Here is a 51819-nt window from a genome sequence, read left to right on the forward strand (position 1 = left end):
TTTCAACAGACAGGCAACCTGTATATCTTGAAGAAGTAGGATTTGAGACAGCAGCAGCAGTAGAGGAAAGAGAAAGAAAGACACATCTGAGAGATTTTAAGGGGTAAAATTGACAGGGTCTAGTCACATTTAGACAGGAGGTTGAGGGAGAGGGAGGAATAAAGATGGACTCCCAGGCTTCCCGCTTCCCTGGTACTCTGCAAAAGGGGAAAGGGATGGGCGACAGGGAGTAAGGAGAATGGAAACAGGGAAAAGAGTGGCTTTGAAGCACCAGCTGCCTAGGTGGAGACAACAATGTGTAGTTGCACAGGGAAAGGGTTTGGAAGGGAGACACACAGGTTGGAGGCATCAACACACAGCTGGTGGAGGAAGCCATAGGTAAGGTCAGGGCACCTGGCAGGGGTCAGACCAGGCCTGGATGGAGCCTGGGCTGGGCCAGTGAGCTCCATCTCCACCCAAACTATGTTCCTGAGAAGCATAGAGAATCGCTGTTGCTTGAAGTTCCTCATGGGACAGGAAGGAATTAAGATGTGGATCCCTGGTATTTCCTGGGACAGGGAAGGGACCAGAAGGATGCTCCCAATACAGTTCCCTCTTCTGAAACGAGCCCATCTTGTTCCTGTTCCCCACTACCTGGGAACATGAACCAGAGCCTGTTCTCTTATACAGATAGTAGGGTCACCTGCCCTCTCGCCCTGGGCTCCTGGGCTACAAGCTACAGGCAGAACCTCCAAACGATGGGGAGGCACTGACCGTGTCTCCCCTGAAGCCCAGGCTTCTGGGGCATTCCCTGACTTGTCTATGCTTTTCTAGAGGTTGCTGGAGGAAGAAGGCAGTAGGGCCAATCGTGTCACATCCCAGTATCCTGGATTCTGGAGATTTACCTAGGGGGTGCTCTGATACCCTGTCCCCTCACCTTGGCCCTGCTCAGAAACCCGAGCAGGCCCTGGGACCGGAGAGCCTGCCACCTACGCAGCACCCACACAGGATGAGGCAGGAGGCAGCTCGAAGGGCTTTTTCTGGTTGTTTTATTTGAAAACCCTAGGGTGTATCCCCTCCCTCACCACACCCATCTCCCTACCCCCACCCCAGGACATGACGATGCCACGCACACACACACAAGGCTGTGAGCTGCACACGGAACACAGGGGCTGCACTCACAGCAACATGAAAAAATATACATTATATATAATACCTGGGCCCCCCCTACCACTCTCCCTCCGCCATCCCCACAACCTGGCCATGGCCGGGTCACATAGGAAGGGGCAGGGGCTGTAGGACCTCAGGCAAGGGGAAGAGAGGAAAGAGGACAGAGAAGGAAGGAGAGTGGGCGAGATGAAGCAGCAGGGGTCCCCAGAGTGACGTGGAAAGACAGAGAGAGGAGGGAACAGAAGAGAAGCCATAAAGGCCCAGCTGAGGGAGCCCCAGGGAAGGAAGGCCTCCATGGACAGGAGAGTAGGGAAGGGTTCCCTTCGATCCCACCCCTGGCCACTAATGACGTCCCCAGCCCCCCATACAGAGCATGGTTGGTAGGGGACAGACAGAGACCTGGGCAAGCTAGGGCGTCGCTGTCTTAGGGGCAGAGAAGGCAGCCAGAGTCTTCCGGGAAACAGGAGCCCAGAGGTACAGGAGGGAGGTGGGCTGGGGGCACAAGGGGAGGCAGATCCCAGTGGCGCCACTGGGATTTGGGGATTAAAGGACGACTCATTCTGAAGAGCTCTCTCCCTCTTGGTCTCTTCTCTCAGAATGTCCTTGTTTCTTTTCTGGTGGTGTCTCTGTCTCACCGGGGCAGAATTCTCTGTTCGGGGAGGGGTGCAGCCTTAGTAGCGGTGTGGAGGGGTCTCAATGATGCGTCTCTCATTGCTGCTGGGGGAGTCCGCCGCCTCTGAGTCACTGCTGTCCTCGTCCTCCTGCTGGCCACCGGCAGCCCCCGCCACACAGGCCTGCCGATTCTGGTAGGACTAAACAAGGTGGGAGCAGAGAGCACGGAGCTCAGGGGTCTGCACATAGCCCAGAGCCTCTCCTGCAAGGATCGCACTCCCTCGGGCCCTCTACCCCACCCCCTCTACACCTTCCTCCTTCTCACCCAGGGCAGCTCAGCCTGGAGCTTTCTGCCCAGGGCCTGGCCATGCAGATGCTCCAGCCACATCCTGACTGTGGACTTGCCCACTTCCCAGTGCCACTCACCTCCATGGGGTTCACAATAATGGTGAGCGCTGAGTCATCCCAGAAGAGGTCAGGGTCCTTGGGGTCGCTGGAGGCCTCTGGAGGCCCGCCGGCCCCGGAGACACGGCGGTGGAGGGAGTGGATGCGCACCAGGCCCAAGACGACCATGAGCACCAGGAAGCCCACACACACCACGATGATGAGAGTCGCCGCGCTAGGGACCACTGCAGGGAAAGCATGCGGTGAGGGCACAGGCTGGGCGCACCTGCAGGGACTTGGTGCAGCAGGGAGTGGGCGATGGTGGGGTGGGGGGGCACCCGGGGGAAGAGGGAGTCCTAGAGTAAGAGAAGACAGGAAACCTGATGGCCCAGAAGGGAGGAATCCCCTGTGCAAGCTGGAGGAGAAATAGAGCCCTACTGAGAAGAGCAGGAGATAGGGAGGAGAGGGGGTCAAAGAGCTGCTGGGGTCAGAGGGACAGAGACAGAGGGAGGGAGGTGTCCAAAGCAGGACACAGGCCAAGGGAGGAGAGCTGCCGGCCCAATGCTCTCATGAGCCGCCCTATTCTCAGCAGACAGAGGGCAAGGATTGGAGCCTACCCAGGTCATTCTGCCTGTGCCTTCCCCAGGGGCCACTCAGACACTCAGCTTAGAGAAGAGGTACCTGGTGCCCAGTGGGGGAAGGAGAGGGGCAGCCACACATGCCCAGTGGTGCAAGAGGAGAGAAAGTCCTTCTGCATCATAAGAGGAGAAGCAGCACCCCAGGCTGAGGGACAGGTCCCAGGGGCAAAGAGCAGCCCCTTCACTTACCCACCTGGACTGAGCTCATTCCTGCTCTGTGACACCTCTCTTCTTCCTGTGGGCTGAGGGCTCCTGGGCATCTGGGGCTCCTGCTCTTCCCAAATCTCCCCCTGAGGGATACCCACCTCCCCCTGGGCCCTGTCGCGCCTCTGGCCAGGCAGCCTCCCTTTGACGCCTAGGCTCAGGGGAGCACGAACCCTGAAGGGCAGTGAGATGGGGACAGGCGCGTGCACCCGCACGCGGACCTTAGAGCTGATGGCGGCAAAGCAGATGTGGAGGCACAAGCACGCACCCAGGAAGAGCGCGTGGGCCCACAGCTGGGCCAGAGCCGCCACACCCCGCACCTGAGCCAGGACTCCGCCGGCCCATACCCCCGTGCGCACTAGCCACCTGGCAGCCTGCGCGCACAGTGGGAGCAAAGGGATGTGTCTGAGGGTCTCCAGCAGGGCAGAGCAGAGCCATAGGTGCAGCGCCACCGAGGCCCCCACCAGCCGGGCAATCCAGGCCACCCCCTGAAGGCAGGTGTAAACAGTACAGACACGGGCTGTGAGCGCTACAGAGTTAGCAGCCGAGAGCACGGCCCTGACCCCCTCCCGCACACACACGAGCAGCACCCGGACCGGCAGGACGAGGCCCGGCAGGAGAGCCCACAGCCCCTCAGTCAGCCTGTGAAGGTGGCGAGCCCCCACACGTGTCCCCAGGCGGAGGGCCCGCATGGGCTGCTGAGTCACTGCACCCCACATGGTTCTGCTCACCGTTCGTGTGCCCAGAAGCCCAGCCCACCGCAGAGGGCTCCGTGAGGCCCAGAATCTGGACTGTCCCGTGGCTATGGGATGATTACATGTAAGCGTCCCATACACACACGCAGCCAGCAGGTAGATCTCCCGGTCCCAAATTTACCCACAGCCTTTAAGACTCACATGTTGAGAGACAAAGCAGAATGCAAAGCACAGGGCAGAGGAGCCGCGCACACCGGCTGTTGCAAAACCCCTCCTTCCCAGCCACCAGCACCTGCAGACTGCCACGAGCTCCAGGGCCAGCCAGGAGTGTGGAAAATGTCCCGCCTGAGCAGGCACACCAGCCTCACACCTCCGGGAGGCCACCCTGATGGCCCTCTGCCAAGCTGGTCCCCATTCTGACCCGACCCATAATTCACTTGGGGCCACTTGCCAATGAGAGCCAATCCTGCTAAACAGGGCAGGCAGGCTCCCTAGGTACTGGCTCTAGGGCAGAGATGGCCAGCTCAGCATTTCTCAACTGCCTAGGGATGGGGTAAGAGGGAAGAAGGGGACAGGGTGCTTCTTCTGGCCATCTGCAGGAAATGGGAGACCTGGGAGGCCAGGTCTCCACATCAATGGGCAAGATCCAGGAGCAGTAATCCTGCCAAGAGATGGCCCCTGTGGCTAAGCCCAGGCTCCAGAAGGAGCAGAGAATGCTCCCCCGACTCAGAGAGAAGGCCATCGCAGGCAAAGTTGCTCTAGGCGCCCAATGATGACAAGCCAAAGTTTCTGGTTTGTGCCTTAATCAAATGCATTTGTTCTTCTGAGCCCAAAGCCTGGTGAAGAAAACGACAAGTTGATTGCCAGGAATAAGAAATGGCCCCGTGAAAGACAAAATGCAGACCCTGTGTCTGCGGGCAAACAAGTAGAGCTAATTAATTTTAAATGAGCCTGGAAGCCAGCAAGATGGCAGGATTTTTAAATTAGCGACAGACAAAAATCAAGAGTTTATAAAAAGTACAATCAACCTTCCTTGCTGCCTTAGATCCAAGCAGTTAATTCTGGCCTTGAATGACCCACACAGCCAGCAGGAAAAGCTGTTTTATCAAACAGCCCTTGCGAAATTTCTGGTTTCAGTTGGTTGTTAGGACACTGTTGAAAGCCCTGTCCACAGCCCCGCTTGGTGCCCTCTTTCTGAAGATCCTTGGTAGAAACTTCTCTCTGCTCTCAGTCCCAGAACTTCCCTTGAGATACTGGTCGGCTTATATCATATGACTTTCATAACTGCTCAGGCTTCCTTTTGCTTAAGCTCAGAGACCAAATCCTGGCCCACTCTAGCAACCACATACATCTCAGGGTATGTATTTTGTGAACGGACTGCACTACCCCCGGCACCTTATTCTTCTTTCAGAACTGTCCTTAGTTCACTCCCTAGTTCATTTTGTATACTTCCCTTATTTCCTTTTTTTTTTTTTTTTTTAATGTAGGCCCCATGTCCAGCATGGAGCCCGACGTGGGGTTTGAACTCACAACCCTGAGATCAAGACCTGAACTGAGATCAAGAGTTGGACACTTAACTGACTAAGCCACCCAAGCGTCCCTACACTTACCCTACTTCGTTGCATGTCTTCCTGCAAAGCTTCAGATACTTGTAGGAAACAAAGCAGGGAAACAGTTCCCAAACTTGCTGCACATTGGAATGACCTAGGGATTTTTAAAACCCACTGATGCCTCGCTCCCGCCTCCAATCTGATTTAACTAGTATGGGGCGTAAAGTAACCTAGGCACCAAGCACTTTTACAGCTCCCCGGCCGATCTGATGTGTATCAAAATCCAGGAAAACTAGATAAATATTGTCTTCATCATCTGGCCTCACCCTTCGGAGACAACCTTATTCTCCCTAACCTTGAACACCCCAAGCCTGCTGCCTGCCCCCAGTTCTCAAATTCTCATTCTCTCTCTTGCCCAGCCAAAATCCCTTCTACCCTTCAGGGTCCAAACTTATACTCTACCTACCCCCAAAACCTTCCCAGACTGGCCCAATTCACGCCGATTTTAGGAGCTTCGGAGAAATGAACCCCCATCCCACTGGAAGGCTCTACTATGTCTCCTTTGGTTTCTCCCTGGCTAGTGCAACTGGAAATGGCAAAGCCATGACTCCGTAACCCCACACTTGCAGCTGGAAGGGTTCAGGGACAATCAGGAGGTGAGGACAATCACGGGAAGGAACACCGTGAAGAGTCAGAGAAGGTGTATGGAACGGGTACACTCAGATGTCTGTCACCAATGGCTTTAGGTGAGCTATGAACTCGGCATCCTACTCAGACCAAAATAAGGGGAAAAGCAAAAGCAAGCGGCCTCTCTCAATTGAAATCTCAGAAGGAAGTGTGGTTGGCTTAGACATCAGCTCAGAAGAGCGGAGAGGAAAGCTGGGTTTCACTCACACCCTGGAGCACCCCAAGGCAGCTTCAGGGGATGAGGGGTGAGAAACACGGCCTGCCAGGCCAGCCAGTGTGGGGCAGCTGGTCGCTCAGGGCACAAAGTTCTGCGGTGGTTACGAAGGAGTCCCTCCTTGCAGAAAACGAGGATTGAGAACCTCAGCCAGCCAGCAGCCATGCCAGTCCTTATCCACTCTGAGCCTAACCGGAGTAGCAGGACCCAACCCAGACGAGGCTGAGCGGGAAAATTCCCAAGGAAAAGAACTGCAGAAAGAGCTAGGGGATCATAATGGGGGAGAGAGGGGGAGAAGCTGGCCCCAAGGGTCTTTTTAACAAAAATGGGTTTAGCTTGCTCACAGGTCTCTAAAGATTGTGTGAAGTTTCTAGGAACCTTTGCAACTTGGTTATGCATCAAGCTCCCTCTTCAACCCTGCTTCCCTTCTCCCTCCACCCCTACCTCCGATTGTTTTGTTATAGTGAGTAAGAACACTTAGAGAGGCCCCTGCAGTTGTTTGCAGAAAGAGCAAGGAGAAGGGAGCCAGTCCCAGGGAAAGGGACCACAAGAGACTCTAGTGGTGGCCATCACTTAAGGGAGAATCAAGACAGAATCCCTGGGGGTACAAGGGAGTTAGCCTCAGTCAAAAAAGCCCTAGGAAGACCTTGGAGCTCCTCCAAATTAGATTAAACTATAAAGTAATGAGAAAAGAAGGGAAGAAGGGAAGGAAGGGAGGAAGGAAGGAAAAAAGGAGGAAGGAGGGAAGGGAAGGAAAGGGAAGGGCAGGGAAAGAAAGGAAGAAAGAAGAAGGGAGGGAGGGAGAAAGGGGAAAGGAGAAGGCAAGGGAAAAGTAAAGAGAAGAGAAGAGAGAAAAAAAGAAAAGGAAAGGAAAAGGAAAAAGCAAGAAAGCATCAAACATAACCGGAAAAAATATGGAAGTCAATGGTTGGTACACAGGCTCAGGATTCCTCCTGCCTGGATCTGAATCCTGGCTCTTAACACTGTCTAGTTGTGTGATCTTGGATAAAGTGCTTAACCTCTCTGGGCTTCCATTCCATTTCCTTTTTATTATTATTATTATTTATTTATTTGATAGAGAAGGAGATCACAAGCAGAAAGACAAGCAGAGAAAGAGGGGGAAGCAGGCTCCCTGCTGCGCTGAGAGCCAGATGCAGGGTTTGATCCCAGGACCCAGAGATCATGACCTGAGCCAAAAGCAGAGGCTTAACCCATTGAGCCATCCAGATGCCCTCCCTTGACTTTTTTAAAGGGGATATCTCTAGTACTTATTTCATTTGTTGTTTGTGAGGACTAAAGTTAATGTGTGTAAAAGTCCGTGATCGTGGCACCTAGTACACATCAATGTGCTCACTATTCTTACTAAATGTATTGCTATGAGCTCTGTAACTTTCAAAGTCATGTTTGGTGATCATGGACTTCTTCCAAGGAAATATTTTCAGAATTCCTTAGGGAATTGCCTTCAGAGTACATGATACACCTTTTGACTTTCTTCAGAAGTGACAAATCTGGGCCCTCTGAGAGTAGGTTGTATGCTTAGAAACTTCAAATGACATCCAGAGCAACTCTGACAAAAGTGTCTGATGAAACTGGGTAAAACGGAAACAGGTCAAAAGCAAAGTGTATCTAAGAAGAAATAAAAATAAATGCAGCGGCACCTGGGTGGCTCAGTAGGTTAAGCCTCTGCCTTCGGCTCAGGTCACGATCTCAGGGTCCTGGGATCGAGCCCCACATCGGGCTCTCTGCTCAGTGGGGAGCCTGTTTCCTCCTCTCTCTCCATCTACCTCTCTGCCTACTTGTGATCTCTCTCTCTGTGTCAAATAAATAAATAAAATCTTTAAAAAATAAATAAAATAAATGCATCACATAAATTGGCTTTGAAAGCAATTCTAATAGGGATTCCAAAAATCATTTTCAACATCATCAGAATCATTTTGCAGCTTTTAATAATGTGGAAGAAAATCATTCTATATTAGGTGTAAGTACCAGGTTATAAAATAGTTTGATCTCACCTTTGTAAAAAGAAAAAAAAAATAGGGAAAAAAACTGGAACATTAATAATGACTTCTTATCTGCGATGGAATTATGGCTGATTTTTCATCTTTATCCTTGTAGTTTCCAGTTTGTCTACAATTAAGCAACTCTTAAATTGGTAATTAAACTTTGCCTCACTGGTAAAGGATGACAGTCAGGAAACAAGATTGTTTGGAAGGGCAGCTGTCCATATAGATTTAGTGCTTTGCTGAGCCGCACACTTTGGTTTAGAAAGACTCGTGACTTTCCAGATAGCACATAATAATACACGTTAATAGCACCAATCTTCTCCTTGAGGATAGAAACTGTATCCAGCATATAATTCTTTTATGTTCCTAATAGCACTTTAAGACCATGCTAGTACACAGTAGGTGCTTCATAAATACTTGATAGCTTCACTACAGAAGGTCCCTAGGTGCAAGGCTACTTTGACATTGCTGGGGGGAGGCAGCAGGAACAACAAAGGCACCTAAACCGCACACCGACTTTATGGTTCTGGGCATGAGAGGACGCCCCCCTCCGAACCCTGCCACGAATGACGCAGGCTCATTGTCTCCCTGGTGGAAAGTTAGCAGACCACGGAGTGGTCAGTAAAGTCAGGCAGCACAGGGAACAGAACCGTAGCTCCGCTGGCCTCCTCTCCTCCCAGTGGTGGAGAAGATGCCTGAGCCCAGCCCATTCCCCATCACCACCCCACCCTGCCTGGCCAGGCTCGGGCTTACATACTGGAGTTTCGATGGGAGCTGGCCAAGCTATGTCCGGCCATCTCAGGGGGAGGCTGGTGACCACGGTGCAGGAACTGCTGGGAGCTGAGCATGTGGCTGGGGTGTGCCACTCGGTTCATGCTGTGCAGGACGTTGACCTGGGGAGGGAGAGCTCAGTGGGCACCCGCTTCTCTGCTCGCCCCACTCCACTTTCTGGAGCCCATTGCTAAGCCTGCCCCACAACATCTCCTTCTCCGCCACTGCCGGGGGGCTCCTTCATGCTTCGAGGCCCACTCCCATCCCACCGCCTCTGGGCCTCAGTCCACGACACCCAGGCTCCTCCTCGACAGCAGAGCAGAGGGAAGGAGACTCTCTCAATACCTCCACGATGAATTCGTTGCTGGAGTAACGACCATTCATTTCTGAGCAAGACAGCCGGAATTTCCTGGCGTAGAGGGCAGCTCCGTGTCTTAGCCGGTAATGAGCCTGCCTCAGGATCTCTTCGTACACGGTGATGCTCTCCACCCCTGCGGGAGAAGGAAGCAGCTCAGGGCAGGACCCGCTCCCTCAGACCAGCTGACAGCACACACAGCCGCAGCATGGGTCCATCCTATCTCCTCCGCAAGGGTATGACTTGAGTTCTCCCAAGAGATGTCCCCCTCTGTCCCCACCCCGGCTCTGCCTGACTAGGATAGTCCTGCCCTGCTCTTCTCCAAAAGCTCTGAGGCTTCTGGGTAGGGCAGAAGAGACGGCAATAAGGACACCCTGCAAGACAGAGGGAAGAGGCAAGCAGGAGGCAAACGGAGAGAGTAGAAAATACAGAAGTCCTCGGCAAGGCTCTGGAAGGGGATGGAAATGGGAGGGAACCAGTTATGACCATCTTCTCCCATCCTCCCTTAGGGGGAGTCCTGCAGAGAGGAACAAGTCATTGCTACTACTCACGAAGATGTGAGCACGTGAGTTAAAGCTCTGGTGTGCGCAAGAGATCAGAGAGGTGGAAGACATAAAGAAGGTAGCTAGGACTGAACTGCTGGAGGATTGGAAGCTCATCAGGGAAGACTGAGCCACAGGAGAGGGAAACCAGGAAAAGAGGGGAGCCAAGGTGTGGAGAGAAGCAGGGAAAGAGAATCACGTGGGAGCCCAAACCCCAGCATACCAGTACCTCCAGGGGCAGTCTGGAAGCCAGAGGAGCTTCCAAGTTGGAAGGGTGCAAGATAGCACTTGGCCATGTCCCTAGGCCTGGAAGAAGGACCCTCTGGACTTGATCATGGGGAAGGGCACCCACAGAAAAAGAAGACAAGCTCTCAGTCCCCACTGACCAGCAATGGTGAGGTAGGCGGACGTGTTGGTGAGCTCCAGCCCTCGCTGCTGCAAGGATGCCATGTCCAGGAGCAGGCTTTCCCGCTCAGGGTCTAGGTCATCCCCCACCAGGGAAATCTCACAGCCATCCAGGTTGTGCACGATCTCATCTGACATGCGTGTGTCTGTTACTGGATGGGAGAGAGTCAGCATATAAGTCACAGCCAAAGGGCCCACCTCGTGGCCATTCTTCCTCCCCTTCCAGGCTCAGCCCCCGAGAGCAGTCAGCATCATGTTCAAAAATGCCATTACCCCCCTCTTCCTCACACCCACAGGTCTCTTCCTGGCTCCCTGTCCTCGAGTAAATGGTTCTCGGCAAGCAAAATGCAGGATGAAGTCATTCACATTTTCTAGCCCCAGATTTTCTCCCTCCCTCTGGTTCCAGACATGGGCCACTTCTCGGGATGACATCATTCCCTGGAGTCATCCTTACCTGTGCCCTGCCAACTCTCATCCTTTTTGGCCTCCACCTGGTGAGAAATGGAGCAAGTGATTTGAAGATCGGGGAACAGAGGGATCCCCTCAGGTCCCTCAAAGTCCACAGCCGGGCGGGCAAAATGAGCAGTGCCACTTAGCAAGATCTGGGGGGCGTCAGGCTGAAGAACCACCACATAGCCCTCCACTTCAGGGATGGAGACACAGGATTCCTCACTGAAGCACCTGTATGACAAGAGGGGAGAGAGGCAGCTTGTGACCCCAACACCTCATCCCCTATGATCCATATTCTGTTTCAATCCTTCTGGGCCTCCATCTCTACAACAGAGTCCCCCATGTCAGGGAGAGTGAGGGAAGAGAGAGAGACAGTGTCTATGCAGCAGCATCACTAGCCCTCCATAGCAGAGCAGGAGGGAGGATAGCCTTCCTGGGAGGATGCCACTGCGGGGAAGGGTCAGGGACAGATCAGGCAACCCCGACCTGCAGGGAAGAGCCCATCATCAATGCCCTCACCCAAGATTACGGAACATCTATCACTCTTCATTCTACAAGCTGAACCTACAAAAATGTTTACACATACACAGTGCTTTACTCAGGAGAATAAAATTAAAACCTGTGTTCAGTAAAATATGTGGCAGATACATGTCCAGAAATATTCAACAGGGGCACCTGGGTGGCTCAGTAGTTTAAGCATCTGCCTTCAGCTCAAGTCATGGTCCCAGAGTCCTGGGATCAAGCCCCACGTTGGGCTCCCTGCTTGGCGGGGAGTCTGCTTCTCCCTCTACCCCTCACCCCGCTCGTGATCATGCGTGCTCTTGCTCTCTCTCTCAAATAAAATAAATAAAAATTTTTAAAGAAATACTCAATAACAAAAATGGAGGGGAGGGATATGGTGAGGGAGCATCTCCAAGGATGTCCTCCTCCCCTTGGTGTGCCTTCTATCCATTCTTCAATATCAGAGAAACCTACTCTGGTAGGTGAGCTAATGTGACAATCTTGGACCAGCTTCCATGGTCCCATGAAGAAGCCTCACTGACCTCGGTGCCAGGAGAGACTTCCTAAAGTACTCGGCCAGGCCAACCAACCCACAGGACAGCTCCTCGGGAAGGTGTTCCCAGGGTCACCTCTAGCCCCCTGCTTTGCCAATCAGTAAGAATAACACCACACATTCTCATCACACTCACTGGTTTCTGAAGCATTTCTACACATTATTTCATTCACCTCACTGCAACACGGTGGACTCAGGGTAAGAAACCAGAGAAGATCGAACATCTTGGCCACACGAGAAATACGTGTCAGAGCCAAGGCTTAAACCTACTCTTCTTATTCCAAGGTCACACTCCTTTCACTGAACCACAGCCCACTATTTGGGGTCTGGGTTTGCACCAAGCTTGTTTATAAAGAAGCACCCCTTGAACAAGCAGCCTTCACAAGGGAGCTGGTAACTCGAAGTAGGACCAATGGTCCGTATGCTTGTGCGAAGTGAGGGAGTGCTAATGAGCGTGCCTGGCTCAACCACGGGAGCCAAAAGGGGAAGGGAGAAGGGCAACCCCAGCAGATAGATGAACTCAGAGCCCATGATGTCACCAGTGTCCATAGCCTGCTGAATTCCTGCGCCACAAGGAGTGGGGCCCAAGAATCTGCATGGTCATCCCAAGGGGCCCAGATCAGAGCCTCTTGGAAAACATCAGCTGACCCTGAAAGCTCGGACTCCAACAGACATGCGCACCTCGTAGTGAGCAATCCAAAGGAGACCCAAAGAGCAACAGGGAGCCGGCTCTGACCTGAAGGCACTAAAGATCTGGTCAAGAGCTCAGCCATGGCACACAACCTCAAAGCAATGGCAAACGTCGTCACCTTAGCTAAGGCTAAGGGAAGTGGAACAAACAAAAACCCCTGAGTTTAGGGAAGCAGACGAGATTTCTGGCTAGGACGGCACTGGGGCATTTGGCAAGGGAATGGAGGAAGAGTCAAAAGAAGTAGCAGCTGAGCTGCCTTGGAAGGAGGGTAGGACTTCACCAGGAAGAAGGTAGACCCTCGAGTGGATGGTGAGGAATGTACCAAGGGGAACAGAAGAACATGTGGCAGGAAAGCTGGGGTCAGATGGTTGAGGGCTTTGAGTGCAGTTTCTGAGCACTGGCTGATAGGAAGCCATAGATATCTTCTATATCAGGGAAATAGGAGGATGAAAATTCTCATGTGTGACCACTACTAACCCAGCCTCCGGGGGAAGGTGACCTGAAGTTAGAATACTAGAGATGGGTCAACTCTTGAGGAGTTATGACAATAGGGCAGGTGAGAGACAATCAGAGCCAGGGCTGAGGTCTTAACAGCAGGAATGGGAAAAAAGGAGAAAGATTCCCCGACACCCAGCACAGGCAGCATCAGGGTGACCTGGCCAACTGATGGGGTGTGGAGGACAGACAGGGAGAAGTCCGAGATGACTCAGAGGTCTCCAGCCTGAGTGATTGCAAAGGCGGAGACACCATCACAGAAATAGAGAATTTAGGGAGAGGGCCTAGTTTGGGTATCAGAGGTCATTATTCCACTTTCAGCTCATCTGCTGGAGGGGCTGGCAGAACCTGTAGATAGAGGTTATAGCATGATATAGGCAGAGAGTCAAGGGCTAAGGGAAAAGGACAAAGTTAGACAAAAAGATGTGGTAGCCATTTATTCAGGGGTTAATGTCACAAACTAGATGGGTTTTCCAAGAAAGAGAGGATAAAGAACCTTAGGGAAAATCTGCATTGACCAAACAGTTGCAAATATCCAGCTCTAAATGGACAGAGATCCAAGAACTGAACTCTAGAACCCAGGGAAGCCACACGGACTAGGGGGAGGCTACGTATCAGAGAAAGGGAGGTAGTGTTAGGCCCCTGCCTCTCCCTCTTTCACAGGAGCATGAACACACACACACAGACACACAGACACACACACACACATCCCTCTATTTTCTCCAATGACCTCAAAGAAGTATTAGGCTAGCACTAACCCCATGGTAGCCTCATAAATGCAAAAATGTGAGCTCTCTTTCTCGACCTCCTACAGAAAACAAGGCCCCTTCCCTCTACTCAAAGACCAAAGTCAGGTTCCCAGCCCTTGGATAAGCCTCTCCCCGGGGCACGCACGAAAGAGGTAGGAGGAATTCAGATGAGTCCACAAACACAAGAGGATGTCAGCCCTTCCCACTGCAGGACCCTCCCCTTGCAGAGCCCCAGCCTGAGCCAGAGGACAGTGCCCTGCCTTCCGACAGGGCTCCTGAGTCTAGCAAAGAGTATGAGCCAAATGCTTGATCTCTGGTGAGTTAAACCTTATATAACCACGTGACTGCCCTTGAACAACTAGAGTTCCAGCTGGAGCATGGAGGGGTGGGGGGCGGTGGGGAGAGAACACTCAGCTCTGGTCTATGCCCTCGTGACTCCACCTACCTGCTGCCTTCAGCTTCACACCGTGACCACACCAAAGGCCTGCAGCACAATTCCCAAAAGCTGCTGCCCCTGCCTTCCAAGAGCTCGAATTGTGAGACTTGATAAGCATGCCCAGTCACTCTGCAGGGCTCAGAGCTCTCTCCTCTCTCAACCCACCCTTCCCAGCACAGGGACAAGCCAGAGATGTTTATCTTCGTATCGCTTATGGAGAAACTGAGGCAGAGCTGGGGAGAAGGGACTGCTTGTTCAGGAATCCTGACTTCTGCACTGTGTAATCCACCTACTAGGTGGCAGTATGTCCTAAAAACTGCCCCACAGGGGCGTGTGGGTGGCTCAGCGGGTTAAAGTCTCTGCCTTGGGCTCAGGTCATGATCCCAGGCTCCTGGGATCAGGCCCACCATCAGGGCTCTCTGCTCAGCGGGGAGCCTGCTTCCCCCTGCCCCCCGCCCCGCCTGCCTCTTTGCCTACTTGTGATCTCTGTTGAATAAATAAATAATATCTTTAAAAAAAAAAAAAAACTGCCCCACAAACATTTGGGGTTGTGGGGGGGGGGGTGAAAATGCTTGCATATAATCACCCCCATTGGTGGAATAGGCGCTCTGCCAGGTGTTGGATCTGGATTGTATCATTTAGCTCTGGTAACAATTCTGTGACTTAGATTCTATTGCCATCCCTGCTTTATAGCATTTGCTCAATGTGAATAGACTCTATGTCCATAACTATTATGCCTTCATTATCTCTCAATCTGTATTTTAAACCCCTACTATACTTAAACTGCAAATAATGTACAATTTTTATTTTAAAGAATTAAAATTATTTACTTAGATTTCAAAAGTCGGCAAACTTTCTGTGAAGGGCCAGACAGTAAATATTTTTGGCATTTGGAGCTGTACGAACTTTGTCCCAATTACTCAGCTCTGCCAACTTAGTGTGAAATAATATGCAAATGAATGAGGATGGCTGTATTCTAATAAAACTTTATTTACAAAATCAGGCCGTAGGCCAGATTTGGCCCCAGGGCCATAGGTTACCAACACCCAGATTTAGATCATCTTATTTGACCTTGCAAGAACTTGATGAATCAAGACTAAAATAGGTGAAACAGCCCTAGCTATTTGCTCAAGTTCATCCAGGCAATTAGTATTGAGTCAGAATTAATGTCAGATCTCCCAGCTCCCAATCCAGAACCCTGTCTGTCCCACTTTATATATCAGCACAGAAGCATAGGGAAAATTAAAACCCCAAAGTCCCGGAAGGGTGGTTGGCGGAAGGAGTAATGAATCCGTTGTTTAACTCTGAGTGTAGTCCAGGCTCTTCCACAAATATCTCTATGTCAACTGAGCAGGTAGGTCCCTTGAACCTAGGGGCCCCAATCTCCCCATCCATACAGTGAGGGAGGGGTATCTAGCCCCGGGGGACCTCGAAGGCCAAGGAGTTCGGACACTGTCTGACTCTGCTCTGAGATTTGCCCTCCCCACCCAACACTCACTTGACCGCAGTGGTGAGGCGCAGGGGCCTGACGCCGGGCGTGGCAAAGCGCAGAGTGTTCATGTAAGCCACGTGTTGCAGGGCATGGTTGAAGGTCTCCACATCATCCCCCTCCAGGGTGAGCAGGGACTGCGAGGGGTTCACGTGGACCTGGGCCCCAGACACAGACAGCTGAGAGCAGGACCGGGCGGGCCGTGGGAGAGGAAGGGCGCAGAGGAGGAGAGGTGGGCAGGGCTCGGGGGCTGGGGGCATGCCTGGAAGGCAGGGCTAGAGGAAGGGGCTATACCTTCATGCCTTTGCCCAGGCTCTCGAAATCCCTATAGTCCAGCCCCTCCCGGCATGCATAGAGGCACTCGATGACCTCGCGGCTCTCCAGGCGGCCTGAGCGCACGCTGAAACCAGCCAGGTAGCCGTGGAAGTAGTGGTGGATCGGCAAGGGGTCTCCTAGGGCAGGAACACAGGGGCGGACGGGAGGTGAGAGTGGGTGAGGGGAGAGGTGGCTGGAGCAGGAAAGGGGGCAGAGAGGAAGGGCAGAAGGCTGGAGGAAGAGCATGAGAAGAAGAAATATGGAAATGAAAAGAAGAGACCAGGAAGTGAGGCTGGGAAACCGGAGAAAGGAAGACGGAGAGGAGAGGAGAAGGAGAAGGGTGAAAAACAGAAGCCACAGAAATGAGAAAAGCTCCCAGGAGAGGCAGAAAGAGAAGGACAGGAGTGGAACCAAAAGGAGGAAAGAGGAGCCAGTGGAGGAAAAGGCAGAGAAGGTGAGAGGGCGTGGTCATAGGGCATGCAAGAGCACCCAGGGGGACGTGTGGAGCTTCACAGTTGCCCAGATCTCCCTGCCTGGGACCTCCTCCTGCCTCCCACAGTCTGATACACTATGTGGAAAGCCAGCAAGAGAACTCCTCCACTTCCTTCTGTGGGCAGGAAGGGACACCCAGGATGCCACCAAGCTCCATCTGGCCTTACCTCGCCAAGGGAGCCCTGCCTTGCAGTAGTTGGTGCAGGCCCTGCCCCCTGGAGGCCTGGGCAGTAGTAACTATGAGGCTGACTGGGATTTAGGGTTGGGATGGAATTAGAAGCACAGCACAGAAAGTTAAGGTGAGAACTCTCTGGTCTCCAGTTCTTAATCACAGAGTACCTTGTGTGGTGTCTGTACTGTTGTCTCCTCCCTTTTCCTTCTCTTTGTTCTTTTCCTCTGGAGGAAAAACAAAGTGGCAATGAGTTTAGGGTTGTGGGGACAGATTGGCAGTGAGGAAGACGAGGTCTTCCCTGCTCTGTCCCCGTCTGCATAGGACTGGCAACCTGTCCACCGATGTTACACCTAATCCCTCCCGCCTCCACTAGAGACCAACCCCCAAGTGTGTTGCTGAGAAAAAACGAGGTCTCTGGTAAGACACACACACACACACACACACGCACACATGCTCCCATAAGGGAAAAAAAAAAAAAGAATGAAAGAAATAATTTAAGGAAAACTGGTGACTCTCTTAATTATTACTGACCTCCAGCAAGGGAATGTACCGCAGAAGTCATCCCTTTGATGAAACAACATGGGCACTGCCCAAAGTTACACAAACAGAGATTCCAGTGCTGCCTGAGGTGATGACTAGTTGAATAGGTTACAGATTGGAGAGAGGGGATTCAGGGGGTCTGTGGTCTCCTCCCCTGGAGATCTCTCTGAATCATCCTGCCCAACTACAAGTCAAGCTGCCCTTGCTCCTTCACCAATAATTCTAAGCCATTAGAGGCTCCAACCGTCAGTGTCTTCACTGAGAAGCTCGAGGGGACTTACCAGTCCAGCAGGCCCCAATCATGAGAGCGGGTTCTCTTCGGGGTGGGTGGATGAGACCATTGTCATGGATGAGGGCAGGGTCAAATGAGATGCCATCAGCATAAAGTGTGACTGTGGGGAACTCCAGGTTCAAAGCATAGTGGTGCCACTCATCATCACAGACCTAGGGGGAGGGCAGCACAAGGGCAAGAACCCCTCAGTTACTTTATCTTCAGGGAACCAATACAAGGTACTGCCCCTTCTCCTGGGAGACAGGGTAGAGTCCCTCACATTCCCCGCTCTATCAGCAAGGCTTACTAGTGAATTGCTGCCTAGCCAGTTCCAGAAATAACATCCCTACCCAAAATCTATCAGCACCAACCAAGTAAGTATCTAAAATTCCATTCTTCAGGCAGATCTCTAACGTTATAAACATTCCTAAGAGGAGGACCACACTATTTTGTGAATAAATTTTTCCCCAAAAATGTATGTATGTATGCATGCATGCACTGGAAGGTCTAGAGAAGCTTGTAACCCAACAGTAAAACAAAGAGGCTCCCCTTGGAAGTTTCTCCTAAGGTCAGTCAAGATGAAGGAATCAGGGGTAGAGAGTTCTCTGCCTTATCAGCCTCTAAGTGCTGGAATGTCTTAAGATTCAACCTAGACTCTTCTCCCTTTTCTTTCTACATGCTCTTCCTAGGAGTTACTAGGAAGTAACTGTTTCCCATGGGCTCAGATACCATAGTTATACTGATCATTCCAGAATCTACATCTCCAGCCCAGAGCTCTCCTGTGAATGCCCGGCTTTCCACTTGATGTCTCACAGGTCTCTCAGATTTAACACGTGCAAGATGGAAGTCCACACCCTTTCCCAGTCCCCTCACTCCTCCCTGAGACAGCATAAACACTCCACAGTCCATCTAGTTTCTCAAATGGATGACCTGCAGGATAGCTTTGATCCTTCTCTTTCTCTTGCCTTCCACACCCAATCCATCAGCGGCACTGTTGATCCTAGGTCCAAACAGAGCTAAAAGCTCTAAATTTCTGTGCAGTTCTCTACACTGTCACACATCAGTCAAGTCCTCAACCTTTATGTGGCCACAGCCTTATCTGGATCCTTCCACTTTTATGTCTCTTCAATACATTCCTCCCATAGTTGCCAAGGGTACCATCTTAAAATGTAAATCTGATCAGATCACCTCCCTGCTTCAGACCCTTCAAAAGGCTTCCTGCCTCTCATAGGACAATATCTAAACAAACCCCCGCTGTCAAAGTCCACTGTACAACCTGATCACTGCTCATCTCTCCAACCTCATGTCCAGTCTTTCCCCTTTGTTCACTGTATTCTAACCCCAGTGGCCTTCTTGCTATGTGTAACATGCTGAGTGCTTTCCTGCCTCAGGGCCTTTGCATCAGTTCTTCTGCCTGCCTAAAGCACTTTCTTCTCACCCATTTCTCATCCTTTAGAGCAAAACTTAAATTTCACCTCAATCAGGTCTTCCCTGAACATCTGATCTAAGGTAAATTCCCCTCTCTTTGCCTTTCCCCCATTCTCTACTTCAGTCCCCTGCTTTCAGAAAGTCCCTTTCTTTCAGAAAATGTATTACAATTTACCATTTGTATATGACTTCTTACTTTTCAAAAATCTACCTCTCCAACTAAAATGTAAGCTCAAAGAAGGCAAAGATTTTGTTCTATCTCATACTCCATTGTATCCCCAGAACGAAGCAGAATGATAGAGCCTTAATCGATATTTAACAAATATTTGTTGAATAAATAAGGAAAGAGAAAAGAGAAGCAGAGTCATGTTACTAATATTAGCAACAAGGGGGAAAGATCAAGGAGCAGCAAATGACGGACTGTCTCTTTCAAAGAGTGCCACAGAAAGCGAAAGCCTTTGTAGACAGCCCTCAATTATCCAATTTGTGGATTTTCTAGACCCTTCCTTTCCTCTTCTCTTTCTCCCACTTCCTGCCTTCTTTCAGCTATTTGCTTACTCGGTGCTCCACTGGGGCTTACAAGAAAAAAAGGAGATGGGAACTCAAATTAGTTCCACTGTTTCTCATGGTCAGCTTAGAGAATGAATAAAGCACAGATGGCAACTGTCAGCTGAAGAGAGGATTTTACACATTTTTTGCCTGTTTTTATTTATCCTTCATAATCGCAGAGAATAGTAATGAAGATTAACATTCCTTCTGACTTATAAGGTCTATCACATCTTTAATCCTGCAACAATCCTGCAACAACAATTTCTACTATTCCCATTTCATAGGCCAAGAAACTGAGATGTAGACATACCAAGGAAGATTTCATGGCTAGCGAGTTACCCTGGCCAGACTCAAACCCAATCTGCATACCCCAGAATTACTTACTTTCTGGCTTACAACATGCTCACTGCTTGAGAGTCAGGGATATGTATTGTGAAGGTTCTAGGTAAGAAAGGGATGAAATAAAACAAGGGAGAAAAGATGTTTGGTTGGGTATGGTGTTAGTAGTAATGTGTTCCCAATTTCCTTTTAATCCCGAGTGCTTTCTGCAGGAGACAAGCCTTGGAAAAGGAGAACAAGAGAACCTGGGGGTAGAATGGTCAGGAACTGAAAATGCAGTATGAAGAGAGCACAGGGCAACCCAGAAAATGCCAACCCCTGCCCCAGGACCCTCCTTCCCTGGAAGTAAGATACACCCACCCAGCCCTCCCAGGAACCTGGCACTGGCCTCACCTGCTCCAGCTTCCAGAGGAACTTGACTGGGCGGGCACTCTCAAGCAGAGGCCAATAGAGGAAGGCAATTCTACAGCCATGGACGGTCAGTGAGTAGTGAGAGAAGCCATCCTCTGAGGGGAGAGGACAGAGACAGGGTCAAACACAGGGCCTGAGGCAAGAACAGTTTCAAAGCCCCAGAGGGAGAGGACACACGATTCTCATCACTCTCTCAGGGGCTCTCCCTCCTGTATTCCCTGAAATCTTCTCTCTTTCTACCCCCTCTGACACACACACACAGAGTCCAATCCAATGGATCACTAGGGCTTCTCAAGCATTCTGACTGGCCGAGGTGGAACACTGGCCAGCCTGCTCCCACCCAGATTTCTATAGGTCCTTTGGTTGATGCAAACTCCGTCTGTGACAACCCTTTTCAGGTCAAGAGAAGTGAGCTTAGAGAAGGAGCAGAAATAAAAGGTCAGGACAAGATGGAGCCGAGAGGGACTGACTGTGCCACTGCAGTTGAGGGAAGAGGGAAACGTGGAGATGGAGCCAACTAGCCCTTCTAAGAGGAGGACAGGATGGTGGTGGGAGCGAAAGAATGGGATACACCACTATCCAAGCTTTTCCATTGCAGTGGACGGGCTCAATGGGAGTAGACTAGGGGACAGCCTACCACATGGTGGGGTGCAGGGAGACTCAGTGATTGCAGGTGAGAAGGGCAGCAAGTAGTTCCATGGCGCTTGGAGAGCAGTAGGGTCTCAACCAGTTACGCAGGCAGTAAGCCACCCAATATCAGGGATCGTCAAGCCTAGCACTGCCAAGTTGCAGAGGAAGAGAGAGGATGTGACCTGTCCATAGCCACAAACTGGGCAGTGACAGAGGCAGGATAAGAAGCCAGTTTCCTCACTCTCAGACCAGTGCCCTGGGGAAGGCTCACCATTCTGGACAGTGTTACACACGATGGTTTCCTCTTCCTTCTTGCCCTTGTTGGGAGTGACACCATGTTTCATCCAAAAGGACAGAGTAAAATGGTCACTGAGGCTGTCCTGGGGTCCAGAGCCTAGCCCAGCCGTGCCACCCAGGGGCACCTGCACAGCTTGGGTGCCATTGAACCAGTAGATAAGACTGCTGTCCTGGCTGTAGTGTACCGAGAGTCCCGCCGTCCAGTTCGCATTGGGGCCAGGCATGGGCAGCAGATCTACCTCCCCAGGGGCAGCACCTGCAGAAGCCCCAGAAGGCACAAGTGTCAGAGCTGAGAGGCAGCAAATGGAGAGACAGAAAGCAGCCAGGGCAACAGGGACTGAAGGAGAGAGAGAACCCCAGCTAGTTCCATGGCCTCTTCTGGCCTTTCAAAGACCCCAGAAGGTGGACCCCTCTTCTAGGAATGGCTCTCCAATTCATTCTGCACCTCTTCCTCTCTCCCTACCATTGCTCCACAAGGGACCTGGTGATGGTCTTGTGCTAGAATCACACGTCTTTGCAAACGACATACTGATTTGCTTTGGAGGCCACAGAGTTAACCATATGCTATAACCTCTGCAGGTAGCTACCCCTGCGGGTGGGCAAGGGAAGGAGTGAGGCAAGAGTCTTAGGAAGGAGGCAGAGGAGGGTCAGGGAGAGGTCTTGAAAGGGGGAGGGCACACCCACCACAGAGTTTCCGCAGGGCCCGCTCTGAGTAGTTGTCTCGGTCACAGCCCTTGGCCACATGGCTGGTCTGTAGCTCTATGGTCGCCTGAATATTCCAGAGAGGTTCATCACAGGTCTCCAGGCGGATGCCAGGGAACAAAGCCAAGCTCCCTGCCCCTGGTGCATATTCAATCCTTTTGTTCCAGCCTGCATAGGGGAAAGTGAGAGGGAAGTGGTGGAGAGAGAGGCGAGGAAGGCAGCCCCTCTTATCCATTCTGCCCTTGTCGTGTCCCCTGACGCTCTTGGATAGACAGCTGCAAGCCTGCCCTAAATATCTCTCCCCTGGCTCCTAAGCTAGCCCTCTGACTGTCGAAAGGACAAGAAGGGAGACCGAAGGGAAGAGGATTCACAAGGAGAGCCACAGAGCGGAGCTCCTCACCTTGCCAGCTTGGTTTACAGGTAGGCTTCACCTGGATTTCCACCTCGGCATCATCTGCTGCCCGCTTCTTCCCGCAGTCATAAGCCGTCACCGTGAACTTGTAGAGCCTCTCGCCACTGTACTGCAGCTTCTCCGTGTTCTCAATGTTTCCTGGGATGGGTGTGAGGGGAAGACAAAGAGGGTAAGGAACACTAGAGGAAAGCCTAGGGAGGCAAGGTGAGGGTTCATGAGTCAACTGGGCAGCGGGTGAATTAGGCAGCAGGAAGCTGGGAAGGGGGTGTCTGGGGGGAAAAGGACTCTACACTGGGAAAGAGGTTCTGGAATGAGGATCTGAGGGGCACAAGTGGAGAGCTCAGTGCCAGGGCGTTCTGATGGATGTGGGGTGTACCAGGCAGGGCGGCTGGGGCGGCAGGGGATGGACTCACCATCATTGTCGATGAGGAAGGGGGTGTTGGGGGTGAGGATCTCATAGTAGCAGATCTGGCTGTACTGAGGGGAGCAGTCGCCATCAATGGCTTCCACCCTCAGGATGCGGTCATAAAGCTTCCCCTCGGTTACGGCAGCCCGGTACAGCCGCTCCACAAACACGGGGGCAAACTCATTGACATCGTTGACCCGCACATGCACCGTTGCCCTGCAGGTACCAGAGCAGGTGGAGGGACAGGGAAGAGTCAGCCAGCCTCGAAATGCGAAGAGAGGCACAAGTAGGAATGCAGACTGGAGTCAGAGCTGGCAGGAACCAGTGTGCCCTGAGCCTAGGGCCACGGGCATGCCCATCCCACCCCCCAGGACTACAGGCCCCATGAGGGAAGGGGTGATTGATGTAAGGGGTAAGGAAGGGGACACCAGGGAACACCAGCAGCTGACTTGGAGGACTCCTGTACAGAATGCTATAGGTTGGATGCCAAGACACAGGATAAAACAGAATTTTATATCCAGTTGGTTTTTCCTCCACATAATCAAATCCAATGGGATGATCAAGGAAGACACAGAATAAAAGCCAAGTTAAGACCAACCAGGGTATGGGGTGCCTGGCTGGCTTAGTCAGGGGAGTACCCACTCTTGGCCTCAGGGTTGTGAGTTCAAGCCCCCATGGGGAGTAGAAATTCCTTAAAAATAAAAATCCTTATGCGGCACCTGGATGGCGCCATCAATTGAGTGGCTCAGGTCCTGATCTCAGGGTCCTGAGATCGAGCCCCACACTGGGTGTCCCACTCAGCATGGAGTCTGCCTGAGTTTCTCTCTCCCTCTCCCTCTGCCCCTCCCAGCCGCGTGCTGTGTGCACCCATGCTCTCTCTCTCTCAATAAATAAATCAATCCTTAAAAATATTAATTAATTAAAATAAAATCTTTAAGACAACCAGGAAAAGGGAAGTGGTATTTACATAAAACCCATACATCATCTGATATGAGCGCAAGAGGAGTGCTGCCCTCTGTGTCTCCGCGTGCAATGTGCACGTCCAGTGTGCCTCCCCGCAACCTGGGCCCCGTGCGGCGAGCAGCCCTCTGCCCTTCATGCTGAGCCCTGCCCCTTGCCGAGATCTAGGTGCCCAGGTCTCAGAGGCAGGGTCCTTATCTCCAAATGGGAAACTGAATCCCAAGAAGCCCTTTATCACCAATGCCTCTTAGCGGCCCAGGAACCCTGACTACCAATCTTTCTCCCATTCTCAGATGAGAAGTTAGCCGGGCACAGTCATAGGATTCTCAGGCCCCAGCTTCATTCATGCCGGAGCCCTCTCCTGCCCACCCTCGCCTAGCGCTATGCATGAGTTTCCCATGCGTGTGAGTATATGGTGGGGCAGGTGGAAGGAATCAGGATGTGGGCCGAGGTGCTTCTCGTCCTTCTCCTTACCCTCCTCATCATCATACCTCCCATGTGCTGAGCCTTTCTCATGTATCAGCGCTGTTACACGCTTTTTACATAAACCATCTCCTTTACCCTTCACAGCAACTAGGGAAATAGGAATCATCATGTTCCCCATTTTACAGAGAAGTAAAAGCAGATCCAGAAGAGCTAAGTAAGTCGCCCAAGGTCTTAAGAGGCAGAACCAGAATTAGATCCCATGAGTCTACTACATGTTTCTGTCACCTTGAGTGAGGGCTCCTGGAGGACATGGCCCCTGTCCCTGGCCCGGTGAACAGACAGGGGTATCAATGAGAGCATGGGCAGAGGACAGTGAGGGGCTTGGGAGAAGAGAGGGGGGCCCAGCAGCAGGGAGCAGGAGACAGGGCTTCCTCACTTGTGGGACTTCTTGGTGTTGGCCCCGTCTGGGCCCTCGCCGCAGTCATAGGCCTGGATGGTGAAGGTGTGCTCCTTCTGGGCCTCACAGTCCACTGGCTCCTTGGCCCGGATCAGTCCTTCTCCAGTTGCTTTGTCCAGAATCACAGCCTCAAAGGGCACCCCGGACCCATGGAGCCGGAAGCCACAGATCTCACCTGGCCCAGGGTGGGGAGGGAAGATGAGGCTCTTTCTCCTTCGCCACTTCCAGAATCTTCTTCCCAGCCTCAACCTCCCTGCACTGGTTTTGGCTTCACCTCTCCCTCCAAACCCCAGCCCTTCTCTGGTACTTGTGAAAGTGTTAATCATCAGACATACAGCTCCAACACCAGCTTCCCCCAAGCTGCAACCTCTCAGAGCTACTGGGTCTGATATCTGACAAAATCTTAGTGTGCTTAACCCCTGCCTTCCCACCTCCTTCTCTCTGGCTCCCTTTACTCAGCCACCATCCTTAAGCCTACTGCTACCACTTTGCCAAGGCCTCTTCCCCGCTTCCACTGCTCTCCCTCCAGGGACTTCCTTCCCTTTCCTACCTTGCCCTCTGCCTTCCCAACCATTTTTCTCTGCCCTACCCGCCTTGCCATCCCCCAACCCCAATCACCTGCATAGCGCAAGGGGGCATCCTTGTCCAAGGCAAAGAGTGGTGGGTTCAACAGGACCGTGTTGTCATTCTCCATGACGATGCCTTGGTATTCTGCCTCGATCCATGGCTTGTGCTTGTTGGCTGACTCCCACCCAGGAGGAGGACAGAAAGCACCTGTGAGCTGACCCTCCACTCCCACGCAAGCCAGACACACTTACACCTGTGAGCTGACCCTCCACCCCCACGCAACTCAGACACACTCCAGCATCATCACCCTTTCCACCCGCTGCAGAAGCACCTGCAGAAGGAAGGGCTGAGGACAAGAAATCAGCATTAAAGGAGTCAGAGTGTCTGTGAGAGACAGGTATGTGTCTGTGGCAGGATAGGTAGTTTCCGTGGCAACGGCCTGCCCTGGGGGAGGTGGGGGACCACTATCTCCCCTGGGAAACGTGGTCAGAGGGTGGAGAATTTTCTTTAGGGATTTCAAGTGCTACAGAGTGGAGACTAGAGATTCAGGGAGAGGTGGTGAGCCATCAGAAGGCCCCGGGAACAGGAAGGCAGAGATTAAGGGCAGAGTTGTGATTAGAAAAAGATCTAGACGTTTCCTGAGATCGTGAGTGTTTACGCTCTCCATGGCCACCATCATCCCATTTCAGTCCTGATCCCTCCACTCTGCACTTCTCCCAACCAAGCCCCAACCTAAGTCCATTCAACCTAAGAGAAGGGAAAATATAGGACAGAAGGAGGGGGACAGAGAGGGGCAGGGATGAAGCAAGGGAATCAATGCCAAATCACTGGACCCAGCACAGCCGACATCCTAAGGGATTATTGAGCTGGCCTAGAAACAGGACAGATCCCCTCCCCGCTTTTCATCCCTACACACAAGGGAGCACACTCACAGCCAGCACAACTCTGTGTCCCCCCCCCAACCCCACACTCTTTGAACCCCACTTCCTATACAGACTCATGACTTCATTTTACTTCTTGCCTACCCCACCCCTCTTCCCTTCAACCACCAGCCAACCAGGAGGGATGTGGGACCCACTCAGCCTCTAGATTTCCCCATCTTCTGCCACTCTCAGCTTGCTCAATTATGTCTCCTCCTCCCCAGGACCCAACTCCCACTAGCCTGGTGAGGGGCTACAGGGAGGGCACAGTGTGTTCCCTTCCCCTCTAATCCCCGCCAACCCAACTGCCACTGCTTGCTCTATCTAACCCCACCATGCCAACCACCAGGCTCCCAAAGCACATTCGTGATGGTCTATCCGTGGAACATGGGTGGAGGAAGACATATCATCAGAGGGAAACTGAGTCACAAAAAGGAAACATGCCCAGTATGTGGCGGTGAATAAAAAAGGCTGATTTCCACTCTTTCCTCCAACCACACCATAGAAAAGACTTCTGGTACCGGAATGCCTGCCCTTTTCTTACAGATGACCACCAAAACCCCCTTGTCTAATGGCAGAGGAGAAAGCCACAAGATGGTGCTCAGAAAGCAAGCAGAGGAAGTGGCAGGAGGCTAAGAAGCTGAGCTGAGGTCAGAGACTGAGGCGAGGAACCTCAAGATGAAAGGCCTGCAGAGCAGCAAGGCCCGTGCTGGGCACCCTTCCCCACGTCTCGCCCCCAGGTCTCCCTGCTCCTCTTGTCTGGGCCACAGACTCTCCTGGTGTTCATTTCCTTCACGCACTCCTGGCTCCCTGCCCTTCCTTCTTTGACTTTCCCTTCCCCCTCTCCTCACCTGTTCTTCTTGCCTCCCCTTTCAGTCTTCTTTTTTTTGCCTCCACCTTTACTCTCTTCACCCTCCGTCTCACCGCCTCCCACGCCCCATCTCCCTCGTCCTTCTCAGCTTTCCCTCTCACCACTCATTAAGCGCCCCCACACACACCCACTTCTGCCCTTACCTGCCTTTCTCCACCTACCTGAGCCCTCTTCCCCCAACCCCTCTCTCCCTGCCCTCCTCCCCCTTCGTCCCTCTGATGGCCTCACCCAGCTGAATTTCTCTGCTGTCTGCCAGAGAGGGCAGCTCTGGTAACCCTCAGCCCAGCTGTATGCAGGGTACGGATCCGGAGCAACACGCCAAAACATACGTGCTCCGAATTGCTGAGCTGCAAGGAACTGTTTCTCCCCAGGATGGGATGGAGATGAACCAGATGGATCTGTCACACACCCTGAGTGCGGGCACACCCCAGTGAACACGGAGAACCATCCAGAGATGTGTCTCACCCTTCGGGGCAAGTCCTTCTGACCTGAGATATCTCCCACAGGCAGAAATTGGAGGAGGGGGAGACGGAGACCCCAGGATGGAAATGAGGACCAAATGGGAGCCAGAGAAACACATGGGGGAGAAACAGCCCAGAGAGGAGGATGTGGAGAAGCGGGTGTGAGGGAGAGAAGGGGCAGCTCTCAGAAAACGGAAGGGAAGGGGAATGGTCCGAAGAACCCAACACCTGTCATTTGCCAGAGAGCTCTACAGCCCCTGCTCACCCCTACCCCCACATGGCTCTGCCGGATACCCCTCTTTCAGTGCCCCCTTCCCCCACCTCACTCACCTTTGTTACAGGAGCTGGAGGGGAGCAAGGAGGCCAGCAAGAGGGGCAACAGCAAGAGGGTCATGGTGTGGTGTGGGCAGGGCAGGGCAGGGCCAGGCGATCGCTCGCCCCCAGGAGCCTGCAGCCGGCTGATTCCACCTTGGGGGAGGGATGCAGAGGCTCTCCAAGGAGGGGAGGGAAGACAGCGGGCCGCAGGGCAGGGACAGAAAAGAGCCTGCAGCCCACACTAGTCCATAGAGAAGACCTAGACAGACCCCAACCTGTGTGGCTGAGGTGGGGGACTTGCAGAGGCTTCCCGTTTGCTCTCGAGCCGGGCGTCCTCACTCTCTCCCTCATTCCCACCCCATCCCCGCTACTGCAGGATGACGTCAGCACGGCCAGGCGAGGACTGATGGGGCCGCTGGCCAATCGGGTGGCTGGGGGGGGCCAGGTGCTGCAGGGGGGGAGGCAACCAATGGGACTGGGGAGCAGGGGCGGGAGACTGTGGTAGGGCTTTTTCCCTAGACTGCAGTTTGGGGGAGCAAGGAAACTGCGGGGGCTGGGGCGGAAGCTGGAAAACCGTAGAGGGGGTGGGAAATAAGGGGGGGCATCAGGAAAATAGAGAAGCTCTATAAGCCCCGGGGGTGGGAAATGGAGACGTCAACGGAGACCTGACGGAGGCGAGGAGGGGCAGTATCACGTCACCTCCCCACCACCACCACCACCACCACAACCAACTCTGCATTAACCTCTTTTCCCAGCTCAGCCCATCAGCAGGTCCCTGCTGCGCGCCTCCTGGGAGCCTAGAAGCAACACCCACAGCCTGAACCCAAGAGATCCTAGCATTTCCGTTCCCAGCCCCAGGTGTCTGAGAAAGCCATGGGATGGTCAGCAGGGAGGTGGAAATTGTTCTGGGACTGGAGGAAGAGTGAGAGATTTGTGTGTATACACACACACACACACACACACACACACACACACCTCTCCAGACGATTCACTCCTAGATGGGATTTTTTTCCATTGCCTAGGCTCCCTGCCTCCCTCTCCCGGAATTTCCCATCTTATACTATGATGAACCAACCCAGCTGATTCTGAGGCCAGGGAAGTTGGTATGTTTGAGAGAGAGAGAGAGAGAGAGAGAAGGAGCTTGGGGGGGGAGGAGGGCGGTGAAGGGAAGGTACACAAGAATTTAGGCAGCCCCCACCATGGTAATGCATCTGGTAAGCATGGGCTGTCCAAAGACTGGGGAATGGAGGTGATGGTACCATTGTTGACTTCAGAGGGAGAGGGAAATCCCTGGGTCCAAGCCAAAATTTTCCAGAATAGCCAACAAAACTCTCTCACTTTCTACTCCAGACTTTGAACTCAACACCTTGTCATGCTGGCAAGCCCTTCTGTGCTTGGGAAAAGCAGTTGCTCTGCCTCCTTCCTAATGGCCCTACAGGACGAAGAGTTTGGAATGCCAGAGCTGCAGCCCCAGCTCAGGGAAGCTGTCTGAGGGGGTTGTGCGAGGCAGCCCTCTAGCATTTCCTTCACCCTGGCTCCTGGCCAGCTGACTATCCCCCATCTTTTTCCACTTCTTCCCCCTGATACCTTTTGGGATCCTGACTCAGTCTTGGGATCTCAGGATATTGTTAGAACTCATCCCTGGAGGAGCCCGGAAGCCTCCGCTCCACACAGCAAGACCAGACCTCAGAGCTCAGGGGCATTGCCCAAGCCTGCTGAAAATGGGCTGGAAGCCAAAACCGACCTTCAAAAAGGGTCAGTCTTGGATGACTGACAGCCCCAGATTCTGCTCCAGGTTCCTTCCTCAGGAAAAGTCAAGGTCAGCACCAAGTGGCCAAGTTCCTACCCCTCCCTCAGGCTCCAGGCACCAGCCCCAAACTCAATATGGGAGGAGGGAGGAAGTCTGGTAGGAACTCTTATTGCAGCAGGATCCAGCCCTATAAAAACCCTGGTAAGCATAGACCTTCACACAGTCTCTCTCTCTCTCTCTCTCTCTCTCTGTGTGTGTGTGTGTGTGTGTGTGTTTAGGCTAGCCTGGACTCTCTCAGCCTCACCTGCCAGACAACACCCATTCCCTCCGCACCTTGCCGGCTCTAGTCTCTGGAAAGCTCCATCTCCAACTTGGGCAGCCCAGACAATGCCTCCCAACCTCACCGGCTACTACCGCTTTGTCTCCCAGAAGAACATGGAGGACTACCTCCAAGCCCTAAGTAATGGCCTCACCCTCCCAGACCCCTTTCCCTCCCCTTTTCCCCTTTCCCTCCCTGCCTCTCTGTCCCGTGGAGAAGAGGGGGTGCTGGGGTTGGATGCTATGGAAGGATTCAGGTGGTAGCACCAGACTTGGGATCCATTTCTAGCCAGGACATTGGTAAGAGTCAGTCTATGGTCCCAGATCCAGCTCAGGGGTGGCCCACAGCCCCACGGTGCTGCTGCCATTGGGGGAGCCCCCCGGGCGGCTTGTGGAGCCCACTAAAAGACAGCCCCCACAGACATCAGCATGGCTCTGCGGAAGATAGCCCTGCTGCTCAAGCCAGACAAGGAAATTGACCACCAGGGCAACCACATGATAGTGAAGACCCTCAGCACGTTCCGCAACTACATTCTGGAATTCGAGGTGGGAGTTGAGTTTGAGGAGGATCTAAGGATCGTGGATGGACGAAAATGCCAGGTACTTCTCCTCAGGCTTGGGGAAGGGCACGTGGGTGGCTCTTAACAATCCGGGGCAAAACAAAATGCCTTTTCCCCCACCTGAGCCAGAGAGAGGGACCGCTACAGCAGCCTGCAGAGTCCCCAAGGTAACAGTCCCCCAACCGCTCATTGCCAGCCAAAAGGACGAAGAGGTCAAGTCACCCCAACCCAAAGAAGAAATAGCTCACTCTCTAGCCTGTGACCCTGTTGGTCACTGCAGAGTCTCTATTTTCTTAGCTTCTGTGAGTCCCCTTTCCTCCATTTCTTTCTGCTTCTTATGCCTTCCTTTTGGTCTCCTTTGCAGACCCTAGCTCTCCTATGAATCCCTTTAACTGGGGTTCCCCCAGTGTTTTGTTCTTGACTTTCTCTCTTTTGTCTGTGCACCAAAGCATGGGCTAAATCATCTATACCCATGCTTCCTGCCACCAGCTATAAACTGTCCTTGACATGGATTCTCCAGCCAGAGCTGTCTCCTGAGCTCCGCGGTGAAGTTTTCATCTGCCTATAGGTTTCCATCTGCATGCCCCAAGCTCAAAGCCAAATTTATTATCTTCCTACCCAAACTGTTCCTGCTTGTATATTTACTGTCTTCATTAATGGCAATAACCAGCCAGACCACAGACCTGGGAGTCACAGGACTGTCCCCTTACCCCTCCACCCCAACAACCACACACACACACACACACACACACACACACACACACCATCTAGTTGGTCAGGAAGTCTTTATAACTTCTCTTCACTGTCCAGTATAGTTGCTACTAGCCATATACGGCCTTTGAACACTTGAAATGCAACTAATCCAAACTTAGATAGTGTGTTATAAGCGTAAAATACATAATGAGTTTTGAGACAATATCAAAAAATGTAAAACATCTCAGTAATTTTTATTTTAATCGCATACTGGCAAGATAATATTTTAGATATTCCACATTAAATAAAATGTATTATTAAAATTAATTTCACTTGTTTCTTCTTCCTTTTCTAACACAGCCACTAGGGATCTTGCATTTTCTAATGGACCTTGTGTTCATAGCCCGTTGTATTTCCACTAAACATTGTTGATTCTTCCTAGCCTTTCTCTAGTGCCACCTTTAGTCAAGCCCTCATTTCTCATCTGGTGCCTGAATCTGACCCCTCAGACTTAATCTTTCTCTAACCCACTCTGCATACTGTAGCCACAAGGATTTACCGAAGATGGAAAAGTGATCATGAATGAAGCCCTCTCAGAGATAATCCTTTACATTCCAGATGAGGTCCGTGGCATACAAGGGTCTTTCCCACAAACACTCTAGTTCAGAGCCGCTTACAACCATGTGCCCTTCTTTCTTACCTCTATGCTACTCCTTCCCTTGCTAGGAATTGCCCAGTATCTCCAATCTAACTCCTCACTTCCGTGAAGACTCAGCTCTTGCCTCCCCACTCCCATCCCCAACCCTTGCATGGCATCACAGGTACCTGTTTCCTGCTCTGTCTGACCAAGATTCAGAGCTCCTTGGTTAGCAGGGCATATCCTATGGGAGGGTTTGATAAATACTGGTTGAAATGCCCAGGCTTACCCCACTCTGATTCAGGGGTGGGTGGGTGATGATCTTTTACTCTCAGGGACACTTCAACTGTCCTTGAAATTGAGAAAGAAGGGGCACCTGGGTGGCTCAGGGGTTAAGCCTCTGCCTTCGGCTCAGGTCGTGATCCCAGGATCTCGAGCCTCAGCCTCGCATTGGGCTCTCTGCTCAGCGGGGAGCCTGCTTCCCTTTCTCTCTCTGACTGCCTCTCTGCCTACTTGTGATCTCTGTCTGTCAAATAAATAAATAAAATCTTTAAAAAAAAAAAAAAGAAAGAAAGAAAGAAATTGACAAAGAGGAGAGATTCCCTGGTGGGACTCCCGACCAATCCTCTTCTTTCCTGAAAGACCCTCTAGTCCAGCTGGAAGTATCCAAAGGACAAGGTCTTTGTTCTTCATCACCCTCCATGCCCCTAACCCCAAGTTTTACCCCTGGTTATCCTGCTCCAGGATACTTAGCAGTATCTGCCCTAACAGTCACTGTAGACAAACTGTGGGCCCCCTTCTGTGCCCTTTGGGGGTTGGGGAATCTGAATCTGAACTGCTGATTCAGAGCAGCCATCTTATTCAGAATGAAGGGGCTGGAGCTAGACAGTATCAGCTGTGGTGTGAAGAGGGCAGCCCAGCCAGAGTGAATTGGATGCATTTGGGGTGTTCAGCCCCCAAATCCTCCCTTATTCCTGCTTTCCCTATAGACCATTGTAACCTGGGAGGAGGAGCAGTTGGTATGTGTGCAGAAAGGGGAGGTCCCCAACCGAGGCTGGAGACACTGGCTGGAGGGAGAGAAGTTGTATCTGGTAAGCTGGGTGAGGGCCAGGAAGGGGGTTCCACCTAGGACACATCCCCTTGCCCAAATCAAATCAGTCCCTCACTCTACTCCCTGCCCCCCTCCAAGGAGGGCAACCAAGAAAGGAAAAACAAAGCCCTGGGAAGACTAGAGAGAGGAGGAAATCCAGGGGCCAGGTGGGCCTTGGCTGCAAGTCAGATGAATGTCCATAAATTGTGGCTAGAGATGGAGACTAGCCATTTCACATTCCATGACCCAGCTCCCTTCCTTCCTCTGGGGTGAAAAGTTGAAGGAGTGGGACAATGATACAATTCCCCATATATCAAATGCTCTAGCTGTTGTATCCTGAAGGACTAAGCAGAGCTCAAGGACCTTGAGAAAGGAACTCTGGCTGGGAAGAACCTTCTTTCTCTCTCTCATTATTCCCATTCTGTCCCCAGGAGCTGACTGCAAGGGATGCAGTGTGCGAGCAGGTCTTCAGGAAGGTCAAGTAGCCAGAGCACTGAGGTGCCCCTCCAGAATGCACTGGTCCCCAAACTCCTCTTGCTCATACCCCTTGAAGCTCCTCCCCCCCCCATGTTAATCTATAACTTGCAGCCCCCGGGCCAAAGTCCTTTTCCTCACACTCCATTGCTCAACTATGGTCTCAGATCCAATTCCTGGTGTGGCCTCCTGGATGAAAGAACCAGGCAAAGGGGAAAGACCCCTCGAGAACAAGGATCTCAACTGTCTTTAGTTGTGGTCCCTTATCTTCCATCTAAGAAAGAACTGAGCTTGGAGCATTTGGGGACAAGTGAGAATTCAGTCCTGGTAGAACTTTTGGAAAACTGACCGGGGTTCAAGAATTTAAACAGGAACTACTGGTAGAATCTTTTGTGTGTTTCCTGTCCTTATTCTCCAGAAAGCCACATGTGCTCAGCAGAACCAGGCCCAAGGCAAGCCCTCACCCACACAGAGTTCAACAGACCTGGCTATCTTGTATTTCCATGCTACATTTTGAGGAAGTGGGATGGGACAGGGCGAGACCTTTGTCTAGTGCTGGAGGAGGTTATGAAGCTTCAGAACAGTGACCCGGCTTCCATATCTGCCTTGGGAAGGATAGGCAGCAAGAAGGCTAGAAAAGATTGGAAGGAGAGACAGATGGAAAACACAAAGCCAAGGCTAGGAAGGTGAGGGACATGGGGGTATAAAGGCAAAAGCAGGGAGAAGAAGGACATGCCTGGTTATAGGGACCCTATGCTTGAAGGGCAGTAAGGCTGGAACAGAGGATAAGAGGGAGAAGGGAGAAGAGCAAGGCCCCTCCCTAAGGGTCCCAGAATACCCTGGAAAAGAGCCCAAAGGGCAGGGCCTGTTCTGGGTCAGAGCCTTTGGACACCTCCCCACCTCCAGGGGCATTGGTCCTTTCAGAATAAAAGTCCTGTGGGGCAAGAGTCAGGGAGAAGAGGGCTCAGTGCGGGATGGGGTCAGAGCCTGACTGTGTGGGAGGTAAGGATTGCTGGAAAGTCCCTGGCCTGTGCTTATTACATGATCACCCCCGCCCCTCTTCCTGCAGTGGTTAAACCCCTACATGTTCAAGAAAATCACTAGTTTGGAAAACACTGATCTTACTAGACGTCCTGAAATGAGTTTGGAAAAGGAAAAGAACTCAGAGTGGAGCTGAATACCTCATTCCCTGCCAGCCTCTCGGCAGATGTTCCCAGTGGAGTGGGAAGTAGGGAGCCCTCCTCTGGACAGAGCCACCCAGCAGGAGCTCTGGAGACTGCTGGATCCTACCTTGTCCCTTTCCAAGGCACAGTGAAGCCAAAGGAAGATGCTCCATGTATAGTTACCCATTGCCTAAGTCACGAGGGCAATGCTTTGTCCTCGCCCCTCTGAGTTCACGGCGCGGGTTCAAGCCTCTCCCCACAGGACTGTGCTCTGTGCCCTTCATGTTGGCCCAGCGCTCCTTGCTGCAGTCTTGCCAGAGGACCTGACCCGGAAGCTTGGAGGCCCCCATGGTGACTGTCAGGTCCAATCTATACCCCTTCAAATCTCCCGTGACATAAGCATCAAGCCATCAACACTGCAAATCCACATCCTTCACTTGACCTTACCTCCTCAGGAGCCAGGGTCCAACAAGAAGCCTGGAGACCCCCCCAAAGGAGCACAAGCAATTAGAGGAGAACTGGCAGCTTCAGAAACATCACCAAGGGGGTGGGTGGGAGCAAGGACCTGCAGGGACGGGTAAGCCCGCGCGGCTGTTTCCCCTGTGGGCGCTGATCACCGCAGTGGGAGTCAGAGAACCCCCAAGTGTTGTTTTGGTTTTTTTTTTTTTTTCTGGTCATCTTTTTTTTTTTTTAATTAATTTATTTATTTTCAGCATAACAGTATTCATTATTTTTTCACCACACCCAGTGCTCCATGCAAGCCGTGCCCTCTATAATACCCACCACCTGGTACCCTAACCTCCACCCCCCCGCCACTTCAAACCCCTCAGATTGTTTTTCAGAGTCCACAGTCTCTCATGGTTCACCTCCCCTTCCAATTTCCCCCAACTCCCTTCTCCTCTCCATCTCCCCTTGTCCTCCATGCTATTTGTTATGCTCCACAAATAAGTGAAACCATATGATAATTGACTCTCTCTGCTTGACTTATTTCACTCAGCATCATCTCTTCCAGTCCCGTCCATGTTGCTACAAAAGTTGGGTATTCATCCTTTCTGATGGAGGCATAATACTCCATAGTGTATATGGACCACATAGAAACCCCAAGTTTAATCCTCTCTCCAGCCACCTTCTTGAATATTCCATTTCCCACCAACACACACACACACACACCATACCACCACCACCAATTCCCAACCCACGTACTCACCCTGACAAAACCCCAACCTCTCATTCCAATCAGCCTTCTCCATCTGTCCTCAGGTGGAAGAGATAATTACTAGGGCACCAACCAGGAAAGAAGGGAGGAAATAGCTCTCCCTGGCACCAACCTGTCCTGGAGCACCTCACACTATGGATCTAGGACCAACTTTGACTACTTTGTTGACCAGTGTCCTAGCCCCCAGGGAGATGGTCAGCGATCCAAAATGTTTGTTTCCACGTGAGAGGGAATAATGGCACCCTTCTAAGCCAGCCCCGCACCAGGCACCTACCCCACTCCCTCTTCCTCAGGCCCAGATAGCACCATATGCTCACAGACTTCTGGCCTGAACTTCAGATGATCCTTTGGTCTCGATTCCGTACGTCACTACAGATCCCTCTTCCCAGAAGAAAGTGACCAACGGTGGAAGCACCAAGAGCAGCAGGTGTATGCCTGCTGAAGCAGAGAACCACATGCTTCCCAAGACCAGAAAGTAGGCAGGAGCAGCAAAGTCTAGCCAAGTACCCCTCCCCACTGCTCCTCCCCCCTTGAGCCACGATCTCCCATGTGACCCCCCCCACCCCACATGCTCAGACCTGCATGTTGAAAAGAAAACCCGCGCAAAAGAGGACATTCCTCAACTCTAAAGCACAAAGGTCATCCCAGCCAGGAGCTCCAACCTATAACACCTATAACAACCTATAACACGGTTGGACCCCTTACTGGCAGCAGGGGACCCTCAGAAGCCACTGCAAATCTTGGGATCCCAAAAAAGAGCAGAGGCCTGGCCATATTGACCCCTTTCCCCAACACAAATGTTATCCCCTACAAGGCAGGAACAACATCTGGTCTAGATTCACATACCCAAAGGCTACTATGAGGCCAGAAGTTCCCAATATAGCTAAGGATGGTCTGCTCCTTCCCTCCTGCCTCTCCCTGCCACGCGCTCTTCCTCTTCTGGAGTGTGCTGCTCCTACCCAGCCTGGGAACCACCTCTAACACCGCCACTCAGCTCTCTGGGATGTCTCCCCTGACTTTCCTGGGCTATAAGCCCCTCAACCACAGCAGGACCCATGCCATCAGGGCCCCCAGAGACTGATCTGGAGTCATCCTAGTACTAGACCCATGATTATGGACAGGTGAGGATGGGGAAGACCTTGCAGGTATAGCAGGTTGTGAAAGGGACTCGGTCAAATCAGGGAGATCTGTGAAGGACTCTGAAAGGCTGACCTGGGTTTGCGCCAAGAGAAGGAAGGAAGGGAGGGAGGGAGGGAGGGTGGGAGGGAGGAAGAAGGGAGGGAGGGAGGGAGGGAGGAGGAGAGGAAGGAAAGAAGGAAAGAGAGAGAGTTGTAGGGATGAGAGAGGGAGAAAGGGATGAAGGAAGAAAGGAAGGAAGGAGCAAGCCGAAGCCACTGAGGCCAAACGTGCAAGCAGTGACCCTGCCCGACCAGGGGCCAGAAACAGTACCCATCAGGCCCTCCCCCTCCTCCTCTAGATCTCAGCCAACAGGATGGCTCTGGGCCAGCTCTGTGGGTACCTACGCTCCACACTATACACCCACCCTCACCAGAGACCATTTAGATTCCAAAGGCATCTGAATTCTAATTGGCCTCTGCATGAGATGGAGCTGACCTTCCAGGAAGAACAAGGAGACCACTGTTCTCTCCAGGACTTCCTGGCCCACCACCTAACTGGGGGTAGACCTCCTGCCTTCCTCCACCTACCCAGTCCCACATTTCACTTCCCTCTGCCCTCCCTTTTGTTCTGGCCCCTGCAGAAAGGGGTAGCCCTGGGAGCCTCCTTTCTGTCCCCTATGGCCAGTGCCCAAACAAAGAGGGTCAGCAGCCTAGCCAGGCCATTGAGTTTGTGGGTAAATCACTTGCCTCAGAAGTTCTAGATCAACCTCAAATCACACCGAAAAAGTGGGGAGGAGTATTGCACAGTGGCCAGGGGAGTAGGCTCTGGTGTCAAACTGCCCCATCTTACTAGCTGTGTGAGCGTATCCAAGCACCAAATAAGCCACTGCAGTAAAAAAGACACCTTTGCTGGTCACATAAAGCAATTCCAAGAGCATTTCCTTCCTCCAAGGAATTTTGTGACAATTCCATGTAAAATCACTCAGCATAATGCCTGGAATAGAGAAAGAACTGATGAATCTTGGCTATTATTAATAATGTTTTGTTATCTCTTACCTCTTCTCTTGCTGATTGAAATTCTCTTTAACTGGAAGCAAAGGAAAGGCACCGCCAGTTCCTCTGAATTCACAGAGTGGCTTATATTTATACCGAAGTGTTCAGTGATACCAAAGATTTAGAGATAGTATCACCTTCCCCTTGGCTATTCAGGCAGATAAAACATCGGTCTACTCCAGTGTTCCAGAACCAGAACCTCTCCCTCTGTCCTGTGTCCCCCCTCCTCCCCATGAGGACAAATGGCCCAGACTGGGCCATTCCAGTGCTGGAATCTGGATGGCTACTTCTTCTGCCCACTAAGCTTCCAGAAGCCTCCGGTGGCCAGCTGCAGGTGCGGCCACTTTCCCTTGAGCCCCCCCACCCCGATCTACACTCTTCTTGCCCATGGATGCCAAAACCAGCCAGCACCTTGACCCCTGCCCTGGGGCTTTTTCTCATGCTTCCCCTTTGCCTGAAAGGCCTCCATCCACCCGCCCCAGGGCCCCTGCAGAATATCTCAGGCCCTCCTGGAGCACTGCTGAAGCCCCAGCAACCGCTCCATTCAAGCCTCAGTAGGACTTCCGCAGCCCTGCTGACCGTCAGATGAGCCAGGAGGAGGAGGGTCCTGGCAGCATTAATGGTAGTCTTCCTTCCACGTGAATGTGCACATCCCTCCTGAGTCTGTTTCACAATGTCTCTTCCGCGGAGGACAGTGTGTGGGGAGAGGTGTGTGTATTGCCCGTGTGGGCCTTTTCATCCCCTGTTCTACAAGACTGCTGAGAGCCAGCCCCTGCTCTTCTCTTTCCTTCATGCACTTAACAATAGCCGTGGTATTCATTGACCTAAGCAGACAGGCGAGGCAGAGCTAAAAGCCCTACTTGAGGAGTCATTTATTGCCACCTCGCTGTGTGATCTCTGGAAAATTATTTCATTTCTCTGTGCCACAGAACTCGTTCTGTTCAGCCTCGATGTTCTATGACTGATCTACTATCTTGACTTCCACACCCACAGCCTCCCCTTGGCTTCCTTTCTCTTTCCCCACTGTTTTTAGAAAAGCTTTGCTCCCTGCCCTTGACCCAGCAGTTGGGAAATTGTCATCCTTCATGTAACTGAAGTCTATCCTGCAAGGCCCCCGCGGGAGAAAGAATCCCAACATGGGAAGGAACAGCTAGATCACAGAGTACTCTCTTCGAAGTGCCCCCCCCCACCTCGGCTGCCACTCACCGCCCTGTTCTGCTTCCCCACCACTCAGTTCTTACTGAGCAGCACAGATCGGACAAAGGTGAACCATGCAAAATAAGAGTTTAGGAAAGTCTTGGAGAAAACAAAAATGAAATAGAACAGAGAGTAATATAGGAGTTAATTATCTGACGTACAAATGCAGCCTCACCCATCAACTCATTGTGGATGGAAGGGATGGTGCAGAAGATAGCAGAACGGCCTTGCTATTAACAAGCAAAGCACACACACAGTATGCTTAAAGAGTTCTTTACTAAAGGACTTTATTTCAGGCTTGAAAGTCCACACAAAGCCCATGGGACATGGGAGATTTGGAACTGGAATCTCCAGGCTCTGAACTTGTCCCTTTAGACAATGTGTTGATGTGGGACCATTGTCCTAGATTCTTAAGACTCATGCTACGGTTACTGTCCCTTAGGTTGGAAAAAGCATTCTATTCAGGGCTTCTCCTTGCTTCTCTTCCTTTCTCCTTCTCAACAGCTTCTTGGTCCTTTTTAACTCTTTGCTATCTTCCCAAAGCCTCACCTCTTTAGTGTTTGGTCTCCTGTAGGTCGTACTTTGATCTGTATGGTCCTGCTACTTGGTGGGGATGAGTGAAGGAGCCCTTCAGGTCTTAAGGTGAAGGAGAGGGTCAGATCTGGTTTCAGGTTAATGCATCTGAGAATAACCATATGTAGCAAAAATAACATCCTACTAACTGGTCTTCGGCATTTATTGTACTAAAATAATATGTCTATTTCTATGATACCCGACCAATCTCCAAGATGGCCCCCAATGATCCCTGCTTCCTGGAATTCCCATTCTTGTGGATTCTCCTCCTACACTGCATCAGGGCATGGGAGTGACCTGCCCACGATCATGGGAGGGAGCCATTGTGGAAACAGAACCTCCAGCCCCAGTCACGCCTTCAGATGAGTGCAGCCCTGGCCAGCACCTCAACTAAAGCCTTGTGAGAGACTCGGCCAACGTTACTCATCGAAGCTGCTTCTGGATTTCTGACCTTCAGAAACTATGTAAAATAATACATGTTTGCTGTTCTAACCTGCTAAATGTATGAGTGATTATACAGCAACAGGTAACTAACACATTTCCTCTCAGCTTTGAATTCCATCACAAATGACCCTCTTTCCAGCACCATAGCCTCAATATCTGCCAGGTTGGCTAAAGGACATGGGCAAGTAACTTAGGGCAGTAAAAACCTGTCCAGCCACAAAAAGGTCCAACTCTACACTCAGTGTCCTAGACCCTTCCATCCCAGCCCTAGGCCCACCCACCACCTGAGTCTCCAGTGCCAGGAACCCACATTTCAGTGTCTGCCCCCCTAGAAGTCTAAAGAAAATGAAGTTCAGAGGTATGCAGGTGCTTCCTTTCTTTCCTCTCTTAGGTCCACCCGCCGGAATACTTTCTGAGAATCCACCTTTTCCCTAGGTAATTGTTAAAAAGAATGTCCAACATCTTTAGATAATGCCCCCCACTTTCACATATGTGTAAACTTACCTTGTGGCTTTAATAGGACAAATGCAGCAGAATACAACTCAATAAGCCTCACAGCATTAGAGAGACTGTACATCCAGGGGCAGGGAGAATAACTCAGATAGCATCAGATCTTTGCTGGTGGGAAGCTAATTGACAAATTCTGCATTGACAGAGCATCAGGGTCCTGAGGACCAACAGCAATGAGCAGAAGGTGGTGTCCAGACATACAAGGCAGAGAGACACACCTGGGTGGCCAGCCATTCCGTGAAGAGTAAGGAATCTTTGGGGTCCTCCCTAGCCCTTCAAGGCCAGCCTGGTGATACCAGAGCCAAAGATTTCTTTGTTGAAAAGAGGGAGGGTGAAATGGAGAAACAGAGATGGGAAAGGGCTATTGCAGAGGCCAGCAGGTTTAGCCAAATCTGATGGTTGGAAAGAGGGGGACACCAGGGAAGGTGTTTTAATGGCTCTCTGTTCTGCCATGCTCTCCCCAACAATCTTGGCTTATGGGCAGCCATTGAGCCTGCCGTACAGTAATCTCTGCTGCCACGGAAGAGAAACAGAATGCACATCAGGTCCAGATCTACTACCAGGGTCCAAAACCCTATTACTTAATGAAGACCAGAGAGGATAGTGGGCCCTCAGGGAGGACCAGCTGAGCCCTTTCAAGGACTCCATGTGTTCATAGGCCTCCTTTCTCTACCCAACAGTGAGGAGCAGAGTCACCTAACAATGGCCAGAACTCTCACCATGGAACAGTAAATGGAGCAGGGCTATCCTAAGGTAAACTTCACTCCCCCTCCCTCCAGATCAGGAAAACAGGAAAGGGGCTCAGACATTCTCTCTTGGACCATCTGTCCCCACCGCCAACCTCAGCTCCTAGACCTGCCTATCTACCCCCTGCTCTCTTCCTCCCTGGGCACCTTCTTTGGAAACTCCAATGCCTGGCCCATCTTCTTCCTCTCTACCTCATCCATGAGCTTATCCTACAGACACAGGCGCCAGGCATCATGCTCAGTCCTGGGGATATTGAAACCAATAGAGCAGTCCCTCCCTCAAGGAGCTCATGGTCTTGTAAGAAAGATAGTCACATGCACAGGCAGTTATGGTACATCAAGATGAGTGAGAATGTGTGATAAACCCAGGGAAGTCATCTAACCCTGACTCCAGGAGGGCTTCCCAGAGGAGGGAACCCACGAGGGGGAAGTAATAATAACAGATGGCCCTTCGACTCATTTACTCCTCTCAAGAATCCTGTGACATAATGTTATCCTTACTTTACCTAAGGAAATTGTATTGTCAGGATTCTCCAGAGATTTAGGATAAGGTATTGGCTCAAACAATTATGGAGGCCGAGGCAGGTCTCAGGATCTGCTGGCTGCAAGATAGAAACCCAGGAATGTGGACAGTGTACTTATAGTCTGAGTCTGAAAACCTGAGGACAAGGGGAGCTGATGGTGGAAATCCCAGTCCAAGGGCACAAGACCAACATCCCAGCTAATCCTCCCTTCTTCTGCTTTTTGTTCTCTCCAGGCAGATTCTCCATGGGTTGAATGATGCTCTCCCATAGTGGGAGGCCCACCTGCTTTACCCAGTCTACCAAATGAAATGCTAACCTCTTCTGGAAACACCCTCACGCATACACCAAGAAACAATGTTTAATTAGCTTTCCAGGCATCGCTTGATGTTGGGGTGTCTGGGACCCCACGGGGCGGGCCGGACGGGGCCAGTGCGGTTGGGCTTTGGAGTGAATGGGCTTCATCCGGATGAGGAAGCAATCCTCATTGGACCGGGCGCCTGCATGCTCTGTGCGTGATCTCTGCATGCCCTGTATGCTTTAGTGCAGTGTCCACGTGCCTAACTCATGTACCCTGCTGTGATTGGCTGACCATGAACATATAACTGGGAGGGGCCGGGAGGACCGGGAGTGAGTGAGCGGCGGCCGCAGCTGCAGCAGGACGGCAGGCGGCTCTGGCTCCGGTCGGCGTGCGGGGAACCTAGCGGGGCAGGCGGGCTCAGCACACCCTGCCTGGCCGCCTGCACCGTGGGGAAGGCGGCCCACGCGCTACGGGAGCAGCGGCTACAGCAGCCTGGAGAAAGGAAAGCGCGAGGAGCTGCCACCGCCAGCGCCGCCGTGCAGGAGCCAAGGGGACTCGGGCCGCCGCCCCACCGGGCCTCCTGCTCGCCGCTGGCTCCCTGTCCTCGGAGAGCGCCCCAGGGCAGGCCCCGCGCCAGCCAGCAGGGAAGAAGCATCCTCCGGAGTGTAAGAAGCTAGCATGCAGAAATAAAAGAGCTCTCCTTAACTACGTGTCGTGTCTCTCTGCGGGCGGAGTGAACGCGATAGCTTGACCAGGGCAAGTTGACACACAAAATTAACCATCACAAAAATTAAGGAACACAGAGTTCCTTGCTAATTTGCCAAAGGTCGCCTATCAAAGGCAGAGTCAGGATTTGAGCCCAAACAGATGATTGGTTCTAGAGGAGCCTGACCACTTAACCCACAACTTCTCAACCTCAGCACTATGAAATTTGGGGCCAGATAGTTCTTTGCCGTGGAGGCGCTGTCTTGCGCATTGTAGAGTGCTCAGCAGCATCTTTGGCCTCTGTCCACTAGCTGCCAGGAGCACCCCCACAGCTGTGAAAGCCAAAAACTTTTAGATATTTTCAAGTGTTCCTTGGGGAGCAAAATTGCTCCTGGTTGAAAACCACTGACCTAGCGATTTTGCTACTATCCTGCCTTTCTAAGTAAGATATTTTTCGAGTGTTTACCAAATACCAGACACTGTCCAAAGACATTTTGGTTATTAGCTCATGTAATCCTCACAACCCCCCAATGGGTACAATTGTCTTCATCTTTCTTCTACAGGTGAGGACTTTTCAAGGCACAGAGAAACTGCATAAGCTGGCCATGGTCACAAAGCTTCTAAGAGGCAGGGCCTGGATTTGAACCAGGTGGATCTGACTTAGAAACCGACTCCTTTAGCCTCTGTGTTATTTTATCTTTTGGTCTCTGGGACCTGGAAAACTCTCAGAACTGGCCGAGGAGTCATGGGTGCAAATACAAGGCAATGTTTAGCAAGAGAAAGATCACCAGTGAGGCTGGAACACATATGACAGGAGGGAACCGCAGGGCATAAGGCAAGCAGAGCCCAATTACGAATGAAGAAAGGGGCACGACGGTCAAGTAGCTTGGGTTCACCTTGTGGATCAGAGGGTGCATTCGTTGAAAGGTTTTAAGCTGGGGAAGAGCATGATCCCTTGATGCTGTAGACAGACGGCTGACAGAGGAGGGAAGGTAGACCGGAGTGCCAGCACAAGTGGCTGACACTCCTTCGGGACTGATTTATCCTCTGCCCAAATATCCCTAACCTATGGGCATCGAGGCCCTAACTTGCATACTTGAGAAGACTTGGGGAGAGTGGAGCTTGCAGGACAGACTCAACTCTTGTTCGAGTCACTCCCATCTCCCAAATATCGTCCACAGCACCATTTGTTGTTGTTGTTGTTTAAGATAGTATTTATTTATTTGTCAGAGAGAGAGAAAGAGAGCACAAGCAGGGGGAATATCAGGCAGAGCGAGAAGCAGACTCCCTGCTAAGCAGGGAGCCCCACGTGGGACTCAATCCCACGACCCCAGGATCATGACCTGAGCTGAATGCAGACGTTTAACCAACTGAGCCACCCTGGCATCCCTGCCCACAGCTCTGGTGTCCATTAGGAACGGAAGTCCAGGATCTCAGTCCAGCTGACCCTGGCCTCCTCAGCCCCCTCAGATCTCCACACATTTCTTGTACCTCTCTCCTTACCTGATAGGGGGCATGAAAGCCCCAGTGTGTCCTGGCCCAGGGCAAGGTGTCTAAAGACAGGAAACTGCCCCCCCACCCCCGCTGCCAACCCAGGGTCTGCCATGGCCATTTGGATTTCAAGAAAGAGCAAACTCCTCTCCAAATGCTGGGGTCTAAATGGAAGCTGCAGGAAAACCTCCCCGCCCTGTTCCTCCTAGGCCCATCCCAATGCAGGACAGCAGGTGGCAGCACCAACAGGAATTTCAAAATTTAAAACGAAAACTAAAAATCCAAACTGAAAATGTTCTCCTACACTCCTGCACTCATAACATGTACTCCCTCTGCTTCCTTTCAGCCCTTTCATGACTTCAGAGACTATGCCCCTCTCTGCTTCTGCCCTCTGCCTCTCCTTAGTTAGGGAGAGACAAAATACAATGGACCCAGAAGCAGGTGCAGAAGGTGTGAGAATCAGAGACACAGCAGGGAGACGGGACAGCGGGCTCTCAGCTAGTCTTTAGGTAGAAGCCCCTCAAGGCTGAAAGGATCTGTGCCTGGCCTGAGTTTTTATCGAAGGACACAAAGTCCTTCTTCATTAATCGTGCAGATTAAACGTGCACCCGGAGCCAGGGTCCAGCACCATCCTCAGGATCCACGGCCTCACCCTTCTGATCTTGTCTGGCTTAGAAAGAGCTGCCTGGACACACTTATGACTCTAAACACATTTATTTCATAATTATTAAAGTGATTTAATAACATTAAACAAATTTCACTAAACAGAGAAACCATTTTGGTGTTTTTTTTTTTTTTTTAGATTTTATTCATTTATTTGTCAGAGAGAGAGGCACAGCGAGAGAGGGAACACAAGCAAGGGGAGGGAGAGAGGGAGAAGCAGGCTCCCCGCTGAGCAAGCAGTCCGATGTGGGGCCTCGATTCCAGCACCCTGGGATCATGACCTGAGCTGAAGGCAGATGCTTAAAAGACTGAGCCACCCAGGCGCCCCCAGAGAAACCGTTTTTAAATCACCCACATCCCTCTGCTCTAAGACGGTCACGTTCATTTCCAATTGTTCTCATGGATGTTTTCTATTTCCGTGAACGTAGGGTACTTATAATTCACAGCTTGCTTCCTTTCCCTCCTTCAACCGGTCCTCTCATCTGTCGGGGGCCCACACACAGCACAGATGAGGGTTTTGCTCTTCAGGGGCTCATGTTTGGCCAAGGGAAAGGGGGACAAAGTAGTTGATTGAAGGACTAGAAATAACTAATTGTCCCAGTTTGCGTGGGGCTGAACCAGATTTAGTCGTGAAAGTCCTGTGTCCCAGGAAACGGCTCAGTCCCAGGCCAACCAGGACGATTTCTATAGGTCACCCTGTTGGAAACAGTCCTGCAAATTAAGCCAGTTCAGAATTCCATTTCAATTTAATTGATAGATTGGCTTTGTAGTTCTACTTCTTTGCTTTTTTTTTTAATTACAATATTGTGTTTTATCATATTGTATTCAGTGTACTATATTTATTGTGTAGTATTTCTAGTGGTTGCTTTAAGACAGCTTTTCTCAAATTTATTCCCCTTACAAACTGAGACCCTCAAAGAGCTTTTGTTTATCTGGATATATCTATTCATAGTCACCGTATTAAAAATTAAAACAGTGGGGCGCCTGGGTGGCTCAGTGGGTTAAGCCGCTGCCTTCGGCTCAGGTCATGATCCCAGGGTCCTGGGATCGAGTCCCACATCGGGCTCTCCACTGGGCGGAGAGCCTGCTTTCCTCTCTCTCTCTCTGCCTACTTCTCTGCTTACTTGTGATCTCTCTCTGTCAAATAAATAAATAAAATCTTTAAAAAAAAAAATTAAAACAGTGAACATCTTAAAATATAAGAATTCACAAGTACATGTCAGGGGATGATCTCACCACACCACATGTGGCCTCTGCTAACTCTGTGGTTCTCTCATAAGAGAAAGAGAAAAAAGCAAATAATACCTGGGTATTATTGTAAAATTAATTTTGACCTCACTACCCCTCCCCAACCCCCCACTGAAAGGATCTCAGGGACCCCCAGGGCTTGCCAGGACACACGCTCCGAGCCACCATCCTGGAGAGAATTTCTTCTCCCCATCCTTAGCTTTCCCATCTCCTTCTTAGAGGAAATACTGAAGAACCCCAGAACTGTAGGGGTCCACCGCTCTCCACCATGCTGTGGTTTTCATGGATGTACATCTACCTATGTTATAAGCCCCACGATACCTGTTACAATGTTTGCTTAGAACAGGTATGCCTGTTTTATGTAAAATGAAAAGCCAGATTTTCTATTTAGCTACAAACTTACCATATAAGTCTCTTCACTGCTCCCTGCAGCTCTGTCGTCCACCCAGGGCTCCTTGCCTCCCAGCCTGGACACTCCCTTTAGCATTTCTCATCGTGCAGGTCAGCAAAGTCTCCCAGTTTTCTCTGATCTGAGAATAGTTTTATTTCATCTTCATTCTGGAAGAATATTTTCACTGGAAAAACAATTCTGAGTTGACGATTTTGTTGCTTCCAGAATTTTTAAAGACGTTGCACTGTCTTCCAGTCTGCCCTGTTTGGGATTAGAAAACAGTGACATCTAGAATGTTTTCTCTGTGTGCAGTGTGCCCTTTTCCTCTGGGTGCTTTCAGGATTTTCTCTTTACTTTTGGTTTGTAGCACTTTGACTGTGATTGGCCTAGATGTGCTTTTGTTGTTGTGATTGTGGCTGTTGTAGCTGTGGTTGTGGTTGTTTTTCCATTCTGCTTTGAGTTTACCGAGCTTCCTGAACCTAAAAATGTTTGTTTTTCACCAAAGGTGGGAAATTTCCAGCATATTTCTTTGAATATTTTTTCTGCCTCATTCTCTCTCTCCTCTCCTTCTGAAAATCAAGAACACATGTATTAGAGGATTTGGTGTGTGTGTGTGTGTGTGTGTGTGTGTGTGTGTTGTCCCACAGATCCCTGAGTTTCTGCTCATCTTTAAAGTTTTTTCCTTCTGGGGGCACCTGGGTGGCTCAGTGGGTTAAAGCCTCTGCCTTCAGCTTAGGTCATGATCCCAGGGTCCTGGGATGGAGCCCCGAATAGGGCTCTCTGCTCAGTGGGGAGTCTGCTTCCTCCTCTCTCTCTGCCTGCCTCTCTGCCTGCTTGTCATCTCTCTCTGTCAAATAAATAAATAAAAATTTAAATTTCATGTAGTGCATCTTTGAATTCTAAAATTTACATTTGGTTCTTTTTAAACGTTTTTATTTCTCTGCTTATGTTTCCTTTTTCCTTTAACATGGGCATATTCTTCCTTGTGTCTTTGCATGCCAAATCCTTCTGCACAAATTCCAACATCCGGGTCATCTCGGGGGACATCTCTGTTGTCTTTTCTCTTGAGTGTGGTTTGCATTTCCTGTTTCTTCATATCTGGAGTAATTTTGGACTGTATCCTGGACACAACTGGAGGTACATTATAAAGATGATGGACTCTGTGTTCTTCCTCCAAAGAGTATTGATTTTTTTTTTCAAGTAGGTAGTTAGCTTGGCTTAACTCAAACTGCAGACTAGCTTGAGAGAGCAGTAGTTCAAAAACTTTTTAAATATTTTATTTTTTTATTATTTGGAAGCAAGAGACCACACAAGCTGGGGGGAGGAGCAGAGGGAGAGGGAGAAGTAGACCCCCTACAGAGCAGGGAGCCCAGACCAGGATGGGGGCTCCATCCCAGGACCCTGAGATCATGACCTGAGCTGAAGGCAGATGCTTAACAACTGAGCCACCCAGGCAGACCTCGTGATAATAATATTAAGAAGAGTGTTAGCTCTTTGCAGACTAAGGCTGCAGAGCCCAGGTCATCAACTCCTGGCATTCTTCCTATGTCCCCACTCCCAGATGTGGACAAGGGTACCATCCAACACAGTGCCAGTCCTGAGGAGCCCTGTATCTGCGTTGATGTCATAATTGCTTGGGTAGCCACTTCTGCTTTTCCTGCCAAGCGACAAACTACAGAGGCCACCCAGCTACTCAGCCCCAGCCCCACACAGGCCTGTGGCAACCAGCTGCACAGAGAGCCACCAACCTCCTGCTCTACCCCAAGTCCCTGAAGCCTCTGTCCCCTGACCCCCAGCACTCACTGCAGCCACGTCACCTATGTGAGACGAGGGCAGGCCTTCATATTCGAAGTGTTAGATTCTTCTGAACAGTGTCCATGTCCAGGCTCCAGGCTGCTCAAGACACCAGAAGCTGTATGGCCATGCCTCTTCCCACCCAGCCTCCACCCGGCTCTTGAACTCCACTAGGAGAGATTGTCCAGGTGCCCCCAGAACTTGCCCAGTTTTAAAACTGAAGGGTCCACATCCCAGGCAAGCCCTCAGTCCCAGGCAAGTCAGAACAGTTGGTCATCCGGTCTGCCTTGGAGTTCTCTTTTAAGACTTTTCTCCTCCTGTCCTCCAGAGCATCTCTAAGAAAGTCTTCTCAGAAATGCTAACCTCCAGAATGGGCCCGTCTTAAAGGGAGAACAAGCTGAGGAGCAGAGTCCGGTGCTGCCCATTACAGACTATCATGGAGGAGGGAAGGATGCTCTGAAGGGAAGCGAGGGATGAAGCCCCAGCTCCGACTGGAGCCTTACCTGTTTCTTCCCACCAGATGGCTCACGGACGGGGACCGTTGTTCAGCCCTGTGGCTGTGTCTCCCGTCTCCCAGATGCTCCATGTGACCCTAAGAGTTATTACATAAGAGGGCAGGTTCCAGTGCTCCCAGGAAAGGGGAGAAACCCCAGCCGGGGGGGCCTGGTTCTCAAAAGATGGATGAGGCAGATCATTCCCAGGTGTGGTAGGTGTAGGTGTATGAAGGCAGGCAGACTTGATACCAGGCCTGCACCTGGGAAACTGTGTCTGTCCTGACCCTCTCTCTCTGCCATCCCCTGACAGCCATGAAGCATAGCTCTCCCAAACCTTTTCAGCCTGAAAAAAACAAAGTTCCAGAACATACCCGGTTTGGGTCTGTATTTGGCACATTTGTGAGGAGTCATAGTACAAGATGCAAAACGGAAGAAACAATGGAATCTTCTGTGAAAGAGGTCTGTGTGTGAGCATGCGTGTGTGTGTGTGTGTGTGTGTCTAGAATGTAGGACCAAATGCAGTATAAGAATTTCCATACAGCCCACATACATGGAACACCTGGTACATAGTAACATTCAAGAACTATTGTTTGAATAAATGAATGTGTCTACATGTGCATGTTTCGGGGTCTGAATGGTAAGTTCTTCTTAGGCCTGGGACAAAAAGGAGACGAGACAGTTTCCAACCTATATGAGGAATTCCCTCTAGAACAAACCAACTTCCAAATGAATGCTTTCATTGAGAAACCTGTGGGGGCAAGTTCTCAGCTTCAAAACCCCCAGTCTCTGATGATGACGGTTTTCGACAAGACGGTCTACACGGCTGCCGAGAGGCAGCGTGAAGCACAATACTACTCCACCACAGTGGTTTTCCTCACACCAAACATACTGAAAATCTCTTGCACAATCTTATTATTATTATTTTTTTTCTGTTTTGAGGACTCCTCCTGCCCTCCCTTCCAGTCTCTCTGGCAGGGTAAAAGCAGGAGGGTTCTTTGGGGGATATTCCCAGTCTCTTTCTCGTGATGAGTTCTTAGGCGTTGGTAGACAGATGGGTGCCTGGGTGGCTGAGTTGGTTAAGTGACTGCCTTTGGCTTAGGTCATGATCTTGGAGTCCCGGAATCAAGTCCCGCATTGGCTCCCTGCTCAGTGGGGAATCTGCTTCTCACTCTGACCTCCTCCCTCTCGTTCTCTCTCTCAAAAAAGTAAATAAAATCTTTAAAAATAAGGAGAGAGGGTTTAGTAGTCAGACCTGAGAACTTTGGGACAAAGCCATCCCCTCCCATCTATCAGACCTGAATACCTGAAGATGATATTTTTTTAAGTATTAAAGTGAAGGGAGGCTCTGATTTCGGTGGAGAGGTGGGGAGCAGAGGTATGTTGGTGAACACGTATCCTCCGTGTGATTTCAGAGGGGTATCGTGTTGCCCACGAAAGCATACTAACTCATGTAGTGGGCACAGAGCTGCCAGGAAGGGCTCTAGGCACTCAGGGCTCAGACTGGGATAGTGGTCACAGTGACAAGTGACAGTGAGTGGGGCTGGGGACAGGGAGGTCTCATGCAGCAGGGTCACCATATTGAAGAAGTTGCAAAGCATCTTGCCCACTGATGACCAGACAACTTAATGTCTAAAGAAGGACTCTTGTGAAAGGGAAGGAGGATATTAGTAATAATTACACCAGGACAACCAGTGCGAACTGGGACTGTTCCAACCAAACGAAAACATATGTTCGCCCAATAGATGACCCTATAGAGTGTTCTGGAGGTTTGGGTACAGTTAGGCCACCAAAGCTACAAAGAGAGGAGGGGTTAGTGTCCTCGTGGGTAAAGCACTAGCAACCTTATTAGGGCCATCAGACCTCCTCAGGGAGAATTTCTTTGAACAGAGTGAATCAGGGTGAAAATAAATGCAAAAGTAGCCAGTGTTTTCAGGGCTGATGGGTGGTTAGGTGGGCGTGTGATGGAGAAGCCATAGTGAAGCATGATCAAAAGAATATGACAAAGAACATCGGAGACAAAGAACACAATACTCAGCCCCTAAGCCTTGTGATCCAGTGGCTGGTTCAGTGCCCCTTCCTCAGAGGGCAGATCCCTGGGGGCTCGTGCCAGGGTCCCTCTTGTTCCCGGCCAGGCCCTGTAGGTCCTAGCTTTTCGCCTGCAGGGGGCAGTAGAAGGCTTCCTCTTCTGGGGCTCCTGTTGCTCCTCCCTCTGCTGCCATCCGCACCAAGTGGCCCAACCTGGACTCCTACTTTCCTCGTGCTTTCCTCCACATGCCAGGCAGACCACAGTCAGCCATGAGCAGGCTCTGACATCCAATGAGCAGGCAGGACCTGAGACAGCGGCTGTATCTCAAGATCGCCAAGTCAAGGCAGGGTGGAGGAGGGCAGGTCAGGAACCAAGGAGGGGTCCACGGAGGTGAATTCTACTCCCTCTCACCAGAGCCTTCCTCTCGCCACTATGAGGCAGTGGGTGTCCTGGGGCTTCCACGTGCCATCACTCCTCACCCCAGAGCACCTGGTCTGGAAAGGAAGGGTGGGGATAGAGACAACCACAGTCTGGAGAGTGATTAATAGAGAACTGGGAGTATAAAGAAATAGAGTCTTTGAAATAGAGAAGTTTTTTAAAAATGAGCAACTGGCAGGACCCCCACCGAACTTTCCTTCAGCTTCTTCAAGTTGAGTCTGGGTGTAGGTGGGTAAGAGGACTTCTTTCTTTCTTTTTTTTTTTAAAGATTTTATTTATTTATTTGGCAGAGAGATACCACAAGTAGGCAGAGTGGCAGGCAGAAGGATAGGAAAAAGCAGGCTCCCCGCTGAGCAGAAGCCTGATGCGGGACTCGATCCCAGGACCTTCAGATCACAACCTGAGCTGAAAGCAGCTGCTTAACCAACTGGTCCGCCCAGGCACCCCTGAGATCTTCTTGATCTCAAAGATATCCACCCTCAACTGGGGTAAAAAACCGTCTCTAATATTTTAGCTATTCCTGAGCCAGATGGCAAGGCTGTCTACCCTAGAGATTTTGTAAACGTCATGCTGGGAATTACTATATTCTTCTGCCTCGTTCCAGAGCCTTCCCCAGCCACAGCCCCATTGCCTGGCCCTTGCCCTGGAATAAATGCACCTGTCTCCCAATTATAGGTGAAAACCAGAATGT

The 51819-nt window shown here is 51.3% G+C and overlaps 2 protein-coding genes across 4 annotated transcripts; one reads left to right on the plus strand and one right to left on the minus strand.

Moving 5' to 3' along the window:
* Nucleotides 1–1007: 1007 nt before the first annotated feature.
* CLSTN3 (calsyntenin 3) lies at nucleotides 1008–27890 on the minus strand. Its single transcript, XM_044228114.1, has 18 exons — nucleotides 27530–27890; nucleotides 24999–25121; nucleotides 24360–24555; nucleotides 22545–22753; nucleotides 22120–22269; nucleotides 21702–21887; nucleotides 20992–21273; nucleotides 20073–20185; nucleotides 17374–17536; nucleotides 16720–16776; nucleotides 15868–16025; nucleotides 15583–15731; nucleotides 10664–10890; nucleotides 10191–10361; nucleotides 9253–9398; nucleotides 8894–9029; nucleotides 2188–2390; nucleotides 1008–1961 (listed from the first exon to the last, which is right to left on the minus strand). Exons 1-18 carry the CDS (start codon nucleotides 27591–27593, stop codon nucleotides 1821–1823), a joined length of 2874 nt encoding a protein of 957 aa, XP_044084049.1. The 5' UTR covers nucleotides 27594–27890; the 3' UTR covers nucleotides 1008–1820.
* A 1367-nt stretch (nucleotides 27891–29257) lies between these two features.
* Nucleotides 29258–33426, plus strand: RBP5 (retinol binding protein 5). 3 transcript variants are annotated; one of them, XM_044227456.1, is made up of 5 exons: nucleotides 29258–29333; nucleotides 29543–29724; nucleotides 30004–30182; nucleotides 32462–32563; nucleotides 32994–33426. In XM_044227456.1, exons 1-5 carry the CDS (start codon nucleotides 29281–29283, stop codon nucleotides 33045–33047), a joined length of 570 nt encoding a protein of 189 aa, XP_044083391.1. In that variant the 5' UTR covers nucleotides 29258–29280; the 3' UTR covers nucleotides 33048–33426. The 3 variants fall into 3 exon arrangements, with proteins under 3 accessions (XP_044083391.1, XP_044083394.1, XP_044083393.1); XM_044227459.1 differs by lacking the exon at nucleotides 29258–29333 and adding an exon at nucleotides 29416–29420; XM_044227458.1 differs by lacking the exon at nucleotides 29258–29333 and having other exon boundaries at nucleotides 29507–29724.
* The last annotated feature ends 18393 nt before the right edge of the window (nucleotides 33427–51819 follow it).

This window comes from Neovison vison, chromosome 12 (assembly GCF_020171115.1).
Source record: "Neovison vison isolate M4711 chromosome 12, ASM_NN_V1, whole genome shotgun sequence".
NCBI classification, from domain to species: domain Eukaryota; kingdom Metazoa; phylum Chordata; class Mammalia; order Carnivora; family Mustelidae; genus Neogale; species Neogale vison.

Coding starts and splice junctions, on each gene's coding strand:
- RBP5 (XM_044227456.1), top strand. CDS start 29,281: ATGACTGACAGCCCCAGATTCTGCTCCAGGTTCCTTCCTCAGGAAAAG. Junction 29,334..29,542: donor CTTCCTCAGGAAAAGTCAAG/GTCAGCACCAAG, acceptor GTGTGTGTTTAG/GCTAGCCTGGACTCTCTCAG. Junction 29,725..30,003: donor GGACTACCTCCAAGCCCTAA/GTAATGGCCTCA, acceptor CAGCCCCCACAG/ACATCAGCATGGCTCTGCGG.
- CLSTN3 (XM_044228114.1), bottom strand. CDS start 27,593: ATGACCCTCTTGCTGTTGCCCCTCTTGCTGGCCTCCTTGCTCCCCTCC. Junction 25,122..27,529: donor CTCCAGCTCCTGTAACAAAG/GTGAGTGAGGTG, acceptor GGTGGGAGTCAG/CCAACAAGCACAAGCCATGG. Junction 20,186..20,991: donor GTGTAACACTGTCCAGAATG/GTGAGCCTTCCC, acceptor CTCTCCCCTCAG/AGGATGGCTTCTCTCACTAC.